The sequence below is a fragment of the Ochotona princeps genome, chromosome 1 (assembly GCF_030435755.1).
Source record: "Ochotona princeps isolate mOchPri1 chromosome 1, mOchPri1.hap1, whole genome shotgun sequence".
Lineage (NCBI taxonomy): Eukaryota > Metazoa > Chordata > Mammalia > Lagomorpha > Ochotonidae > Ochotona > Ochotona princeps.
This window is the reverse complement of record NC_080832.1, coordinates 149,826,754-149,898,842: the sequence shown is the minus strand read 5'-3', so window position 1 is coordinate 149,898,842 and position 72,089 is coordinate 149,826,754.

Below are 72,089 nucleotides of genomic sequence, written 5' to 3'. Positions count from 1 at the left end.
AACTTCACATACCATCAGCTGTCCTGGCAGCTATCTAGGAAACCCTGTTGGGTCACTTCCGGTCCCATGCCCATTGAGCCCAGTGGGATGGAATCAAGCAGCTTCAGCAACCACACAAAACTAACATGGAGCTCCTCACTCAAGGCGCTCAAAACTTCACGGCCAAAGACAAGTTCAGTGCCCAAGCCATTTCCCGCTGCCATGGAAACCAAGTGCTCTGGCAGCACATATGTCTGAATGTGGATATGACACCAAGGGAAGGGAGTTTGCTGGTGAATGGCATCTGCCCGAAGCAGCAGCACAGCTCTTCCAGTGCCAAACCAACTCCACGTGCGTCATGAACTTCACATACCATCAGCTGTCCTGGCAGCTATCTAGGAAACCCTGTTGAGTCACTTCCGGTCCCATGCCCATTGAGCCCAGTCGGATGGAATCAAGCAGCTTCAGCACCCACACAAAACTAACATGGAGCTCCTCACTCAAGGCACTCAAAACTCCACAGCCAAAGTCAAGTTCAGTGCCCAAGCCATTTCCCGCTGCCATGGATACCAAGTGCTCTGGCAGCACATATGTCTGAAAGTGGATATGACACCTAGGGAAGGGAGTGTGGTGGTGAATGGCAACTGCCCGAAGCAGCAGCACAGCTCTTCCAGTGCCAAAACAACTCCACCTGCCTCATGAACTTCACATACCATCAGCTGTCCTGGCATGGTTGTTGTACATCCTGTTGGGTCACTTCCGGTACCATGCCCATTGAGCTCTGTGGGATGAAATCAAGCAGGATGAGCACCCACACAAAACGAACATGGAGCTCCTCACTCAAGGCGCTTAAAACTCCACAGCCAAAGTCAAGTTCAGTGCCCAAGCCATTTCCCGCTGCCATGGAAACCAAGTGCTCTGGCAGCACATATGTCTGAAAGTGGATATGACACCTAGGGAAGGGAGTGTGCTGGTGAATGGCAACTGCCCGAAGCAGCAGCATAGCTCTTCCAGTGCCAAAACAACTCCACCTGCCTCATGAACTTCACATACCATCAGCTGTCCTGGCAGCTATCTAGGAAACCCTGTTGGGTCACTTCCGGTCCCATACCCATTGAGCCCAGTGGGATGGAATTAAGCAGCTTCAGCACCCACACAAAACGAACATGGAGCTCCTCACTCAAGGCGCTCAAAACTCCACAGCCAAAGACATGTTCAGTGCCCAAGCCATTTTCCGCTGTCATGGGAACCAAGTGCTCTGGCAGCACATATGTATGAAAGTGGATATGACACCTAGGGGAGGGAGTGTGGTGGTGAATGTCAACTGCCCGAAGCAGCAGCACACCTCTGCCAGTGCAAAACCAACTCCACCTGCCTCATGAACTTCACATACCATCAGCTGTCCTGGCAGCTATCTAGGAAACCCTGTTGGGTCACTTCCGGTCCCATGCCCATTGAGAACAGTGGGATGGAATCAAGCAGTTTGAGCACCCACACAAAACTAACATGGAGTTCCTCACTCAAGGAGCTCAAAAGCCGACAGCCAAAGACAAGTTTAGTGCCCAAGCCATTTCCCGCTGCCATGGAAACCAAGTGCTCTGGCAGCACATATGTCTGAATGTGGATATGACACCTAGGGAAGGGAGTGTGGTGGTGAATGGCAACTGCTCGAAGCAGCAGCACAACTCTTCCAGTGCCAAACCAACTCCACGTGCCTCATGAACTTCACATACCATCAGCTGTCCTGGCATGATTGTTGGACAACCTGTTGGGTCACTTCCAGTCCCATGCCCATTGAGCCCAGAGGGATGAAATCAAGCAGCTTGAGTACCCACACAAAACGAACATGAAACTCCTCACTCAAGGCGCTCAAAACGCCACAGCCAAAGAGAAGTTCAGTGCCCAAGCCATTTCCCGCTGCCATGGATACCAAGTGCTCTGGCAGCACATATGTCTGAAAGTGGATATGACACCTAGGGAAGGGAATGTGCTGGTGAATGGCAAGTGCCCGAAGCAGCAGCACAGATCTTCCAGTGGCAAAACAACTCCACCTGCCTCATGAACTTCACAAACCATCAGCTGTCCTGGCAGCTATCTAGGAAACCCTGTTGGGTCACTTCCGGTCCCATGCCCATTCAGCCCAGTGGGATGGAATCAAGCAGCTTCAGCAACCACACAAAACGAACATGGAGCTCCTCACTCAAGGTGCTCAAAACTTCATTGCCAAAGACAAGTTCAGTGCCCAAGCCATTTCCCGCTGCCATGGAAACCAAGTGCTCTGGCAGCACATATGTCTGAAAGTGGATATGACACCTAGGGAAGGGAGTGTGGTGGTGAATGGCAACTGCCCGAAGCAGCAGCACAGCTCTTCCACTGCCAAAACAACTCCACCTGCCTCATGAACTTCACATACCATCAGCTGTCCTGGCAGCTATCTAGGAAACCCTGTTGGCTCACTTCAGGTCCCATGCCCATTGAGCACAGTGGGATGGAATCAAGCAGCTTGAGCACCCACACAAAACGAACATGGAGCTCCTCACTTCAGTAGCTGAAAAGCCCACAGCCAAAGAGAAGTTCAGTGCCCAAGCCATTTCCCGCTGCCATGGAAACCAAGTGCTCTGGCAGCACATGTCTGAAACTGGATACGACACCTAGGGAAGGGAGTGTGGTGGTGAATGGCAACTGCCCGAAGCAGCAGCACAGCTCTTGCACTGCCAAAACAACACCACCTGCCTCATGAACTTCACATACCATCAGCTGTCCTGGCAGCTATCTAGGAAACCCTGTTGGGTCACTTTCGGTCCCATGCCCATTGAGCCTAGTCGAATGGAATCAAGCAACTTGAGCACCCACACAAAACTAACATTGAGCTGCTCACTCAAGGCGCACAAAACTTCACAGCCAAAGACAAGTTCAGTGCCCAAACCATTTCCCGCTGCCATGGAAACCAAGTGCTCTGGCAGCACATATGTCTGAAAGTGGATATGACACCTAGGGAAGGGAGTGTGGTGGTGCATGGCAACTGCCCGAAGCAGCAGCACAGCTCTTCCACTGCCAAAACAACTCCACGTGCCTCATGAACTTCACATACCATCAGCTGTCCTAGCATGTATTTTGGACACGCTGTTGGGTCACTTCCGGTCCCATGCCCATTGAGCCCAGTGGGATGGAATCAAGCAGCTTGAGCACCCACACAAAACGAACATGAAACTCCTCACTCAAGGCGCTCAAAACGCCACAGCCAAAGACAAGTCCAGTGCCCAAGCCATTTCCCACTGGCATGGAAACTAAGAGCTCTGGCAGCACATATGTCTGAAAGTGGATATGACAATAAGAAAGAGAGTGTGGTGGTGAATGGCAACTGACTAAAGCAGCAGCACAGCTCTTCCACTGCCAAAACTACTCCACCTGCCTCATGAACTTCACAAACCATCAGCTGTCCTGGCATGATTGTTGGACACCGTGTTGCGTCACTTCCGGTCAAATGCCCATTGAGCCCAGTGGGATGGAATCAAGCAGCTTCAGCACCCACACATAATGAAGATGGAGCTCCTCACTCAAGGCGTGTAAAACTTCACAGCCAAAGAGAAGTTCAGTGCCGAAGCCATTTCCCGCTGCCATGGATATCAAGTGCTCTGGCAGCACATATGTCTGAAAGTGGATATGACACCTAGGGAAGGGAATGTGTTGGTGAATGGCAAGTCCCCGAAGCAGCAGCACAGCTCTTCCACTGCCAAAACAACTCCACCTGCCTCATGAACTTCACATACCATCAGCTGTCCTGGCATGATTGTTGGACACCCTGTTGGGTCACTTCCGGTCCCATGTCCATTGAGCCCAGTGGGATGGAATCAAGCAGCTTCAGCACCCACACAAAACGAACATGGAGCTCCTCACTCAAGGCACTCAAAAATCCACAGCCAAAGACATGTTCAGTGCCCAAACCATTTTCTGCTGTCATGGAAACCAAGTGCTCTTTCAGCACATATGTCTGAATGTGGATATGACACCTAGGGAAGGGACTGTGGTGGTGAATGGCAACTGCCCGAAGCAGCAGCACAGCTCTTCCACTGCCAAAACAACTCCACCTGCCTCATGAACTTCACATACCATCAGCTGTCCTGGCATGGTTGTTGTACATCCTGTTGGGTCACTTCCGGTACCATGCCCATTGAGCTCTGTGGGATGGAATCAAGCAGGTTGAGCACCCACACAAAACTAACATGGAGCTCCTCACTCAAGGCGCTTATAACTCCACAGCCAAAGTCAAGTTCAGTGCCCAAGCCATTTCCCGCTGCCATGGAAACCAAGTGCTCTGGCAGCACATATGTCTGAAAGTGGATATGACACCTAGGGAAGGGAGTGTGGTGGTGAATGGCAACTGCCCGAAGCAGCAGCATAGCTCTTCCAGTGCCAAAACAACTCCACCTGCCTCATGAACTTCACAAACCATCAGCTGTCCTGGCAGCTATCTAGGAAACCCTGTTGGGTCACTTCCGGTCCCATGCCCATTGAGCCCAGTGGGATGGAATCAAGCAGCTTGAGCACCCACACAAATCTAACATGGAGCTCCTCACTCCAGGCACTCAAAACTTCATGGCCAAAGACAAGTTCAGTGCCCAAACCATTTCCCGCTGCCATGGAAACCAAGTGCTCTGGCAGCACATATGTCTGAAAGTGGATATGACACCTAGGGAAGGGAGTGTGTTGGTGAATGGCAACTGCCCAAAGCAGCAGCATAGCTCTTCCAGTGCCAAAACAACTCCACCTGCCTCATGAACTTCACATACCATCAGCTGTCCTGGCAGCTATCTAGGAAACCCTGTTGGGTCCCTTCCAGTCCCATGCCCATTGAGCCCAGTGGGATGGAATCAAGCAGCTTGAGCACCCACACAAATCTAACATGGAGCTCCTCACTCAAGGCGCTCTAAATCCCACAGCCAAAGAGAAGTTCAGTGCCCAAGCCATTTCTGCTGCCATGGAAACCAAGTGCTCTGGCAGCACATATGTCTGAAAGTGGATATGACACCTAGGGAAGGGAGTGTGCTGGTGAATGGCAACTGCCCGAAGCAGCAGCACAGCTCTTCCAGTGCCAAAACAACTCCACCTGCCTCATGAACTTCACATACCATCAGCTATCCTGGCAGCTATCTAGGAAACCCTGCTGGGTCACTTCCGGTCCCATGCCCATTGAGCCCAGTCGGATGGAATCAAGCAGCTTCAGCACCCACACAAAACTAACATGGAGCTCCTCACTCAAGGCACTCAAAACTCCACAGCCAAAGTCAAGTTCAGTGCCCAAGCCATTTCTCGCTGCCATGGATACCAAGTGCTCTGGCAGCACATATGTCTGAAAGTGGATATGACACCTAGGGAAGGGAGTGTGGTGGTGAATGGCAACTGCCCGAAGCAGCAGCACAGCTCTTCCAGTGCCAAAACAACTCCACCTGCCTCATGAACTTCACATACCATCAGCTGTCCTGGCATGGTTGTTGTACATCCTGTTGGGTCACTTCCGGTACCATGCCCATTGAGCTCTGTGGGATGAAATCAAGCAGGATGAGCACCCACACAAAACGAACATGGAGCTCCTCACTCAAGGCGCTTAAAACTCCACAGCCAAAGTCAAGTTCAGTGCCCAAGCCATTTCCCGCTGCCATGGAAACCAAGTGCTCTGGCAGCACATATGTCTGAAAGTGGATATGACACCTAGGGAAGGGAGTGTGCTGGTGAATGGCAAATGCCCGAAGCAGCAGCACAGCTCTTCCAGTGGCAAAACAACTCCACCTGCCTCATGAACTTCACATACCATCAGCTGTCCTGGCAGCTATCTAGGAAACCCTGTTGGGTCACTTCCGGTCCCATACCCATTGAGCCCAGTGGGATGGAATTAAGCAGCTTCAGCACCCACACAAAACTAACATGGAGCTCCTCACTCAAGGCGCTCAAAACTCCACAGCCAAAGACATGTTCAGTGCCCAAACCATTTTCCGCTGTCATGGGAACCAAGTGCTCTGGCAGCACATATGTCTGAAAGTGGATATGACACCTAGGGGAGGGAGTGTGGTGGTGAATGTCAACTGCCCGAAGCAGCAGCACACCTCTGCCAGTGCAAAACCAACTCCACCTGCCTCATGAACTTCACATACCATCAGCTGTCCTGGCAGCTATCTAGGAAACCCTGTTGGGTCACTTCCGGTCCCATGCCCATTGAGACCAGTGGGATGGAATCAAGCAGTTTGAGCACCCACACAAAACTAACATGGAGCTCCTCACTCAAGGAGCTCAAAAGCCGACAGCCAAAGACAAGTTTAGTGCCCAAGCCATTTCCCGCTGCCATGGAAACCAAGTGCTCTGGCAGCACATATGTCTGAATGTGGATATGACACCTAGGGAAGGGAGTGTGGTGGTGAATGGCAACTGCTCGAAGCAGCAGCACAACTCTTCCACTGCCAAAACAACTCCACCTGCCTCATGAACTTCACATACCATCAGCTGTCCTGGCATGATTGTTGGACAACCTGTTGGGTCACTTCCAGTCCCATGCCCATTGAGCCCAGAGGGATGAAATCAAGCAAGATGAGTACCCACACAAAACGAACATGGAGCTCCTCACTCAAGGGGCTCAAAACGCCACAGCCAAAGAGAAGTTCAGTGCCGAAGCCATTTCCCGCTGCCATGGATACCAAGTGCTCTGGCAGCACATATGTCTGAAAGTGGATATGACACCTAGGGAAGGGAATGTGCTGGTGAATGGCAAGTGCCCGAAGCAGCAGCACAGATCTTCCAGTGGCAAAACAACTCCACCTGCCTCATGAACTTCACAAACCATCAGCTGTCCTGGCAGCTATCTAGGAAACCCTGTTGGGTCACTTCCGGTCCCATGCCCATTGTGCCCAGTGGGATGGAATCAAGCAGCTTCAGCAACCACACAAAACGAACATGGAGCTCCTCACTCAAGGCGCTCAAAACTCCATTGCCAAACACAAGTTCAGTGCCCAAGCCATTTCCCGCTGCCATGGAAACCAAGTGCTCTGGCAGCACATATGTCTGAAAGTGGATATGACACCTAGGGAAGGGAGTGTGGTGGTGAATGGCAACTGCCCGAAGCAGCAGCACAGCTCTTCCACTGCCAAAACAACTCCACCTGCCTCATGAACTTCACATACCATCAGCTGTCCTGGCAGCTATCTAGGAAACCCTGTTGGGTCACTTCCGGTCCCATGCCCATTGAGCCCAGTGGGATGGAATCAAGCAGCTTGAGCACCCACACAAAACGAACATGGAGCTCCTCACTTCAGTAGCTGAAAAGCCCACAGCCAAAGAGAAGTTCAGTGCCCAAGCCATTTCCCGCTGCCATGGAAACCAAGTGCTCTGGCAGCACATGTCTGAAAGTGGATATGACACCTAGGGAAGGGAGTGGTGGTGAATGGCAACTGCCCGAAGCAGCAGCACAGCTCTTGCACTGCCAAAACAACTCCACCTGCCTCATGAACTTCACATACCATCAGCTGTCCTGGCAGCTATCTAGGAAACCCTGTTGGGTCACTTTCGGTCCCATGCCCATTGAGCCCAGTCGAATGGAATCAAGCAACTTGAGCACCCACACAAAACTAACATTGAGCTGCTCACTCAAGGCGCACAAAACTTCACAGCCAAAGACAAGTTCAGTGCCCAAACCATTTCCCGCTGCCATGGAAACCAAGTGCTCTGGCAGCACATATGTCTGAAAGTGGATATGACACCTAGGGAAGGGAGTGTGGTGGTGCATGGCAACTGCCCGAAGCAGCAGCACAGCTCTTCCAGTGCCAAAACAACTCCACCTGCCTCATGAACTTCACATACCATCAGCTCTCCTGGCAGGTATTTTGGACACGCTGTTGGGTCACTTCCGGTCCCATGCCCATTGAGCCCAGTGGGATGGAATCAAGCAGCTTCAGCACCCACACAAAAATAACATGGAGCTCCTCACTTAAGGCGCTAAAAACTCCACAGCCAAGGACAAGTTCAGTGCCCAAGCCATTTCCCACTGGCATGGAAACTAAGAGCTCTGGCAGCACATATGTCTGAAAGTGGATATGACAATAAGAAAGAGAGTGTGGTGGTGAATGGCAACTGCCTGAAGCAGCATCACAGCTCTTCCACTGCCAAAACTACTCCACCTGCCTCATGAACTTCACAAACCATCAGCTGTCCTGGCATGATTGTTGGACACCGTGTTGGGTCACTTCCGGTCAAATGCCCATTGAGCCCAGTGGGATGGAATCAAGCAGCTTCAGCACCCACACATAATGAAGATGGAGCTCCTCACTCAAGGCGTGTAAAACTTCACAGCCAAAGAGAAGTTCAGTGCCGAAGCCATTTCCCGCTGCCATGGATACAAAGTGCTCTGGCAGCACATATGTCTGAAAGTGGATATGACACCTAGGGAAGGGAATGTGTTGGTGAATGGCAATTCCCCGAAGCAGCAGCACAGCTCTTCCACTGCCAAAACAACTCCACCTGCCTCATGAACTTCACATACCATCAGCTGTCCTGGCATGATTGTTGGACACCCTGTTGGGTCACTTCCGGTCCCATGTCCATTGAGCCCAGTGGGATGGAATCAAGCAGCTTCAGCACCCACACAAATCTAACATGGAGCTCCTCACTCAAGGCACTCAAAAATCCACAGCCAAAGACATGTTCAGTGCCCAAACCATTTTCTGCTGTCATGGAAACCAAGTGCTCTGGCAGCACATATGTCTGAATGTGGATATGACACCTAGGGAAGGGACTGTGCTGGTGAATGGCAACTGCCCGAAGCAGCAGCACAGCTCTTCCACTGCCAAAACAACTCCACCTGCCTCATGAACTTCACATACCATCAGCTGTCCTGGCATGGTTGTTGTACATCCTGTTGGGTCACTTCCGGTACCATGCCCATTGAGCTCTGTGGGATGGAATCAAGCAGGTTGAGCACCCACACAAAACTAACATGGAGCTCCTCACTCAAGGCGCTTATAACTCCACAGCCAAAGTCAAGTTCAGTGCCCAAGCCATTTCCCGCTGCCATGGAAACCAAGTGCTCTGGCAGCACATATGTCTGAAAGTGGATATGACACCTAGGGAAGGGAGTGTGGTGGTGAATGGCAACTGCCCGAAGCAGCAGCATAGCTCTTCCAGTGACAAAACAACTCCACCTGCCTCATGAACTTCACAAACCATCAGCTGTCCTGGCAGCTATCTAGGAAACCCTGTTGGGTCACTTCCGGTCCCATGCCCATTGAGCCCAGTGGGATGGAATCAAGCAGCTTGAGCACCCACACAAATCTAACATGGAGCTCCTCACTCCAGGCACTCAAAACTTCATGGCCAAAGACAAGTTCAGTGCCCAAACCATTTCCCGCTGCCATGGAAACCAAGTGCTCTGGCAGCACATATGTCTGAAAGTGGATATGACACCTAGGGAAGGGAGTGTGGTGGTGAATGGCAACTGCCCAAAGCAGCAGCATAGCTCTTCCAGTGCCAAAACAACTCCACCTGCCTCATGAACTTCACATACCATCAGCTATCCTGGCAGCTATCTAGGAAACCCTGTTGGGTCCCTTCCAGTCCCATGCCCATTGAGCCCAGTGGGATGGAATTAAGCAGCTTGAGCACCCACACAAATCTAACATGGAGCTCCTCACTCAAGGCGCTCTAAATCCCACAGCCAAAGAGAAGTTCAGTGCCCCAGCCATTTCTGCTGCCATGGAAACCAAGTGCTCTGGCAGCACATATGTCTGAAAGTGGATATGACACCTAGGGAAGGGAGTGTGGTGGTGAATGGCAACCGCCCGAAGCAGCAGCACAGCTCTTCCAGTGCCAAAACAACTCCACCTGCCTCATGAACTTCACATACCATCAGCTGTCCTGGCAGCTATCTAGGAAACCCTGTTGGGTCACTTCCGGTCCCATGCCCATTGAGCCCAGTGGGATGGAATCAAGCAGCTTCAGCACCCACACAAAACCAACATGGAGCTCCTCACTCAAGGCGCTCAAAAGCCCACAGCCAAAGACAAGTTCAGTGCCGAAGCCATTTCCCCCTGCCATGGAAACCAAGTGCTCTGGCAGCACATATGTCTAAAAGTGGATATGACACCTAGGGAAGGGAGTGTGCTGGTGAATGGCAACTGCCCGAAGCAGCAGCACAGCTCTTCCACTGAAAAAAAAACTCCACCTGCCTCATGAACTTCACATACCATCAGCTGTCCTGGCAGCTATCTAGGAAACCCTGTTGGGTCACTTCCGGTCCCATGCCCATTGAGCCCAGTGGGATGGAATCAAGCAGCTTGAGCACCAAAACAAAACGAACATGGAGCTCCTCACTCAAGGCGTTCAAAACTCCACAGCCAAAGACAAGTTCAGTGCCTAAGAAATTTCCCGCTGCCATGGAAACCAAGTGCTCTGGCAGCACATATGTCTGAAAGTGGATATGACACCTAGGGAAGGGAGTGTGTTGGTGAATGGCAAGTGATTGAAGCAGCAGCACAGCTCTTCCACTGCCAAAACAACACCACCTACCTCATGAACTTCACATAACATCAGCTGTCTTTGCAGCTATCTAGGAAACCCTGTTGGGTCACTTCCGGTCCCATGCCCATTGAGCCCAGTGGGATGGAATCAAGCAGCTTCAGCACCCACACAAAACTAACATGGAGCTCCTCACTCAAGCCGTTTAAAACTTCACAGCCAAAGAGAAGTTCAGTGCCCAAGCCATTTCCTGCTGCCATGGAAACCAAGTGCTCTGGCAGCACATATGTCTGAAAGTGGATATGACACCTAGGGAAGGGAGTGTGGTGGTGAATGGCAACTGCCCGAAGCAGCAGCACAGCTCTTCCAGTGCAAAACCAACTCCACGTGCCTCATGAACTTCACATACCATCAGCTGTCCTGGCAGCTATCTAGGAAACCCTGTTGGCTCACTTCCGGTCCCATGCCCATTGAGCCCAGTGGGATGGAATCAAGCAGCTTGAGCACCCACACAAAACGAACATGGAGCTCCTCACTTCAGTAGCTGAAAAGCCCACAGCCAAAGAGAAGTTCAGTGCCCAAGCCATTTCCCGCTGCCATGGAAACCAAGTGCTCTGGCAGCACATATGTCTGAAAGTGGATACGACACCTAGGGAAGGGAGTGTGCTGGTGAATGGCAAATGCCCGAAGCAGCAGCACAGCTCTTCCACTGCCAAAACAACACCACCTGCCTCATGAACTTCACATACCATGAGCTGTCCTGGCAGCTATCTAGGAAACCCTGTTGGGTCACTTTCGGTCCCATGCCCATTGAGCCCAGTCGAATGGAATCAAGCAACTTGAGCACCCACACAAAACTAACATTGAGCTGCTCACTCAAGGCGCACAAAACTTCACGGCCAAAGACAAGTTCAGTGCCCAAACCATTTCCCGCTGCCATGGAAACCAAGTGCTCTGGCAGCACATATGTCTGAAAGTGGATATGACACCTAGGGAAGGGAGTGTGGTGGTGCATGGCAACTGCCCGAAGCAGCAGCACAGCTCTTCCAGTGCCAAAACAACTCCACCTGCCTCATGAACTTCACATACCATCAGCTCTCATGGCATGTATTTTGGACACGCTGTTGGGTCACTTCCGGTCCCATGCCCATTGAGCCCAGTGGGATGGAATCAAGCAGCTTCAGCACCCACACAAAAATAACATGGAGCTCCTCACTTAAGGCGCTAAAAACTCCACAGCCAAGGACAAGTTCAGTGCCCAAGCCATTTCCCACTGGCATGGAAACTAAGAGCTCTGGCAGCACATATGTCTGAAAGTGGATATTACAATAAGAAAGGGAGTGTGGTGGTGAATGGCAACTGCCTGAAGCAGCAGCACAGCTCTTCCACTGCCAAAACTACTCCACCTGCCTCATGAACTTCACAAACCATCAGCTGTCCTGGCATGATTGTTGGACACCCTGTTGGGTCACTTCCGGTCAAATGCCCATTGAGCCCAGTGGGATGGAATCAAGCAGCTTCAGCACCCACACATAATGAAGATGGAGCTCCTCACTCAAGGCGTGTAAAACTTCACAGCCAAAGAGAAGTTCAGTGCCGAAGCCATTACCCGCTGCCATGGATACCAAGTGCTCTGGCAGCACATATGTCTGAAAGTGGATATGACACCTAGGGAAGGGAATGTGTTGGTGAATGGCAAGTCCCCGAAGCAGCAGCACAGCTCTTCCACTGCCAAAACAACTCCACCTGCCTCATGAACTTCACATACCATCAGCTGTCCTGGCATGATTGTTGGACACCCTGTTGGGTCACTTCCGGTCCCATGTCCATTGAGCCCAGTGGGATGGAATCAAGCAGCTTCAGCACCCACACAAATCTAACATGGAGCTCCTCACTCAAGGCACTCAAAAATCCACAGCCAAAGACATGTTCAGTGCCCAAACCATTTTCTGCTGTCATGGAAACCAAGTGCTCTGGCAGCACATATGTCTGAATGTGGATATGACACCTAGGGAAGGGACTGTGCTGGTGAATGGCAACTGCCCGAAGCAGCAGCACAGCTCTTCCAGTGCCAAAACAACTCCACCTGCCTCATGAACTTCACATACCATCAGCTGTCCTGGCATGGTTGTTGTACATCCTGTTGGGTCACTTCCGGTACCATGCCCATTGAACCCTGTGGGATGGAATCAAGCAGCTTCAGCACCCACACATAATGAAGATGGAGCTCCTCACTCAAGGCGTTTAAAACTTCACAGCCAAAGAGAAGTTCAGTGCCGAAGCCATTTCCCGCTGCCATGGATACCAAGTGCTCTGGCAGCACATATGTCTGAAAGTGGATATGACACCTAGGGAAGGGAATGTGCTGGTGAATGGCAAGTGCCCGAAGCAGCAGCACAGCTCTTCCAGTGCCAAAACAACTCCAAATGCCTCATGAACTTCACAAACCATCAGCTGTCCTGGCAGCTATCTAGGAAACCCTGTTGGGTCACTTCCGGTCCCATGCCCATTGAGCCCAGTGGGATGGAATCAAGCAGCTTCAGCAACCACACAAAACGAACATGGAGCTCCTCACTCAAGGTGCTCAAAACTCCATGGCCAAAGACAAGTTCAGTGCCCAAGCCATTTCCCTCTGCAATGGAAACCAAGTGCTCTGGCAGCACATAAGTCTGAAAGTGGATATGACACCTAGGGAAGGGAGTGTGGTGGTGAATGGCAACTGCCCGAAGCAGCAGCACAGCTCTTCCACTGCCAAAACAACTCCACCTGCCTCATGAACTTCACATACCATCAGCTGTCCTGGCAGCTATCTAGGAAACCCTGTTGGGTCACTTCCGGTCCCATGCCCATTGAGCCCAGTGGGATGGAATCAAGCAGCTTGAGCACCCACACAAAACGAACATGGAGCTCCTCACTTCAGTAGCTGAAAAGCCCACAGCCAAAGAGAAGTTCAGTGCCCAAACCATTTCCCGCTGCCATGGAAACCAAGTGCTCTGGCAGCACATATGTCTGAAAGTGGATATGACACCTAGGGAAGGGAATGTGCTGGTGAATGGCAAGTGCCCGAAGCAGCAGCACAGCTCTTCCAGTGCCAAAACAACTCCAAATGCCTCATGAACTTCACAAACCATCAGCTGTCCTGGCAGCTATCTAGGAAACCCTGTTGGGTCACTTCCGGTCCCATGCCCATTGAGCCCAGTGGGATGGAATCAAGCAGCTTGAGCACCAAAACAAAACGAACATGGAGCTCCTCACTCAAGGCGTTCAAAACTCCACAGCCAAAGACAAGTTCAGTGCCTAAGAAATTTCCCGCTGCCATGGAAACCAAGTGCTCTGGCAGCACATATGTCTGAAAGTGGATATGACACCTAGGGAAGGGAGTGTGTTGGTGAATATCAAGTGATTGAAGCAGCAGCACAGCTCTTCCACTGCCAAAACAACACCACCTACCTCATGAACTTCACATAACATCAGCTGTCTTTGCAGCTATCTAGGAAACCCTGTTGGGTCACTTCCGGTCCCATGCCCATTGAGCCCAGTGGGATGGAATCAAGCAGCTTCAGCACCCACACAAAACTAACATGGAGCTCCTCACTCAAGCCGTTTAAAACTTCACAGCCAAAGAGAAGTTCAGTGCCCAAGCCATTTCCTGCTGCCATGGAAACCAAGTGCTCTGGCAGCACATATGTCTGAAAGTGGATATGACACCTAGGGAAGGGAGTGTGGTGGTGAATGGCAACTGCCCGAAGCAGCAGCACAGCTCTTCCAGTGCAAAACCAACTCCACGTGCCTCATGAACTTCACATACCATCAGCTGTCCTGGCAGCTATCTAGGAAACCCTGTTGGCTCACTTCCGGTCCCATGCCCATTGAGCCCAGTGGGATGGAATCAAGCAGCTTGAGCACCCACACAAAACGAACATGGAGCTCCTCACTTCAGTAGCTGAAAAGCCCACAGCCAAAGAGAAGTTCAGTGCCCAAGCCATTTCCCGCTGCCATGGAAACCAAGTGCTCTGGCAGCACATATGTCTGAAAGTGGATACGACACCTAGGGAAGGGAGTGTGCTGGTGAATGGCAAATGCCCGAAGCAGCAGCACAGCTCTTCCACTGCCAAAACAACACCACCTGCCTCATGAACTTCACATACCATGAGCTGTCCTGGCAGCTATCTAGGAAACCCTGTTGGGTCACTTTCGGTCCCATGCCCATTGAGCCCAGTCGAATGGAATCAAGCAACTTGAGCACCCACACAAAACTAACATTGAGCTGCTCACTCAAGGCGCACAAAACTTCACGGCCAAAGACAAGTTCAGTGCCCAAACCATTTCCCGCTGCCATGGAAACCAAGTGCTCTGGCAGCACATATGTCTGAAAGTGGATATGACACCTAGGGAAGGGAGTGTGGTGGTGCATGGCAACTGCCCGAAGCAGCAGCACAGCTCTTCCAGTGCCAAAACTACTCCACCTGCCTCATGAACTTCACATACCATCAGCTGTCCTGGCATGATTGTTGGACACCCTGTTGGGTCACTTCCGGTCCCATGTCCATTGAGCCCAGTGGGATGGAATCAAGCAGCTTCAGCACCCACACAAATCTAACATGGAGCTCCTCACTCAAGGCACTCAAAAATCCACAGCCAAAGACATGTTCAGTGCCCAAACCATTTTCTGCTGTCATGGAAACCAAGTGCTCTGGCAGCACATATGTCTGAATGTGGATATGACACCTAGGGAAGGGACTGTGCTGGTGAATGGCAACTGCCCGAAGCAGCAGCACAGCTCTTCCAGTGCCAAAACAACTCCACCTGCCTCATGAACTTCACATACCATCAGCTGTCCTGGCATGGTTGTTGTACATCCTGTTGGGTCACTTCCGGTACCATGCCCATTGAACCCTGTGGGATGGAATCAAGCAGCTTCAGCACCCACACATAATGAAGATGGAGCTCCTCACTCAAGGCGTTTAAAACTTCACAGCCAAAGAGAAGTTCAGTGCCGAAGCCATTTCCCGCTGCCATGGATACCAAGTGCTCTGGCAGCACATATGTCTGAAAGTGGATATGACACCTAGGGAAGGGAATGTGCTGGTGAATGGCAAGTGCCCGAAGCAGCAGCACAGCTCTTCCAGTGCCAAAACAACTCCAAATGCCTCATGAACTTCACAAACCATCAGCTGTCCTGGCAGCTATCTAGGAAACCCTGTTGGGTCACTTCCGGTCCCATGCCCATTGAGCCCAGTGGGATGGAATCAAGCAGCTTCAGCAACCACACAAAACGAACATGGAGCTCCTCACTCAAGGTGCTCAAAACTCCATGGCCAAAGACAAGTTCAGTGCCCAAGCCATTTCCCTCTGCAATGGAAACCAAGTGCTCTGGCAGCACATAAGTCTGAAAGTGGATATGACACCTAGGGAAGGGAGTGTGGTGGTGAATGGCAACTGCCCGAAGCAGCAGCACAGCTCTTCCACTGCCAAAACAACTCCACCTGCCTCATGAACTTCACATACCATCAGCTGTCCTGGCAGCTATCTAGGAAACCCTGTTGGGTCACTTCCGGTCCCATGCCCATTGAGCCCAGTGGGATGGAATCAAGCAGCTTGAGCACCCACACAAAACGAACATGGAGCTCCTCACTTCAGTAGCTGAAAAGCCCACAGCCAAAGTGAAGTTCAGTGCCCAAACCATTTCCCGCTGCCATGGAAACCAAGTGCTCTGGCAGCACATATGTCTGAAAGTGGATATGACACCTAGGGAAGGGAGTGTGGTGGTGCATGGCAACTGCTCGAAGCAGCAGCACAGCTCTTCCAGTGCCAAAACAACTCCACTTGCCTCATGAACTTCACATACCATCAGCTGTCCTGGCATGTGTTTTGGACACGCTGTTGGGTCACTTCCGGTCCCATGCCCATTGAGCCCAGTGGGATGGAATCAAGCAGCTTCAGCACCCACACAAAAATAACATGGAGCTCCTCACTTAAGGCGCTAAAAACTCCACAGCCAAGGACAAGTTCAGTGCCCAAGCCATTTCCCGCTGCCATGGAAACTAAGAGCTCTGGCAGCACATATGTCTGAAAGTGGATATGACAATAAGAAAGGGAGTGTGGTGGTGAATGGCAACTGCCTGAAGCAGCAGCACAGCTCTTCCACTGCCAAAACAACTCCACCTGCCTCATGAACTTCACAAACCATCAGCTGTCCTGGCATGATTGTTGGACACCCTGTTGGGTCACTTCCGGTCAAATGCCCATTGAGCCCAGTGGGATGGAATCAAGCAGCTTCAGCACCCACACATAATGAAGATGGAGCTCCTCACTCAAGGCGTGTAAAACTTCACAGCCAAAGAGAAGTTCAGTGCCGAAGCCATTTCCCGCTGCCATGGATACCAAGTGCTCTGGCAGCACATATGTCTGAAAGTGGATATGACACCTAGGGAAGGGAATGTGTTGGTGAATGGCAAGTCCCCGAAGCAGCAGCACAGCTCTTCCAGTGGCAAAACAACTCCACCTGCCTCATGAACTTCACATACCATCAGCTGTCCTGGCATGATTGTTGGACACCCTGTTGGGTCACTTCCGGTCAAATGCCCATTGAGCCCAGTGGGATGGAATAAAGCAGCTTCAGCACCCACACAAATCTAACATGGAGCTCCTCACTCAAGGCACTCAAAAATCCACAGCCAAAGACATGTTCAGTGCCCAAACCATTTTCTGCTGTCATGGAAACCAAGTGCTCTGGCAGCACATATGTCTGAATGTGGATATGACACATAGGGAAGGGACTGTGCTGGTGAATGGCAACTGCCCGAAGCAGCAGCACAGCTCTTCCACTGCCAAAGCAACTCCACCTGCCTGATGAACTTCACATACCATCAGCTGTCCTGGCAGCTATCTAGGAAACCCTGTTGGGTCACTTCCGGTCCCATGCCCATTGAGCCCAGTGGGATGGAATCAAGCAGCTTCAGCACCCACACAAAACGAACATGAAACTCCTCACTCAAGGCGCTCAAAACGCCACAGCCAAAGACAAGTCCAGTGCCCAAGCCATTTCCCGCTGCCATGGAAACCAAGTGCTCTGGCAGCACATATGTCTGAAAGTGGATATGACACCTAGGGAAGGGAGTGTGCTGGTGAATGGCAACTGCCCAAAGCAGCAGCACAGCTCTTCCAGTGCCAAAACAACTCCACCTGCCTCATGAACTTCACATACCATCAGCTGTCCTGGCAGCTATCTAGGAAACCCTGTTGGGTCACTTCCGGTCCCATGCCCATTGAGCCCAGTGGGATGGAATCAAGCAGCTTCAGCACCCACACAAAACGAACATGGAGCTCCTCACTCAAGGCGCTCAAAAGCCCACATCCAAAGACAAGTTCAGTGCCGAAGCCATTTCCCGCTGCCATGGAAACCAAGTGCTCTGGCAGCACATATGTCTGAAAGTGGATATGAGACTTAGGAAGGGAGTGTGGTGCTGAATTGCAAGTTACTGAAGCAGCAGCACAGCTCATCCACTGCCAAAACAACTCCACCTGCCTCATGAACTTCACATACCATCAGCTGTCCTGGCAGCTATCTAGGAAACCCTGTTGAGTCTCTTCCGGTCCCATGCCCATTGAGCCCAGTGGGATGGAATCAAGCAGCTTGAGCACCCACACATAAAGAAGATGGAGCTCCTCACTCAAGGCGTTTAAAACTTCACAGCCAAAGAGAAGTTCAGTGCCGAAGCCATTTCCCGCTGCCATGGAAACTAAGTGCTCTGGCAGCACATATGTCTGAAAGTCGATATGACACCTAGGGAAGGGAGTGTGGTGGTGAATGGCAACTGCCCGAAGCAGCAGCACAGCTCTTCCAGTGGCAAAACAACTCCACCTGCCTCATGAACTTCACAAACCATCAGCTGTCCTGGCAGCTATCTAGGAAACCCTGTTGGGTCACTTCCGGTCCCATGCCCATTGAGCCCAGTGGGATGGAATCAAGCAGCTTCAGCAACCACACAAAACGAACATGGAGCTCCTCACTCAAGGCGCTCAAAACTCCATGGCCAAAGACAAGTTCAGTGCCCAAGCCATTTCCCGCTGCCATGGAAACCAAGTGCTCTGGCAGCACATATGTCTGAAAGTGGATATGACACCTAGGGAAGGGAGTGTGGTGGTGAATGGCAACTGCCCGAAGCAGCAGCACAGCTCTTCCACTGCCAAAACAACTCCACCTGCCTCATGAACTTCACATACCATCAGCTGTCCTGGCAGCTATCTAGGAAACCCTGTTGGGTCACATTCGGTCCCATGCCCATTGAGCCCAGTCGAATGGAATCAAGCAGCTTGAGCACCCACACAAAACTAACATTGAGCTGCTCACTCAAGGCGCACAAAACTTCACAGCCAAAGACAAGTTCAGTGCCCAAACCATTTCCCGCTGCCATGGAAACCAAGTGCTCTGGCAGCACATATGTCTGAAAGTGGATATGACACCTAGGGAAGGGAGTGTGGTGGTGCATGGCAACTGCCAGAAGCAGCAGCACAGCTCTTCCAGTGCCAAAACAACTCCACCTGCCTCATGAACTTCACATACCATCAGCTCTCCTGGCATGTATTTTGGACACGCTGTTGTGTCACTTCCGGTCCCATGCCCATTGAGCCCAGTGGGATGGAATCAAGCAGCTTGAGCACCCACACAAAAATAACATGGAGCTCCTCACTTAAGGCGCTAAAAACTCCACAGCCAAGGACAAGTTCAGTGCCCAAGCCATTTCCCACTGGCATGGAATCTAAGAGCTCTGGCAGCACATATGTCTGAAAGTGGATATGACAATAAGAAAGGGAGTGTGGTGGTGAATGGCAACTGCCTGAAGCAGCAGCACAGCTCTTCCACTGCCAAAACTACTCCACCTGCCTCATGAACTTCACAAACCATCAGCTGTCCTGGCATGATTGTTGGACACCCTGTTGGGTCACTTCCGGTCAAATGCCCATTGAGCCCAGTGGGATGGAATCAAGCAGCTTCAGCACCCACACATAATGAAGATGGAGCTCCTCACTCAAGGCATGTAAAACTTCACAGCCAAAGAGAAGTTCAGTGCCGAAGCCATTACCCGCTGCCATGGATACCAAGTGCTCTGGCAGCACATATGTCTGAAAGTGGATATGACACCTAGGGAAGGGAATGTGTTGGTGAATGGCAAGTCCCCGAAGCAGCAGCACAGCTCTTCCAGTGGCAAAACAACTCCACCTGCCTCATGAACTTCACATACCATCAGCTGTCCCGGCATGATTGTTGGACACCCTGTTGGGTCACTTCCGGTCCCATGTCCATTGAGCCCAGTGGGATGGAATCAAGCAGCTTAGCACCCACACAAATCTAACATGGAGCTCCTCACTCAAGGCACTCAAAAATCCACAGCCAAAGACATGTTCAGTGCCCAAACCATTTTCTGCTGTCATGGAAACCAAGTGCTCTGGCAGCACATATGTCTGAATGTGGATATGACACCTAGGGAAGGGACTGTGGTGGTGAATGGCAACTGCCCGAAGCAGCAGCACAGCTCTTCCAGTGCCAAAACAACTCCACCTGCCTCATGAACTTCACATACCATCAGCTGTCCTGGCATGATTGTTGGACACCCTGTTGGGTCACTTCCGGTCCCATGTCCATTGAGCCCAGTGGGATGGAATCAAGCAGCTTCAGCACCCACACAAATCTAACATGGAGCTCCTCACTCAAGGCACTCAAAAATCCACAGCCAAAGACATGTTCAGGGCCCAAACCAATTTCTGCTGTCATGGAAACCAAGTGCTCTGGCAGCACATATGTCTGAAAATGGATATGACACCTAGGGAAGGGACTGTGCTGGTGAATGGCAATTGCCCGAAGCAGCAGCACAGCTCTTCCAGTGCCAAAACAACTCCACCTACCTCATGAACTTCACATACCATCAGCTGTCCTGGCATGGTTGTTGTACATCCTGTTGGGTCACTTCCGGTACCATGCCCATTGAGCTCTGTGGGATGGAATCAAGCATGTTGAGCACCCACACAAAACTAACATGGAGCTCCTCACTCAAGGCGCTTATAACTCCACAGCCAAAGTCAAGTTCAGTGCCCAAGCCATTTCCCGCTGCCATGGAAACCAAGTGCTCTGGCAGCACATATGTCTGAAAGTGGATATGACACCTAGGGAAGGGAGTGTGGTGGTGAATGGCAACTGCCCGAAGCAGCAGCATAGCTCTTCCACTGCCAAAACAACTCCACCTGCCTCATGAACTTCACATACCATCAGCTGTCCTGGCAGCTATCTAGGAAACCCTGTTGGGTCACTTCCGGTCCCATGCCCATTGAGCCCAGTGGGATGGAATCAAGCAGCTTGAGCACCCACACAAATCTAACATGGAGCTCCTCACTCCAGGCACTCAAAACTTCATGGCCAAAGACAAGTTCAGTGCCCAAACCATTTCCCGCTGCCATGGAAACGAAGTGCTCTGGCAGCACATATGTCTGAAAGTGGATATGACACCTAGGGAAGGGAGTGTGTTGGTGAATGGCAACTGCCCAAAGCAGCAGCATAGCTCTTCCAGTGCCAAAACAACTCCACCTGCCTCATGAACTTCACATACCATCAGCTGTCCTGGCAGCTATCTAGGAAACCCTGTTGGGTCCCTTCCAGTCCCATGCCCATTGAGCCCAGTGGGATGGAATCAAGCAGCTTGAGCACCCACACAAAACGAACATGAAGATCCTCACTCAAGGCGCTCTAAATCCCACAGCAAAAGACAAGTTCAGTGCCCAAGCCATTTCTGCTGCCATGGAAACCAAGTGCTCTGGCAGCACATATGTCTGAAAGTGGATATGACACCTAGGGAAGGGAGTGTGCTGGTGAATGGCAACTGCCCGAAGCAGCAGCACAGCTCTTCCAGTGCCAAAACAACTCCACCTGCCTCATGAACTTCACATACCATCAGCTGTCCTGGCAGCTATCTAGGAAACCCTGTTGGCTCACTTCGGGTCCCATGCCCATTGAGCCCAGTGGGATGGAATCAAGCAGCTTCAGCACCCACACAAAACGAACATGGAGCTCCTCACTCAAGGCGCTCAAAAGCCGACAGCCAAAGACAAGTTTAGTGCCCAAGCCATTTCCCGCTGCCATGGAAACCAAGTGCTCTGGCAGCACATATGTCTGAATGTGGATATGACACCTAGGGAAGGGAGTGTGGTGGTGAATGGCAACTGCTCGAAGCAGCAGCACAGCTCTTCCACTGCCAAAACAACTCCACCTGCCTCATGAACTTCACATACCATCAGCTGTCCTGGCATGATTGTTGGACAACCTGTTGGGTCACTTCCGGTCCCATGCCCATTGAGCCCAGAGGGATGAAATCAAGCAAGATGAGTACCCACACAAAACTAACATGGAGCTCCTCACTCAAGGCGCTCAAAACTTCACGGCCAAAGACAAGTTCAGTGCCCAAGCCATTTCCCGCTGCCATGGAAACCAAGTGCTCTGGCAGCACATATGTCTGAAAGTGGATATGACACCTAGGGAAGGGAGTGTGCTGGTGAATGGCAACTGCCTGAAGCAGCAGCACAGCTCTTCCACTGCCAAAACTACTCCACCTGCCTCATGAACTTCACAAACCATCAGCTGTACTGGCAGCTATCTAGGAAACCCTGTTGGGTCACTTCCGGTCCCATGCCCATTGAGCCCAGTGGGATGGAATCAAGCAGCTTCAGCACCCACACAAAACGAAGATGGAGCTCCTCACTCAAGGCGTTTAAAACTTCACAGCCAAAGAGAAGTTCAGTGCCCAAGCCATTTCCCGCTGCCATGGATACCAAGTGCTCTGGCAGCACATATGTCTGAAAGTGGATATGACACCTAGGGAAGGGAGTGTGCTGGTGAATGGCAACTGCCCGAAGCAGCAGCATAGCTCTTCCAGTGCCAAAACAACTCCACCTGCCTCATGAGCTTCACATACCATCAGCTGTCCTGGCAGCTATCTAGGAAACTCTGTGTGGTCACTTCCGGTCCCATGCCCATTGAGCCCAGTGGGATGGAATCAAGCAGCTTGAGCACCCACACAAAACTAACATGGAGCTCCTCACTCCAGGCACTCAAAACTTCATGGCCAAAGACAAGTTCAGTGCCCAAACCATTTCCCGCTGCCATGGAAACCAAGTGCTCTGGCAGCACATATGTCTGAAAGTGGATATGACACCTAGGGAAGGGAGTGTGGTGGTGAATGGCAACTGCCCGAAGCAGCGGCACAGCTCATCCACTGCCAAAACAACTCCACCTTCCTCATGAACTTCACATAATATCAGCTGTCCTGGCAGCTATCTAGGAAACCCTGTTGGGTCACTTCCGGTCCCATGCCCTTTGAGCCCAGTGGGATGGAATCAAGCAGCTTCAGCACCCACACATAATGAACATGGAGCTCCTCACTCAAGCCGTTTAAAACTTCACAGCCAAAGAGTAGTTCAGAGCCCAAGCCATTTCCCGCTGCCATGGAAACCAAGTGCTCTGGCAGCACATATGTCTGAAAGTGAATATGACACCTAGGGAAGGGAGTGTGCTGGTGAATGGCAACTGCCCGAAGCAGCAGCATAGCTCTTCCAGTGCCAAAACAACTCCACCTGCCTCATGAACTTCACATACCATCAGCTGTCCTGGCAGCTATCTAGGAAACCCTGTTGGGTCACTTCCGGTCCCATGCCCATTGAGCCCAGTGGGATGGAATCAAGCAGCTTCAGCAACCACACAAACTAACATGGAGCTCCTCACTCAAGGCGCTCAAAACTTCACGGCCAAAGACAAGTTCAGTGCCCAAGCCATTTCCCTCTGCCATGGAAACCAAGTGCTCTGGCAGCACATATGTCTGAAAGTGGATATGACACCTAGGGAAGGGAGTGTGGTGGTGAATGGCAAGTGCCCGAAGCAGCAGCACAGCTCTTCCACTGCCAAAACAACTCCACCTGCCTCATGAACTTCACATACCATCAGCTGTCCTGGCATGGTTGTTGTACATCCTGTTGGGTCACTTCCGGCACCATGCCCATTGAGCCCAGTGGGATAGAATCAAGCAGCTTCAGCACCCACACAAAACGAACATGGAGCTCCTCACTCAAGGCGCTGAAAACTCCATGGCCAAAGACAAGTTCAGTACCCAAGCCATTTCCCGCTGCCATGGAAACCAAGTGCTCTGGCAGCACATGTTTGAAAGTGGATATGACACCTAGGGAAGGGAGTGTGTTTGTGAATGGCAACTGCCCGAAGCAGCAGCACAGCTCTTCCACTGCCAAAGCAACTCCACCTGCCTCATGAACTTCACATACCATCAGCTCTCCTGGCAGCTATCTAGGAAACCCTGTTGGGTCACTTCCGGTCCCATGCCCATTGAGCCCAGTGGGATGGAATCAAGCAGCTTCAGCACCCACACAAATCTAACATGGAGCTCCTCACTCAAGGCGCTCAAAACTCCATGGCCAAAGACAAGTTCAGTGCCCAAGCCATTTCCCGCTGCCATGGAAACTAAGAGCTCTGGCAGCACATATGTCTGAAAGTGGATATGACACCTAGGGAAGGGAGTGTGCTGGTGAATGGCAACTGCCCGAAGCAGCAGCACAGCTCTGCCAGTGCAAAACCAACTCCACCTGCCTCATGAACTTCACATACCATCAGCTGTCCTGGCAGCTATCTAGGAAACCCTGTTGGGTCACTTCCGGTCCCATGCCCATTGAGCCCAGTGGGATGGAATCAAGCAGCTTCAGCACCCACACAATACGAACATGGAGCTCCTCACTCAAGGCGCTCAAAAGCCCACAGCCAAAGACAAGTTCAGTTTTCAAGCCATTGCCCGCTGCCATGGAAACCAAGTGCTCTGGCAGCACATATGTCTGAAAGTGGATATGACACCTAGGGAAGGGAGTGTGGTGGTGAATTGCAAGTCCTCGAAGCAGCAGCATAGCTCTTCCACTGCCAAAACAACTCCACCTGCCTCATGAACTTCACATACCATTAGCTGTCCTGGCATTAATGTTGGACAACCTGTTGGGTCACTTCCGGTCCCATGCCCATTGAGCCCAGAGGGATGAAATCAAGCAAGTTGAGTACCCACACAAATCTAACATGGAGCTCCTCACTCAAGGCGCTCAAAACTTCATGGCCAAAGACAAGTTCAGTGCCCAAGCCATTTCCCGCTGCCATGGAAACCAAGTGCTCTGGCAGCACATACGTCTGAAAGTGGATATGACACCTAGGGAGGGGAGTGTGGTGGTGAATGGCAACTGCCCGAAGCAGCAGCACAGCTCTTCCACTGCCAAAACAACTCCACCTGCCTCATGAGCTTCACATACCATCAGCTGTCTTGGCAGCTATCTAGGAAACCCTGTTGGCTCACTTCCGGTCCCATGCCCATTGAGCCCAGTGGGATGGAATCAAGCAGCTTGAGCACCCACACAAAACGAACATGGAGCTCCTCACTCAAGCTGCTCAAAAGCCCACAGCCAAAGACAAGTTTAGTGCCCAAGCCATTCCCCACTGCCATGGAAACCAAGTGCTCTGGCAGCACATACGTCTGAATGTGGATATGACACCTAGGGAAGGGAGTGTGGTGGTGAATGGCAACTGCCCGAAGCAGCAGCATAGCTCTTCCAGTGCCAAAACAACTCCACCTGCCTCATGAACTTCACATACCATCAGCTGTCCTGGCAGCTATCTAGGAAACCCTGTTGGGTCACTTCCGGTCCCATGCCCATTGAGCCCAGTGGGATGGAATCAAGCAGCTTTAGCACCCACACAAAACTAACATGGAGCTCCTCACTCAAGGCGCTCAAAATTCACGGCCAAAGACAAGTTCAGTGCCCAAGCCATTTCCCGCTGCCATGGAAACCAAGTGCTCTGGCAGCACATATGTCTGAAAGTGGATATGACACCTAGGGAAGGGACTGTGGTGGTGAATGGCAACTGCCCGAAGCAGCAGCACAGCTCTTCCACTGCCAAAACAACTCCACCTGCCTCATGAGCTTCACATACCATCAGCTGTCTTGGCAGCTATCTAGGAAACCCTGTTGGCTCACTTCCGGTCCCATGCCCATTGAGCCCAGTGGGATGGAATCAAGCAGCTTGAGCACCCACACAAAACGAACATGGAGCTCCTCACTCAAGCTGCTCAAAAGCCCACAGCCAAAGACAAGTTCAGTGCCCAAGCCATTCCCCACTGCCATGGAAACCAAGTGCTCTGGCAGCACATACGTCTGAATGTGGATATGACACCTAGGGAAGGGAGTGTGGTGGTGAATGGCAACTGCCCGAAGCAGCAGCATAGCTCTTCCAGTGCCAAAACAACTCCACCTGCCTCATGAACTTCACACACCATCAGCTGTCCTGGCAGCTATCTAGGAAACCCTGTTGGGTCACTTCCGGTCCCATGCCCATTGAGCCCAGTGGGATGGAATCAAGCAGCTTTAGCACCCACACAAAACTAACATGGAGCTCCTCACTCAAGGCGCTCAAAATTCACGGCCAAAGACAAGTTCAGTGCCCAAGCCATTTCCCGCTGCCATGGAAACCAAGTGCTCTGGCAGCACATATGTCTGAAAGTGGATATGACACCTAGGGAAGGGAGTGTGGTGGTGAATGGAAACTGCCTGAAGCAGCAGCACAGCTCTTCCACTGCCAAAACAACTCCACGTGCCTCATGAACTTCACATACCATCAGCTGTCCTGGCAGCTATCTAGGAAACCCTGTTGGCTCACTTCCGGTCCCATGCCCATTGAGCCCAGTGGGATGGAATGAAGCAGCTTCAGGACCCACAAAAATCTAACATGGAGCTCCTCACTCAAGGCGCTCAAAACTCCATGGCCAAAGACAAGTTCAGTGCCCAAGCCATTTCCCGCTGCCATGGAAACTAAGAGCTCTGGCAGCACATATGTCTGAAAGTGGATATGACACCTAGGGAAGGGAGTGTGCTGGTGAATGGCAACTGCCCGAAGCAGCAGCACAGCTCTGCCAGTGCAAAACCAACTCCACCTGCCTCATGAACTTCACATACCATCAGCTGTCCTGGCAGCTATCTAGGAAACCCTGTTGGGTCACTTCCGGTCCCATGCCCATTGAGCCCAGTGGGATGGAATCAAGCAGCTTCAGCACCCACACAATACGAACATGGAGCTCCTCACTCAAGGCGCTCAAAAGCCCACAGCCAAAGACAAGTTCAGTTCCCAAGCCATTCCCCGCTGCCATGGAAACCAAGTGCTCTGGCAGCACATATGTCTGAAAGTGGATATGACACCTAGGGAAGGGAGTGTGCTGGTGAATTGCAAGTCCCCGAAGCAGCAGCACAGCTTTTCCACTGCCAAAACAACTCCACCTGCCTCATGAACTTCACATACCATTAGCTGTCCTGGCATGAATGTTGGACAACCTGTTGGGTCACTTCCGGTCCCATGCCCATTGAGCCCAGAGGGATGAAATCAAGCAAGTTGAGTACCCACACAAATCTAACATGGAGCTCCTCACTCAAGGCGCTCAAAACTTCATGGCCAAAGACAAGTTCAGTGCCCAAGCCATTTCCCGCTGCCATGGAAACCAAGTGCTCTGGCAGCACATACGTCTGAAAGTGGATATGACACCTAGGGAGGGGAGTGTGGTGGTGAATGGCAACTGCCCAAAGCAGCAGCACAGCTCTTCCACTGCCAAAACAACTCCACCTGCCTCATGAACTTCACATACCATCAGCTGTCCTGGCAGCTATCTAGGAAACCCTGTTGGCTCACTTCCGGTCCCATGCCCATTGAGCCCAGTGGGATGGAATCAAGCAGCTTCAGCACCCACACAAAACGAACATGAAACTCCTCACTCAAGGCGCTCAAAACGCCACAGCCAAAGACAAGTTTAGTGCCCAAGCCATTTCCCGCTGCCATGGAAACCAAGTGCTCTGGGAGCACATATGTCTGAAAGTGGATATGACACCTAGGGAAGGGACTGTGGTGGTGAATGGCAACTGCCCGAAGCAGCAGCACAGCTCTTCCACTGCCAAAACAACTCCACCTGCCTCATGAACTTCACATACCATCAGCTGTCTTGGCAGCTATCTAGGAAACCCTGTTGGCTCACTTCCGGTCCCATGCCCATTGAGCCCAGTGGGATGGAATCAAGCAGCTTGAGCACCCACACAAAACGAACATGGAGCTCCTCACTCAAGCCGCTCAAAAGCCCACAGCCAAAGACAAGTTTAGTGCCCAAGCCATTCCCCGCTGCCATGGAAACCAAGTGCTCTGGCAGCACATATGTCTGAATGTGGATATGACACCTAGGGAAGGGAGTGTGGTGGTGAATGGCAAATGCCCGAAGCAGCAGCATAGCTCTTCCAGTGCCAAAACAACTCCACCTGCCTCATGAACTTCACATACCATCAGCTGTCCTGGCAGCTATCTAGGAAACCCTGTTGGGTCACTTCCGGTCCTATGACCATTGAGCCCAGTGGGATGGAATCAAGCAGCTTGAGTACCCACACAAAACTAACATGGAGCTCCTCACTCAAGGCGCTCAAAATTCACGGCCAAAGACAAGTTCAGTGCCCAAGCCATTTCCCGCTGCCATGGAAACCAAGTGCTCTGGCAGCACATATGTCTGAAAGTGGATATGACACCTAGGGAAGGGAGTGTGCTGGTGAATGGCAACTGCCCGAAGCAGCAGCATAGCTCTGCCAGTGCAAAACCAACTCCACCTGCCTCATGAACTTCACATACCATCAGCTGTCTTGGCAGCTATCTAGGAAACCCTGTTGGGTCACTTCCGGTCCCATGCCCATTGAGCCCAGTGGGATGGAATCAAGCAGCTTCAGCACCCACACAATACGAACATGGAGCTCCTCACTCAAGGCGCTCAAAAGCCCACAGCCAAAGACAAGTTCAGTTCCCAAGCCATTCCCCGCTGCCATGGAAACCAAGTGCTCTGGCAGCACATATGTCTGAAAGTGGATATGACACCTAGGGAAGGGAGTGTGGTGGTGAATTGCAAGTCCCCGAAGCAGCAGCATAGCTCTTCCACTGCCAAAACAACTCCACCTGCCTCATGAACTTCACATACCATTAGCTGTCCTGGCATGAATGTTGGACAACCTGTTGGGTCACTTCCGGTCCCATGCCCATTGAGCCCAGAGGGATGAAATCAAGCAAGTTGAGTACCCACACAAATCTAACATGGAGCTCCTCACTAGAGGCGCTCAAAACTTCATGGCCAAAGACAAGTTCAGTGCCCAAGCCATTTCCCGCTGCCATGGAAACCAAGTGCTCTGGTAGCACATACGTCAGAAAGTCGATATGACACCTAGGGAGGGGAGTGTGGTGGTGAATGGCAACTGCCCGAAGCAGCAGCACAGCTCTTCCAGTGCCAAAACAACTCCACCTGCCTCATGAACTTCACATACCATCAGCTGTCCTGGCAGCTATCTAGGAAACCCTGTTGGCTCACTTCCGGTCCCATGCCCATTGAGCCCAGTGGGATGGAATCAAGCAGCTTCAGCACCCACACAAAACTAACATGAAACTCCTCACTCAAGGCGCTCAAAACGCCACAGCCAAAGACAAGTTCAGTGCCCAAGCCATTTCCCGCTGCCATGGAAACCAAGTGCTCTGGCAGCACATATGTCTGAAAGTGGATATGACACCTAGGGAAGGGACTGTGGTGGTGAATGGCAACTGCCCGAAGCAGCAGCACAGCTCTTCCACTGCCAAAACAACTCCACCTGCCTCATGAGCTTCACATACCATCAGCTGTCTTGGCAGCTATCTAGGAAACCCTGTTGGGTCACTTCCGGTCCCATGCCCATTGAGCCCAGTGGGATGGAATCAAGCAGCTTGAGCACCCACACAAAACGAACATGGAGCTCCTCACTCAAGCCGCTCAAAAGCCCACAGCCAAAGACAAGTTTAGTGCCCAAGCCATTCCCCGCTGCCATGGAAACCAAGTGCTCTGGCAGCACATATGTCTGAATGTGGATATGACACCTAGGGAAGGGAGTGTGGTGGTGAATGGCAAGTCCCCGAAGCAGCAGCATAGCTCTTCCACTGCCAAAACAACTCCACCTGCCTCATGAACTTCACATACCATCAGCTGTCCTGGCAGCTATCTAGGAAACCCTGTTGGGTCACTTCCGGTCCCATGCCCATTGAGCCCAGTGGGATGGAATCAAGCAGCTTGAGCACCCACACAAAACTAACATGGAGCTCCTCACTCAAGGCACTCAAAATTCACGGCCAAAGACAAGTTCAGTGCCCAAGCCATTTCCCGCTGCCATGGAAACCAAGTGCTCTGGCAGCACATATGTCTGAAAGTGGATATGACACCTAGGGAAGGGAGTGTGGTGGTGAATGGAAACTGCCTGAAGCAGCAGCACAGCTCTTCCACTGCCAAAACAACTCCACGTGCCTCATGAACTTCACATACCATCAGCTGTCCTGGCAGCTATCTAGGAAACCCTGTTGGCTCACTTCCGGTCCCATGCCCATTGAGCCCAGTGGGATGGAATCAAGCAGCTTCAGCACCTACACAAAACGAACATGGAGCTCCTCACTCAAGGCGCTCAAAAGCCCACAGCCAAAGACAAGTTCAGTTCCCAAGCCATTCCCCGCTGCCATGGAAACCAAGTGCTCTGGCAGCACATATGTCTGAAAGTGGATATGACACCGAGGGAAGGGAGTGTGGTGGTGAATTGCAAGTCCCCGAAGCAGCAGCATAGCTCTTCCAGTGCCAAAACAACTCCACCTGCCTCATGAACTTCACATACCATTAGCTGTCCTGGCATGAATGTTGGACAACCTGTTGGGTCACATCCGGTCCCATGCCCATTGAGCCCAGAGGGATGAAATCAAGCAAGTTGAGTACCCACACAAATCTAACATGGAGCTCCTCACTCAAGGCACTCAAAACTTCATGGCCAAAGACAAGTTCAGTGCCGAAGCCATTTCCTGCTGCCATGGAAACCAAGTGCTCTGGCAGCACATACGTCTGAAAGTGGATATGACACCTAGGGAGGGGAGTGTGGTGGTGAATGGCAACTGCCCAAAGTAGCAGCACAGCTCTTCCAGTGCCAAAACAACTCCACCTGCCTCATGAACTTCACATACCATCAGCTGTCCTGGCAGCTATCTAGGAAACCCTGTTGGGTCACTTCCGGTCCCATGCCCATTGAGCCCAGTGGGATGGAATCAAGCAGCTTCAGCACCCACACAAAAAGAACATGAAACTCCTCACTCAAGGCGCTCAAAACGCCACAGCCAAAGACAAGTTCAGTGCCCAAGCCGTTTCCCGCTGCCATGGAAACCAAGTGCTCTGGCAGCACATATGTCTGAAAGTGGATATGACACCTAGGGAAGGGACTGTGGTGGTGAATGGCAACTGCCTGAAGCAGCAGCACAGCTCTTCCAGTGCCAAAACAACTCCACCTGCCTCATGAGCTTCACATACCATCAGCTGTCTTGGCAGCTATCTAGGAAACCCTGTTGGGTCACTTCCGGTCCCATGCCCATTGAGCCCAGTGGGATGGAATCAAGCAGCTTGAGCACCCACACAAAACGAACATGGAGCTCCTCACTCAAGCCGCTCAAAAGCCCACAGCCAAAGACAAGTTTAGTGCCCAAGCCATTCCCCGCTGCCATGGAAACCAAGTGCTCTGGCAGCACATATGTCTGAAAGTGGATATGACACCTAGGGAAGGGAGTGTGGTGGTGAATGGAAACTGCCTGAAGCAGCAGCACAGCTCTTCCAGTGCCAAAACAACTCCACGTGCCTCATGAACTTCACATACCATCAGCTGTCCTGGCAGCTATCTAGGAAACCCTGTTGGGTCACTTCCGGTCCCATGCCCATTGAGCCCAGTGGGATGGAATCAAGCAGCTTCAGCACCCACACAAAACTAACATGGAGCTCCTGACTCCAGGCACTCAAAACTTCATGGCCCAAGACAAGTTCAGTGCCCAAGCCATTTCCCGCTGCCATGGAAACCAAGTGCTCTGGCAGCACATATGTCTGAAAGTGGATATGACACCTAGGGAAGGGAGTGTGGTGGTGAATGGAAACTGCCTGAAGCAGCAGCACAGCTCTTCCACTGCCAAAACAACTCCACCTGCCTCATGAACTTCACATATCATCAGCTGTCCTGGCAGCTATCTAGGAAACCCTGTTGGGTCACTTCCGGCACCATGCCCATTGAGCCCAGTGGGATAGAATCAAGCAGCTTCAGCACCCACACAAAACTAACATGGAGCTCCTCAATCAAGGCGCTGAAAACTCCATGGCCAAAGACAAGTTCAGTACCCAAGCCATTTCCCGCTGCCATGGAAACCAAGTGCTCTGGCAGCACATGTCTGAAAGTGGATATGACACCTAGGGAAGGGAGTGTGTTGGTGAATGGCAACTGCCCGAAGCAGCAGCACAGCTCTTCCAGTGCCAAAGCAACTCGACCTGCCTCATGAACTTCACATACCATCAGCTCTCCTGGCAGCTATCTAGGAAACCCTGTTGGCTCACTTCCGATCCCATGCCCATTGAGCCCAGTGGGATGGAATCAAGCAGCTTCAGCACCCACACAAAACTAACATGGAGCTCCTCACTCAAGGTGCTCAAAACTTCACGGCCAAAGACAAGTTCAGTGCTCAAACAATTTCCCGCTGCCATGGAAACCAAGTGCTCTGGGAGCACATATGTCTGATTGTGGATATGACACCTAGGGAAGGGAGTGTGCTGGTGAATGGCAACTGCCCGAAACAGCAGCACAGCTCTTCCAGTGCCAAAACAACTCCACCTGCCTCATTAACTTCACATACCATAAGCTCTCCTGGCAAGTATCTAGGAAACCCTGTTGGGTCACTACAGGTCCCATGCCAATTTAGCCCAGTGGGATGAAATCAAGCAGCTTGAGCACCCACACAAAACTGACATGGAGCCCCTCACTCAAGGCGCTCAAAACGACACAGCCAAAGACAAGTTCAGTGCCCAAGCCATTTCCCGCTGCCATGGAAACCAAGTGCTCTGGCAGCACCTATGTCTGAAAGTGGATATGACACCTAGGGAAGGGAGCGTGGTGGTGAATGGCAACTGCCCGAAGCAGCAGCACAGCTCTTCCAGTGCCAAAACAACACCATCTGCCTCATGAACTTCACATACCATCAGCTCTCCTGGCATGTATGTTGGACACTCTGTTGGGTCACTTCCGGTCCCATGCCCTTTGAGCCCAGGGGGATGGAAACAAGCAGCTTGAGCACCCACACAAAACTAACATGGAGCCCCTCACCCAATGCGCTCAAAACTCCACAGCCAAAGACAAGTTCAGTGCCCAAGCCATTTCCCGCTGCCATGGAAACCAAGTGCTCTGGCAGCACATATGTCTGAAAGTGGATATGACACCTAGGGAAGGGAGTGTGCTGGTGAATGGCAACTGTCCGGAGCAGCAGCATAGCTCTTCCAGTGCCAAAACAACTCCACCTGCCTCATGAACTTCACATACCATCAGCTGTCCTGGCAGCTATCTAGGAAACCCTGTTGGGTCACTTCCGGTCCCATGCCCATTGAGCCCAGTGGGATGGAATCAAGCAGCTTCAGCACCTACACAAAACTAACATGGAGCTCCTCACTCAAGGCGCTCAAAATTCACGGCCAAAGACAAGTTCAGTGCCCAAACCATTTCCCACTGCCATGGAAACCAAGTGCTCTGGCAGTACATATGTCTGAAAGTGGATATGACACCTAGGGAAGGGAGTGTGCTGGTGAATGGCAATTGCCCAAAGCAGCAGCATAGCTCTTCCACTGCCGAAAGAACTCCACCTGCCTCATGAACTTCACATACCATCAGCTGTCCTGGCAGCTATCTAGGAAACCCTGTTGGGTCACTTCCGGTCCCATGCCCATTGAGCCCAGTGGGATGGAATCAAGCAGCTTCAGCACCCACACAAAACTAACATGGAGCTCCTCACTCAAGGCGCTCAAAATCCCACAGCGAAAGACTAGTTCAGTGCCTATACCATTTCCCACTCCCATGGAAACCAAGTGCTCTGGCAGCACATATGTCTGAAAGTGGATATAACAGTTAGGGAAGGAAGTGTGCTGGTGAATGGCAACTGCCCAATGCAGCAGCACAGCTCTTCCAGTGCCAAAACAACTCCACCTGCCTCATCAACTTCACATACCATCAGCTGTCCTGGCAGCTATCTAGGAAACCCTGTTGGGTCACTACAGGTCCCATGCCAATTGAGCCCAGTGGGATGAAATCAAGCAGCTTCAGCACCCACACAAAACGAACATGGAGCTCCTCACTCAAGGCGCTCAAAACTCCAAAGCCAAAGACAAGTTCAGTGCCCAAGCCATTTCCGCTGCCATGGAAACCAAGTGCTCTGGCAGCACATATGTCTGAAACTGGATATGACACCTAGGGAAGGGAGTGTGGTGGTGAATGGCAACTGCCCGAAGCAGCAGCACAGCTCTTCCAGTGCCAAAACAACACCATTTGCCTCATGAACTTCACATACCATCAGCTCTCCTGGCATGTATGTTGGACACTCTGTTGGGTCACTTCCGGTCCCATGCCCTTTGAGCCCAGGGGGATGGAAACAAGCAGCTTCAGCACCCACACAAAACGAACATGAAGCTCCTCACTCAAGGCGCTCTAAAGCCCACAGCCAAAGACAAGTTCAGTTCCCAAGCCATTTCCCGCTGCCATGGAAACCAAGTGCTCTGGCAGCACATATGTCTGAAAGTGGATATGACACCTAGGGAAGGGAGTGTGTTGGTGAATGGCAACTGCCCGAAGCAGCAGCACAGCTCTTCCAGTGCCAAAACAACTCCACCTGCCTCATGAACTTCACATACCATCAGCTATCCTGGCAGCTATCTAGGAAACCCTGTTGGGTCACTTCCGGTCCCATGCCCATTGAGCCCAGTGGGATGGAATCAAGCAGCTTCAGCACCCACACAATACGAACATGGAGCTCCTCACTCAAGGCGCTCAAAAGCCCACAGCCAAAGACAAGTTCAGTTCCCAAGCCATTCCCCGCTGCCATGGAAACCAAGTGCTCTGGCAGCACATATGTCTGAAAGTGGATATGACACCTAGGGAAGGGAGTGTGCTGGTGAATTGCAAGTCCCCGAAGCAGCAGCATAGCTCTTCCACTGCCAAAACAACTCCACCTGCCTCATGAACTTCACATACCATTAGCTGTCCTGGCATGAATGTTGGACAACCTGTTGGGTCACTTCCGGTCCCATGCCCATTGAGCCCAGAGGGATGAAATCAAGCAAGTTGAGTACCCACACAAATCTAACATGGAGCTCCTCACTCAAGGCGCTCAAAACTTCATGGCCAAAGACAAGTTCAGTGCCCAAGCCATTTCCCGCTGCCATGGAAACCAAGTGCTCTGGCAGCACATACGTCTGAAAGTGGATATGACACCTAGGGAGGGGAGTGTGGTGGTGAATGGCAACTGCCCAAAGCAGCAGCACAGCTCTTCCAGTGCCAAAACAACTCCACCTGCCTCATGAACTTCACATACCATCAGCTGTCCTGGCAGCTATCTAGGAAACCCTGTTGGGTCACTTCCGGTCCCATGCCCATTGAGCCCAGTGGGATGGAATCAAGCAGCTTCAGCACCCACACAAAACGAACATGAAACTCCTCACTCAAGGCGCTCAAAACGCCACAGCCAAAGACAAGTTCAGTGCCCAAGCCATTTCCCGCTGCCATGGAAACCAAGTGCTCTGGCAGCACATATGTCTGAAAGTGGATATGACACCTAGGGAAGGGACTGTGGTGGTGAATGGCAACTGCCCGAAGCAGCAGCACAGCTCTTCCAGTGCCAAAACAACTCCACCTGCCTCATGAGCTTCACATACCATCAGCTGTCTTGGCAGCTATCTAGGAAACCCTGTTGGGTCACTTCCGGTCCCATGCCCATTGAGCCCAGTGGGATGGAATCAAGCAGCTTGAGCACCCACACAAAACGAACATGGAGCTCCTCACTCAAGCCGCTCAAAAGCCCACAGCCAAAGACAAGTTTAGTGCCCAAGCCATTCCCCGCTGCCATGGAAACCAAGTGCTCTGGCAGCACATATGTCTGAATGTGGATATGACACCTAGGGAAGGGAGTGTGGTGGTGAATGGCAACTGCCCGAAGCAGCAGCATAGCTCTTCCAGTGCCAAAACAACTCCACCTGCCTCATGAACTTCACATACCATCAGCTGTCCTGGCAGCTATCTAGGAAACCCTGTTGAGTCACTTCCGGTCCCATGCCCATTGAGCCCAGTGGGATGGAATCAAGCAGCTTGAGTACCCACACAAAACTAACATGGAGCTCCTCACTCCAGGCGCTCAAAATTCACGGCCAAAGACAAGTTCAGTGCCCAAGCCATTTCCCGCTGCCATGGAAACCAAGTGCTCTGGCAGCACATATGTCTGAAAGTGGATATGACACCTAGGGAAGGGAGTGTGCTGGTGAATGGCAACTGCCCGAAGCAGCAGCACAGCTCTGCCAGTGCAAAACCAACTCCACCTGCCTCATGAACTTCACATACCATCAGCTGTCCTGGCAGCTATCTAGGAAACCCTGTTGGGTCACTTCCGGTCCCATGCCCATTGAGCCCAGTGGGATGGAATCAAGCAGCTTCAGCACCCGCACAATACGAACATGGAGCTCCTCACTCAAGGCGCTCAAAAGCCCACAGCCAAAGACAAGTTCAGTTCCCAAGCCATTCCCCGCTGCCATGGAAACCAAGTGCTCTGGCAGCACATATGTCTGAAAGTGGATATGACACCTAGGGAAGGGAGTGTGGTGGTGAATTGCAAGTCCCCGAAGCAGCAGCATAGCTCTTCCACTGCCAAAACAACTCCACCTGCCTCATGAACTTCACATACCATTAGCTGTCCTGGCATGAATGTTGGACAACCTGTTGGGTCACTTCCGGTCCCATGCCCATTGAGCCCAGAGGGATGAAATCAAGCAAGTTGAGTACCCACACAAATCTAACATGGAGCTCCTCACTAGAGGCGCTCAAAACTTCATGGCCAAAGACAAGTTCAGTGCCCAAGCCATTTCCCGCTGCCATGGAAACCAAGTGCTCTGGCAGCACATACGTCAGAAAGTCGATATGACACCTAGGGAGGGGAGTGTGGTGGTGAATGGCAACTGCCCGAAGCAGCAGCACAGCTCTTCCAGTGCCAAAACAACTCCACCTGCCTCATGAACTTCACATACCATCAGCTGTCCTGGCAGCTATCTAGGAAACCCTGTTGGCTCACTTCCGGTCCCATGCCCATTGAGCCCAGTGGGATGGAATCAAGCAGCTTCAGCACCCACACAAAACTAACATGAAACTCCTCACTCAATACGCGCAAAACGCCACAGCCAAAGACAAGTTCAGTGCCCAAGCCATTTCCCGCTGCCATGGAAACCAAGTGCTCTGGCAGCACATATGTCTGAAAGTGGATATGACACCTAGGGAAGGGACTGTGGTGGTGAATGGCAACTGCCCGAAGCAGCAGCACAGCTCTTCCACTGCCAAAACAACTCCACCTGCCTCATGAGCTTCACATACCATCAGCTGTCTTGGCAGCTATCTAGGAAACCCTGTTGGGTCACTTCCGGTCCCATGCCCATTGAGCCCAGTGGGATGGAATCAAGCAGCTTGAGCACCCACACAAAACGAACATGGAGCTCCTCACTCAAGCCGCTCAAAAGCCCACAGCCAAAGACAAGTTTAGTGCCCAAGCCATTCCCCGCTGCCATGGAAACCAAGTGCTCTGGCAGCACATATGTCTGAATGTGGATATGACACCTAGGGAAGGGAGTGTGGTGGTGAATGGCAACTGCCCGAAGCAGCAGCATAGCTCTTCCAGTGCCAAAACAACTCCACCTGCCTCATGAACTTCACATACCATCAGCTGTCCTGGCAGCTATCTAGGAAACCCTGTTGGGTCACTTCCGGTCCCATGCCCATTGAGCCCAGTGGGATGGAATCAAGCAGCTTGAGCACCCACACAAAACTAACATGGAGCTCCTCACACAAGGCGCTCAAAATTCACGGCCAAAGACAAGTTCAGTGCCCAAGCCATTTCCCGCTGCCATGGAAACCAAGTGCTCTGGCAGCACATATGTCTGAAAGTGGATATGACACCTAGGGAAGGGAGTGTGGTGGTGAATGGAAACTGCCTGAAGCAGCAGCACAGCTCTTCCACTGCCAAAACAACTCCACGTGCCTCATGAACTTCACATACCATCAGCTGTCCTGGCAGCTATCTAGGAAACCCTGTTGGCTCACTTCCGGTCCCATGCCCATTGAGCCCAGTGGGATGGAATCAAGCAGCTTCAGCACCTACACAAAACGAACATGGAGCTCCTCACTCAAGGCGCTCAAAAGCCCACAGCCAAAGACAAGTTCAGTTCCCAAGCCATTCCCCGCTGCCATGGAAACCAAGTGCTCTGGCAGCACATATGTCTGAAAGTGGATATGACACCGAGGGAAGGGAGTGTGGTGGTGAATTGCAAGTCCCCGAAGCAGCAGCATAGCTCTTCCAGTGCCAAAACAACTCCACCTGCCTCATGAACTTCACATACCATTAGCTGTCCTGGCATGAATGTTGGACAACCTGTTGGGTCACTTCCGGTCCCATGCCCATTGAGCCCAGAGGGATGAAATCAAGCAAGTTGAGTACCCACACAAATCTAACATGGAGCTCCTCACTCAAGGCACTCAAAACTTCATGGCCAAAGACAAGTTCAGTGCCCAAGCCATTTCCTGCTGCCATGGAAACCAAGTGCTCTGGCAGCACATACGTCTGAAAGTGGATATGACACCTAGGGAGGGGAGTGTGGTGGTGAATGGCAACTGCCCAAAGTAGCAGCACAGCTCTTCCAGTGCCAAAACAACTCCACCTGCCTCATGAACTTCACATACCATCAGCTGTCCTGGCAGCTATCTAGGAAACCCTGTTGGGTCACTTCCGGTCCCATGCCCATTGAGCCCAGTGGGATGGAATCAAGCAGCTTCAGCACCCACACAAAACTAACATGAAACTCCTCACTCAAGGCGCTCAAAACGCCACAGCCAAAGACAAGTTCAGTGCCCAAGCCATTTCCCGCTGCCATGGAAACCAAGTGCTCTGGCAGCACATATGTCTGAAAGTGGATATGACACCTAGGGAAGGGACTGTGGTGGTGAATGGCAACTGCCTGAAGCAGCAGCACAGCTCTTCCAGTGCCAAAACAACTCCACCTGCCTCATGAGCTTCACATACCATCAGCTGTCTTGGCAGCCATCTAGGAAACCCTGTTGGCTCACTTCCGGTCCCATGCCCATTGAGCCCAGTGGGATGGAATCAAGCAGCTTGAGCACCCACACAAAACGAACATGGAGCTCCTCGCTCAAGCCGCTCAAAAGCCCACAGCCAAAGACAAGTTTAGTGCCCAAGCCATTCCCCGCTGCCATGGAAACCAAGTGCTCTGGCAGCACATATGTCTGAATGTGGATATGACACCTAGGGAAGGGAGTGTGGTGGTGAATGGCAACTGCCCGAAGCAGCAGCATAGCTCTTCCAGTGCCAAAACAACTCCACCTGCCTCATGAACTTCACATACCATCAGCTGTCCTGGCAGCTATCTAGGAAACCCTGTTGGGTCACTTCCGGTCCCATGCCCATTGAGCCCAGTGGGATGGAATCAAGCAGCTTGAGTACCCACACAAAACTAACATGGAGCTCCTCACTCAAGGCGCTCAAAATTCACGGCCAAAGACAAGTTCAGTGCCCAAGCCATTTCCCGCTGCCATGGAAACCAAGTGCTCTGGCAGCACATATGTCTGAAAGTGGATATGACACCTAGGGAAGGGAGTGTGGTGGTGAATGGAAACTGCCTGAAGCAGCAGCACAGCTCTTCCACTGCCAAAACAACTCCACCTGCCTCATGAACTTCACATACCATCAGCTGTCCTGGCAGCTATCTAGGAAACCCTGTTGGGTCACTTCCGGTCCCATGCCCATTGAGCCCAGTGGGATGGAATCAAGCAGCTTCAGCACCCACACAATACGAACATGGAGCTCCTCACTCAAGGCGCTCAAAAGCCCACAGCCAAAGACAAGTTCAGTTCCCAAGCCATTCCCCGCTGCCATGGAAACCAAGTGCTCTGGCAGCACATATGTCTGAAAGTGGATATGACACCTAGGGAAGGGAGTGTGGTGGTGAATGGAAACTGCCTGAAGCAGCAGCACAGCTCTTCCACTGCCAAAACAACTCCACCTGCCTCATGAACTTCACATACCATCAGCTATCCTGGCAGCTATCTAGGAAACCCTGTTGGGTCACTTCCGGTCCCATGCCCATTGAGCCCAGTGGGATGGAATCAAGCAGCTTCAGCACCCACACAATACGAACATGGAGCTCCTCACTCAAGGCGCTCAAAAGCCCACAGCCAAAGACAAGTTCAGTTCCCAAGCCATTCCCCGCTGCCATGGAAACCAAGTGCTCTGGCAGCACATATGTCTGAAAGTGGATATGACACCTAGGGAAGGGAGTGTGCTGGTGAATTGCAAGTCCCCGAAGCAGCAGCATAGCTCTTCCACTGCCAAAACAACTCCACCTGCCTCATGAACTTCACATACCATTAGCTGTCCTGGCATGAATGTTGGACAACCTGTTGGGTCACTTCCGGTCCCATGCCCATTGAGCCCAGAGGGATGAAATCAAGCAAGTTGAGTACCCACACAAATCTAACATGGAGCTCCTCACTCAAGGCGCTCAAAACTTCATGGCCAAAGACAAGTTCAGTGCCCAAGCCATTTCCCGCTGCCATGGAAACCAAGTGCTCTGGCAGCACATACGTCTGAAAGTGGATATGACACCTAGGGAGGGGAGTGTGGTGGTGAATGGCAACTGCCCAAAGCAGCAGCACAGCTCTTCCAGTGCCAAAACAACTCCACCTGCCTCATGAACTTCACATACCATCAGCTGTCCTGGCAGCTATCTAGGAAACCCTGTTGGGTCACTTCCGGTCCCATGCCCATTGAGCCCAGTGGGATGGAATCAAGCAGCTTCAGCACCTACACAAAACGAACATGGAGCTCCTCACTCAAGGCGCTCAAAAGCCCACAGCCAAAGACAAGTTCAGTTCCCAAGCCATTCCCCGCTGCCATGGAAACCAAGTGCTCTGGCAGCACATATGTCTGAAAGTGGATATGACACCGAGGGAAGGGAGTGTGGTGGTGAATTGCAAGTCCCCGAAGCAGCAGCATAGCTCTTCCAGTGCCAAAACAACTCCACCTGCCTCATGAACTTCACATACCATTAGCTGTCCTGGCATGAATGTTGGACAACCTGTTGGGTCACTTCCGGTCCCATGCCCATTGAGCCCAGAGGGATGAAATCAAGCAAGTTGAGTACCCACACAAATCTAACATGGAGCTCCTCACTCAAGGCACTCAAAACTTCATGGCCAAAGACAAGTTCAGTGCCCAAGCCATTTCCTGCTGCCATGGAAACCAAGTGCTCTGGCAGCACATACGTCTGAAAGTGGATATGACACCTAGGGAGGGGAGTGTGGTGGTGAATGGCAACTGCCCAAAGTAGCAGCACAGCTCTTCCAGTGCCAAAACAACTCCACCTGCCTCATGAACTTCACATACCATCAGCTGTCCTGGCAGCTATCTAGGAAACCCTGTTGGGTCACTTCCGGTCCCATGCCCATTGAGCCCAGTGGGATGGAATCAAGCAGCTTCAGCACCCACACAAAACTAACATGAAACTCCTCACTCAAGGCGCTCAAAACGCCACAGCCAAAGACAAGTTCAGTGCCCAAGCCATTTCCCGCTGCCATGGAAACCAAGTGCTCTGGCAGCACATATGTCTGAAAGTGGATATGACACCTAGGGAAGGGACTGTGGTGGTGAATGGCAACTGCCTGAAGCAGCAGCACAGCTCTTCCAGTGCCAAAACAACTCCACCTGCCTCATGAGCTTCACATACCATCAGCTGTCTTGGCAGCCATCTAGGAAACCCTGTTGGCTCACTTCCGGTCCCATGCCCATTGAGCCCAGTGGGATGGAATCAAGCAGCTTGAGCACCCACACAAAACGAACATGGAGCTCCTCGCTCAAGCCGCTCAAAAGCCCACAGCCAAAGACAAGTTTAGTGCCCAAGCCATTCCCCGCTGCCATGGAAACCAAGTGCTCTGGCAGCACATATGTCTGAATGTGGATATGACACCTAGGGAAGGGAGTGTGGTGGTGAATGGCAACTGCCCGAAGCAGCAGCATAGCTCTTCCAGTGCCAAAACAACTCCACCTGCCTCATGAACTTCACATACCATCAGCTGTCCTGGCAGCTATCTAGGAAACCCTGTTGGGTCACTTCCGGTCCCATGCCCATTGAGCCCAGTGGGATGGAATCAAGCAGCTTGAGTACCCACACAAAACTAACATGGAGCTCCTCACTCAAGGCGCTCAAAATTCACGGCCAAAGACAAGTTCAGTGCCCAAGCCATTTCCCGCTGCCATGGAAACCAAGTGCTCTGGCAGCACATATGTCTGAAAGTGGATATGACACCTAGGGAAGGGAGTGTGGTGGTGAATGGAAACTGCCTGAAGCAGCAGCACAGCTCTTCCACTGCCAAAACAACTCCACCTGCCTCATGAACTTCACATACCATCAGCTGTCCTGGCAGCTATCTAGGAAACCCTGTTGGGTCACTTCCGGTCCCATGCCCATTGAGCCCAGTGGGATGGAATCAAGCAGCTTCAGCACCCACACAATACGAACATGGAGCTCCTCACTCAAGGCGCTCAAAAGCCCACAGCCAAAGACAAGTTCAGTTCCCAAGCCATTCCCCGCTGCCATGGAAACCAAGTGCTCTGGCAGCACATATGTCTGAAAGTGGATATGACACCTAGGGAAGGGAGTGTGGTGGTGAATGGAAACTGCCTGAAGCAGCAGCACAGCTCTTCCACTGCCAAAACAACTCCACCTGCCTCATGAACTTCACATACCATCAGCTATCCTGGCAGCTATCTAGGAAACCCTGTTGGGTCACTTCCGGTCCCATGCCCATTGAGCCCAGTGGGATGGAATCAAGCAGCTTCAGCACCCACACAATACGAACATGGAGCTCCTCACTCAAGGCGCTCAAAAGCCCACAGCCAAAGACAAGTTCAGTTCCCAAGCCATTCCCCGCTGCCATGGAAACCAAGTGCTCTGGCAGCACATATGTCTGAAAGTGGATATGACACCTAGGGAAGGGAGTGTGGTGGTGAATTGCAAGTCCCCGAAGCAGCAGCATAGCTCTTCCACTGCCAAAACAACTCCACCTGCCTCATGAACTTCACATACCATTAGCTGTCCTGGCATGAATGTTGGACAACCTGTTGGGTCACTTCCGGTCCCATGCCCATTGAGCCCAGAGGGATGAAATCAAGCAAGTTGAGTACCCACACAAATCTAACATGGAGCTCCTCACTAGAGGCGCTCAAAACTTCATGGCCAAAGACAAGTTCAGTGCCCAAGCCATTTCCCGCTGCCATGGAAACCAAGTGCTCTGGCAGCACATACGTCAGAAAGTCGATATGACACCTAGGGAGGGGAGTGTGGTGGTGAATGGCAACTGCCCGAAGCAGCAGCACAGCTCTTCCAGTGCCAAAACAACTCCACCTGCCTCATGAACTTCACATACCATCAGCTGTCCTGGCAGCTATCTAGGAAACCCTGTTGGCTCACTTCCGGTCCCATGCCCATTGAGCCCAGTGGGATGGAATCAAGCAGCTTCAGCACCCACACAAAACTAACATGAAACTCCTCACTCAAGGCGCTCAAAACGCCACAGCCAAAGACAAGTTCAGTGCCCAAGCCATTTCCCGCTGCCATGGAAACCAAGTGCTCTGGCAGCACATATGTCTGAAAGTGGATATGACACCTAGGGAAGGGACTGTGGTGGTGAATGGCAACTGCCCGAAGCAGCAGCACAGCTCTTCCACTGCCAAAACAACTCCACCTGCCTCATGAGCTTCACATACCATCAGCTGTCTTGGCAGCTATCTAGGAAACCCTGTTGGGTCACTTCCGGTCCCATGCCCATTGAGCCCAGTGGGATGGAATCAAGCAGCTTGAGCACCCACACAAAACGAACATGGAGCTCCTCACTCAAGCCGCTCAAAAGCCCACAGCCAAAGACAAGTTTAGTGCCCAAGCCATTCCCCGCTGCCATGGAAACCAAGTGCTCTGGCAGCACATATGTCTGAATGTGGATATGACACCTAGGGAAGGGAGTGTGGTGGTGAATGGCAACTGCCCGAAGCAGCAGCATAGCTCTTCCAGTGCCAAAACAACTCCACCTGCCTCATGAACTTCACATACCATCAGCTGTCCTGGCAGCTATCTAGGAAACCCTGTTGGGTCACTTCCGGTCCCATGCCCATTGAGCCCAGTGGGATGGAATCAAGCAGCTTGAGCACCCACACAAAACTAACATGGAGCTCCTCACTCAAGGCGCTCAAAATTCACGGCCAAAGACAAGTTCAGTGCCCAAGCCATTTCCCGCTGCCATGGAAACCAAGTGCTCTGGCAGCACATATGTCTGAAAGTGGATATGACACCTAGGGAAGGGAGTGTGGTGGTGAATGGAAACTGCCTGAAGCAGCAGCACAGCTCTTCCACTGCCAAAACAACTCCACGTGCCTCATGAACTTCACATACCATCAGCTGTCCTGGCAGCTATCTAGGAAACCCTGTTGGCTCACTTCCGGTCCCATGCCCATTGAGCCCAGTGGGATGGAATCAAGCAGCTTCAGCACCTACACAAAACGAACATGGAGCTCCTCACTCAAGGCGCTCAAAAGCCCACAGCCAAAGACAAGTTCAGTTCCCAAGCCATTCCCCGCTGCCATGGAAACCAAGTGCTCTGGCAGCACATATGTCTGAAAGTGGATATGACACCGAGGGAAGGGAGTGTGGTGGTGAATTGCAAGTCCCCGAAGCAGCAGCATAGCTCTTCCAGTGCCAAAACAACTCCACCTGCCTCATGAACTTCACATACCATTAGCTGTCCTGGCATGAATGTTGGACAACCTGTTGGGTCACTTCCGGTCCCATGCCCATTGAGCCCAGAGGGATGAAATCAAGCAAGTTGAGTACCCACACAAATCTAACATGGAGCTCCTCACTCAAGGCACTCAAAACTTCATGGCCAAAGACAAGTTCAGTGCCCAAGCCATTTCCTGCTGCCATGGAAACCAAGTGCTCTGGCAGCACATACGTCTGAAAGTGGATATGACACCTAGGGAGGGGAGTGTGGTGGTGAATGGCAACTGCCCAAAGTAGCAGCACAGCTCTTCCAGTGCCAAAACAACTCCACCTGCCTCATGAACTTCACATACCATCAGCTGTCCTGGCAGCTATCTAGGAAACCCTGTTGGGTCACTTCCGGTCCCATGCCCATTGAGCCCAGTGGGATGGAATCAAGCAGCTTCAGCACCCACACAAAACTAACATGAAACTCCTCACTCAAGGCGCTCAAAACGCCACAGCCAAAGACAAGTTCAGTGCCCAAGCCATTCCCCGCTGCCATGGAAACCAAGTGCTCTGGCAGCACATATGTCTGAAAGTGGATATGACACCTAGGGAAGGGACTGTGGTGGTGAATGGCAACTGCCTGAAGCAGCAGCACAGCTCTTCCAGTGCCAAAACAACTCCACCTGCCTCATGAGCTTCACATACCATCAGCTGTCTTGGCAGCCATCTAGGAAACCCTGTTGGCTCACTTCCGGTCCCATGCCAATTGAGCCCAGTGGGATGGAATCAAGCAGCTTGAGCACCCACACAAAACGAACATGGAGCTCCTCGCTCAAGCCGCTCAAAAGCCCACAGCCAAAGACAAGTTTAGTGCCCAAGCCATTCCCCGCTGCCATGGAAACCAAGTGCTCTGGCAGCACATATGTCTGAATGTGGATATGACACCTAGGGAAGGGAGTGTGGTGGTGAATGGCAACTGCCCGAAGCAGCAGCATAGCTCTTCCAGTGCCAAAACAACTCCACCTGCCTCATGAACTTCACATACCATCAGCTGTCCTGGCAGCTATCTAGGAAACCCTGTTGGGTCACTTCCGGTCCCATGCCCATTGAGCCCAGTGGGATGGAATCAAGCAGCTTGAGTACCCACACAAAACTAACATGGAGCTCCTCACTCAAGGCGCTCAAAATTCACGGCCAAAGACAAGTTCAGTGCCCAAGCCATTTCCCGCTGCCATGGAAACCAAGTGCTCTGGCAGCACATATGTCTGAAAGTGGATATGACACCTAGGGAAGGGAGTGTGGTGGTGAATGGAAACTGCCCGAAGCAGCAGCACAGCTCTTCCACTGCCAAAACAACTCCACGTGCCTCATGAACTTCACATACCATCAGCTGTCCTGGCAGCTATCTAGGAAACCCTGTTGGCTCACTTCCGGTCCCATGCCCATTGAGCTCAGTGGGATGGAATCAAGCAGCTTCAGCACCCACACAAAACTAACATGGAGCTCCTGACTCCAGGCACTCAAAACTTCATGGCCCAAGACAAGTTCAGTGCCGAAGCCATTTCCCGCTGCCATGGAAACCAAGTGCTCTGGCAGCACATATGTCTGAAAGTGGATATGACACCTAGGGAAGGGAGTGTGGTGGTGAATGGAAACTGCCTGAAGCAGCAGCACAGCTCTTCCACTGCCAAAACAACTCCACCTGCCTCATGAACTTCACATATCATCAGCTGTCCTGGCAGCTATCTAGGAAACCCTGTTGGGTCACTTCCGGCACCATGCCCATTGAGCCCAGTGGGATAGAATCAAGCAGCTTCAGCACCCACACAAAACTAACATGGAGCTCCTCAATCAAGGCGCTGAAAACTCCATGGCCAAAGACAAGTTCAGTACCCAAGCCATTTCCCGCTGCCATGGAAACCAAGTGCTCTGGCAGCACATGTCTGAAAGTGGATATGACACCTAGGGAAGGGAGTGTGTTGGTGAATGGCAACTGCCCGAAGCAGCAGCACAGCTCTTCCAGTGCCAAAGCAACTCCACCTGCCTCATGAACTTCACATACCATCAGCTGTCCTGGCAGCTATCTAGGAAACCCTGTTGGGTCCCTTCCGATCCCATGCCCATTGATCCCAGGGGGATGGAAACAAGCAGCTTCAGCACCCACACAAAACTGACATGGAGACCCTCACCCAATGTGCTCAAAAGCCCACAGCCAAAGACAAGTTCAGTGCCAGAGCCATTTCCCGCTGCCATGGAAACCAAGTGCTCTGGCAGCACATATGTCTGAAAGTGGATATGACACCTAGTGAAGGGAGTGTGGTGGTGAATGGCAACTGCCCGAAGCAGCAGCACAGCTCTTCCAGTGCCAAAACAACTCCACCTGCCTCATGAACTTCACATACCATCAGCTGTCCTGGCAGCTATCTAGGAAACCCTGTTGGGTCACTTCCGGTCCCATGCCCATTGAGCCAAGTGGGACGAAATAAAGCAGCTTGAGCACCTACACAAAACTAACATGGAGCTCCTCATTCAAGGCGCTCAAAACTCCACAGCCAAAGACAAGTTCAGTGCCCAAGCCATTTCCCGCTGCCATGGAAACCAAGTGCTCTGGCAGCACATATGTCTGAAAGTGGATATGACACCTAGGGAAGGGAGTGTGCTAGTGAATGGCAACTGCCCGAAGCAGCAGCACAGCTCTTCCAGTGCCAAAACAACTCCACCTGCCTCATGAACTTCACATACCATCAGCTGTCCTGGCAGCTATCTAGGAAACCCTGTTGGCTCACTTCCGGTCCCATGCCCATTGAGCCCAGTGGGATGGAATCAAGCAGCTTCAGCACCCACACAAAACGAACATGGAGCTCCTCACTCAAGCCGCTCAATACTCCACCGCCAAAATTCAGTGCTGAAGCCATTTCCTGCTGCCATGGAAACCAAGTGCTCTGGCAGCACATATGTCTGAAAGTGGATATGACACCTAGGGAAGGGAGTGTGCTGGTGAATGGCAACTTCCCCAAGCAGCAGCACAGCTCTTCCAGTGCCAAAACAACTCCACCTGCCTCATGAACTTCACATACCATCAGCTGTCCTGGCAGCTATCTAGGAAACCCTGTTGGGTCACTTCCGGTCCCATGCCCATTGAGCCCAGTGGGATGGAATCAAGCAGCTTGAGCACCCACACAAAACTAACATGGAGCTCCTCACTCAAGGCGCTCAATACTCCACCGCCAAAGTTCAGTGCTGAAGCCATTTCCTGCTGCCATGGAAACCAAGTGCTCTGGCAGCACATATGTCTGAAAGTGGATATGACACCTAGGGAAGGGAGTGTGGTGGTGAATGGCAACTGCCCGAAGCAGCAGCCCAGCTCTTCCAGTGCCAAAACAACTCCACCTGCCTCATGAACTTCACATACCATCAGCTGTCCTGGCAGCTATCTAGGAAACCCTGTTGGGTCACTTCCGGTCCCATGCCCATTGAGCCCAGTGGGATGGAATCAAGCAGCTTCAGCACCCACACAAAACTAACATGGAACTCCTCACTCCAGGCACTCAAAACTTCAAGGCCAAAGACAAGTTCAGTGCCCAAACCATTTCCCGCTGCCATGGAAACCAAGTGCTCTGGCAGCACATATGTCTGAAAGTGGATATGACACCTAGGGAAGGGAGTGTGCTGGTGAATGGCAACTGCCCGAAGCAGCAGCACAGCTCTTCCACTGCCAAAACAACTCCACCTGCCTCATGAACTTCACATACCATCAGCTGTCCTGACAGCTATTTAGGATACCCTGTTGGGTCACTTCCGGTCCCATGCCCATTGAGCCCAGTATGATAGAATCAAGCAGCTTGAGCAACCACAAAAAACTAACATGGAGCTCCTCACTCAAGGCGCTCAAAACTCCACAGCCAAAGACGAGTTCAGTGCCAGAGCCATTTCCCGCTGCCATGGAAACCAAGTGCTCTGGCAGCACATATGTCTGAAAGTGGATATGACACCTAGGGAAGGGAGTGTGCTGGTGAATGGCAACTGCCTGAAGCAGCAGCACAGCTCTTCCACTGCCAAAGCAACTCCACCTGCCTCATGAACTTCACATACCATCAGCTGTCCTGGCAGCTATCTAGGAAACCCTGTTGGGTCACTTCCGGTCCCATGCCCATTGAGTCAAGTGGGATGGAATCAAGCAGCTTGAGCACCCACACAAATCTAACATGGAGCCCCTCACTCAAGGCGATCAAAACGCCACAGCCAAAGACAAGTCCAGTGCCCAAGCCATTTCCCTCTGCCATGGAAACCAAGTGCTCTGGCAGCACATATGTCTGAAAGTGGATATGACACCTAGGGAAGGGAGTGTGCTGGTGGTGAATGGCAACTGCCCAAAGCAGCAGCACAGCTCTTCCAGTGCCAAAACAACTCCACCTGCCTCATGAACTTCACATACCATCAGCTGTCCTGGCAGCTATCTAGGAAACCCTGTTGGGTCACTACAGGTCCCATGCCAATTGAGCCCAGTGGGATGAAATCAAGCAGCTTCAGCACCCACTCAAAACTAACATGGAGCCCCTCACTCAAGGCGCTCAAAACTCCATGGCCAAAGACAATTTCAGTGCCCAAGCCATTTCCGCTGCCATGGAAACCAAGTGCTCTGGCAGCACATATGTCTGAAAGTGGATATGACACCTAGGGAAGGGAGTGTGGTGGTGAATGGCAACTGCCCGAAGCAGCAGCACAGCTCTTCCAGTGCCAAAACAACACCATTTGCCTCATGAACTTCACATACCATCAGCTCTCCTGGCATATATGTTGGACACTCTGTTGGCTCACTTCCGGTCCCATGCCCATTGAGCCCAGTGGGATGGAATCAAGCAGCTTCAGCACCCACACAAAACGAACATGAAGCTCCTCACTCAAGACGCTCTAAAGCCCACAGCCAAAGACAAGTTCAGTTCCCAAGCCATTTCCCGCTGCCATGGAAACCAAGTGCTCTGTCTGCACATATGTCTGAAAGTGGATATGACACCTAGGGAAGGGAGTGTGTTGGTGAATGGCAACTGCCCGAAGCAGCAGCACAGCTCTTCCAGTGCCAAAACAACTCCACCTGCCTCATGAACTTCACATACCATCAGCTATCCTGGCAGCTATCTAGGAAACCCTGTTGGGTCACTTCCGGTCCCATGCCCATTGAGCCCAGGGGGATGGAAACAAGCAGCTTCAGCACCCACACAAAACTGACATGGAGCTCCTCATTTAAGGCGCTCAAAAGCCCACAGCCAAAGACAAGTTCAGTGCCAGAGCCATTTCCCGCTGCCATGGAAACCAAGTGCTCTGGCAGCACATATGTCTGAAAGTGGATATGACACCTAGGGAAGGGAGTGTGCTGGTGAATGGCAACTGCCCGAAGCAGCAGCACAGCTCTTCCACTGCCAAAACAACTCCACCTGCCTCATGAACTTCACATACCATCAGCTGTCCTGGCAGCTATCTAGGAAACCCTGCTGGGTCACTTCCGGTCCCATGCCCATTGAGCCCAGTGGGATGGAATCAAGCAGCTTCAGCACCCACACAAAACTAACTTGGAGCTCCTCACTCAAGGCGCTCAATACTCCACCGTCAAAGTTCAGTGCTGAAGCCATTTCCTGCTGCCATGGAAACCAAGTGCTCTGGCAGCACATATGTCTGAAAGTGGATATGACACCTAGGGAAGGGAGTGTGCTGGTGAATGGCAACTGCCCGAAGCAGCAGCACAGCTCTTCCAGTGCCAAAACAACTCCACGTGCCTCATGAACTTCACATACCATCAGCTGTCCTGGCAGCTATCTAGGAAACCCTGTGTGGTCACTTCCGGTCCCATGCTCATTGAGCCCAGTGGGATGGAATCAAGCAGCTTCAGCACCCACACAAAACTAACATGGAGCTCCTCACTCAAGGCGCTCAATACTCCACCGCCAAAGTTCAGTGCTGAAGCCATTTCCTGCTGCCATGGAAACCAAGTGCTCTGGCAGCACATATGTCTGAAAGTGGATATGACACCTAGGGAAGGGAGTGTGGTGGTGAATGGCAACTGCCCGAAGCAGCAGCACAGCTCTTCCAGTGCCAAAACAACTCCACCTGCCTCATGAACTTCACATACCATCAGCTGTCCTGGCAGCTATCTAGGAAACCCTGTTGGGTCACTTCCGGTCCCATGCCCATTGAGCCCAGTGGGATGGAATCAAGCAGCTTCAGCACCCACACAAATCTAACATGGAGCTCCTCACTCAAGGCGCTTAAAACTCCTCAGTCAAAGACAAGTTCAGTGCATAAGCCATTTCCCGCTGCCATGGAAACCAAGTGCTCTGGCAGCACATAGGTCTGAAAGTGGATATGACACCTAGGGAAGGGAGTGTGGTGATGAATGGCAAGTGCCCGAAGCAGCAGCACAGCTCTTCCAGTGCCAAAACAACTCCACCTGCCTCATGAACTTCACATACCATCAGCTGTCCTGGCAGGTAAGTTTGACACCCTGTTGGGTCACTTCGGGTCACATGCCCATTGAGCCCAGTGGGATGGAATCAAGCAGCTTGAGCACCCACACAAAACGAACATGGAGCTCCTCAATCAAGGCGCTCAAAACTCCATGGCCAAAGACAAGTTCAGTGCCGAAGCCATTTCCTGCTGCCATGGAAACCAAGTGCTCTGGCAGCACATATGTCTGAAAGTGGATATGACACCTAGGGAAGGGAGTGTGCTGGTGAATGGCAACTGCCCGAAGCAGCAGCACAGCTCTTCCACTGCCAAAACAACTCCACCTGCCTCATGAACTTCACATACCATCAGCTGTCCTGGCAGCTATCTAGGAAACCCTGTTGGGTCACTTCCGGTCCCATGCCCATTGAGCCCAGTAGGATAGAATCAAGCAGCTTGAGCAACCACAAAAAACTAACATGGAGCTCCTCACTCAAGGCGCTCAAAACTCCACGGCCAAAGACGAGTTCAGTGCCAGAGCCATTTCCCGCTGCCATGGAAACCAAGTGCTCTGGCAGCACTTATGTCTGAATGTGGATATGACACCTAGGGAAGGGAGTGTGCTGGTGAATGGCAACTGCCCGAAGCAGCAGCACAGCTCTTCCACTGCCAAAAAAACTCCACCTGCCTCATTAACTTCACATACCATCAGCTGTCCTGGCAGCTATCTAGGAAACCCTGTTGGCTCACATCCGGTCCCATGCCCATTGAGCCCAGTGGGATGGAATCAAGCAGCTTGAGCACCCACGCAAAACGAACATGGAGTTCCTCACTCAAGGCGCTCAAAACTTCACAGCCTAAAACAAGTTCAGTGCCCAAGCCATTTCCCGCTGCCATGGAAACCAAGTGCTCTGGCAGCACATATGTCTGAAAGTGGATATGACACAGAGGGAAGGGAGTGTGCTGGTGAATGGCAACTGCCCGAAGCAGCAGCACAGCTCTTGCACTGCCAAAACAACTCCACCTGCCTCATGAACTTCACATACCATCAGCTGTCCTGGCGGGTATGTTGGACACCTTGTTGGGTCACTTCCGGTCCCATGCCCATTGAGCCCAGGTGGATGAAATCAAGCAGCTTGAGCACCCACACAAAACTAACATGGAGCTCCTCACTCAAGGCGCTCAAAACTCCAAAGCCAAAGACAAGTTCAGTGCCCAAGCCATTTCCTGCTGCCATGGAAACCAAGTGCTCTGGCAGCACCTATGTCTGAAAGTGGATATGACACCTAGGGAAGGGAGCGTGGTGGTGAATGGTAACTGCCCGAAGCAGCAGCACAGCTCTTCCAGTGCCAAAACAACACCATCTGCCTCATGAGCTTCACATACCATCAGCTCTCCTGGCATGTATGTTGGACACTCTGTTGGGTCACTTCCGGTCCCATGCCCTTTGAGCCCAGGGGGATGGAAACAAGCAGCTTGAGCACCCACGCAAAACGAACATGGAGCTCCTCACTCAAGGCGCTCAAAACTTCACAGCCTAAAACAAGTTCAGTGCCCAAGCCATTTCCCGCTGCCATGGAAACCAAGTGCTCTGGCAGCACATATGTCTGAAAGTGGATATGACACAGAGGGAAGGGAGTGTGCTGGTGAATGGCAACTGCCCGAAGCAGCAACACAGCTCTTCCACTGCCAAAACAACTCCACCTGCCTCATGAACTTCACATACCATCAGCTGTCCTGACAGCTATTTAGGATACCCTGTTGGGTCACTTCCGGTCCCATGCCCATTGAGCCCAGTAGGATAGAATCAAGCAGCTTGAGCAACCACAAAAAACTAACATGGAGCTCCTCACTCAAGGCGCTCAAAACTCCACAGCCAAAGACGAGTTCAGTGCCAGAGCCATTTCCCGCTGCCATGGAAACCAAGTGCTCTGGCAGCACATATGTCTGAAAGTGGATATGACACCTAGGGAAGGGAGTGTGCTGGTGAATGGCAACTGCCTGAAGCAGCAGCACAGCTCTTCCAGTGCCAAAGCAACTCCACCTGCCTCATGAACTTCACATACCATCAGCTGTCCTGGCAGCTATCTAGGAAACCCTGTTGGGTCACTTCCGGTCCCATGCCCATTGAGCCCAGTGGGATGGAATCAAGCAGCTTGAGCACCCACACAAATCTAACATGGAGCCCCTCACTCAAGGCGATCAAAACGCCACAGCCAAAGACAAGTCCAGTGCCCAAGCCATTTCCCTCTGCAATGGAAACCAAGTGCTCTGGCAGCACATATGTCTGAAAGTGGATAAGACACCTAGGGAAGGGAGTGTGCTGGAGAATGGCAACTGCCCGAAGCAGCAGCACAGCTCTTCCAGTGCCAAAACAACTCCACCTGCCTCATGAACTTCACATACCATCAGCTGTCCTGGCAGCTATCTAGGAAACCCTGTGTGGTCACTTCCGGTCCCATGCTCATTGAGCCCAGTGGGATGGAATCAAGCAGCTTCAGCACCCACACAAAACTAACATGGAGCTCCTCACTCAAGGCGCTCAATACTCCACCGCCAAAGTTCAGTGCTGAAGCCATTTCCTGCTGCCATGGAAACCAAGTGCTCTGGCAGCACATATGTCTGAAAGTGGATATGACACCTAGGGAAGGGAGTGTGGTGGTGAATGGCAACTGCCCGAAGCAGCAGCACAGCTCTTCCAGTGCCAAAACAACTCCACCTGCCTCATGAACTTCACATACCATCAGCTGTCCTGGCAGCTATCTAGGAAACCCTGTTGGGTCACTTCCGGTCCCATGCCCATTGAGCTCAGTGGGATGGAATCAAGCAGCTTCAGCACCCACACAAATCTAACATGGAGCTCCTCACTCAAGGCGCTTAAAACTCCTCAGTGAAAGACAAGTTCAGTGCATAAGCCATTTCCCGCTGCCATGGAAACCAAGTGCTCTGGCAGCACATATGTCTGAAAGTGGATATGACACCTAGGGAAGGGAGTGTGGTGATGAATGGCAAGTGCCCGAAGCAGCAGCACAGCTCTTCCAGTGCCAAAACAACTCCACCTGCCTCATGAACTTCACATACCATCAGCTGTCCTGGCAGGTAAGTTGGACACCCTGTTGGGTCACTTCGGGTCACATGCCCATTGAGCCCAGTGGGATGGAATCAAGCAGCTTGAGCACCCACACAAAACGAACATGGAGCTCCTCAATCAAGGCACTCAAAACTCCATGGCCAAAGACAAGTTCAGTGCCGAAGCCATTTCCTGCTGCCATGGAAACCAAGTGCTCTGGCAGCACATATGTCTGAAAGTGGATATGACACCTAGGGAAGGGAGTGTGCTGGTGAATGGCAACTGCCCGAAGCAGCAGCACAGCTCTTCCACTGCCAAAACAACTCCACCTGCCTCATGAACTTCACATACCATCAGCTGTCCTGGCAGCTATCTAGGAAACCCTGTTGGGTCACTTCCGGTCCCATGCCCATTGAGCCCAGTAGGATAGAATCAAGCAGCTTGAGCAACCACAAAAAACTAACATGGAGCTCCTCACTCAAGGCGCTCAAAACTCCACGGCCAAAGACGAGTTCAGTGCCAGAGCCATTTCCCGCTGCCATGGAAACCAAGTGCTCTGGCAGCACTTATGTCTGAATGTGGATATGACACCTAGGGAAGGGAGTGTGCTGGTGAATGGCAACTGCCCGAAGCAGCAGCACAGCTCTTCCACTGCCAAAAAAACTCCACCTGCCTCATTAACTTCACATACCATCAGCTGTCCTGGCAGCTATCTAGGAAACCCTGTTGGCTCACATCCGGTCCCATGCCCATTGAGCCCAGTGGGATGGAAACAAGCAGCTTCAGCACCCACGCAAAACGAACATGGAGTTCCTCACTCAAGGCGCTCAAAACTTCACAGCCTAAAACAAGTTCAGTGCCCAAGCCATTTCCCGCTGCCATGGAAACCAAGTGCTCTGGCAGCACATATGTCTGAAAGTGGATATGACACAGAGGGAAGGGAGTGTGCTGGTGAATGGCAACTGCCCGAAGCAGCAGCACAGCTCTTGCACTGCCAAAACAACTCCACCTGCCTCATGAACTTCACATACCATCAGCTGTCCTGGCGGGTATGTTGGACACCTTGTTGGGTCACTTCCGGTCCCATGCCCATTGAGCCCAGGTGGATGAAATCAAGCAGCTTGAGCACCCACACAAAACTAACATGGAGCTCCTCACTCAAGGTGCTCAAAACTCCAAAGCCAAAGACAAGTTCAGTGCCCAAGCCATTTCCTGCTGCCATGGAAACCAAGTGCTCTGGCAGCACCTATGTCTGAAAGTGGATATGACACCTAAGGAAGGGAGCGTGGTGGTGAATGGTAACTGCCCGAAGCAGCAGCACAGCTCTTCCACTGCCAAAACAACACCATCTGCCTCATGAGCTTCACATACCATCAGCTCTCCTGGCATGTATGTTGGACACTCTGTTGGGTCACTTCCGGTCCCATGCCCTTTGAGCCCAGGGGGATGGAAACAAGCAGCTTGAGCACCCACGCAAAACGAACATGGAGCTCCTCACTCAAGGCGCTCAAAACTTCACAGCCTAAAACAAGTTCAGTGCCCAAGCCATTTCCCGCTGCCATGGAAACCAAGTGCTCTGGCAGCACATATGTCTGAAAGTGGATATGACACAGAGGGAAGGGAGTGTGCTGGTGAATGGCAACTGCCCGAAGCAGCAGCACAGCTCTTCCACTGCCAAAACAACTCCACCTGCCTCATGAACTTCACATACCATCAGCTGTCCTGACAGCTATTTAGGATACCCTGTTGGGTCACTTCCGGTCCCATGCCCATTGAGCCCAGTAGGATAGAATCAAGCAGCTTGAGCAACCACAAAAAACTAACATGGAGCTCCTCACTCAAGGCGCTCAAAACTCCACAGCCAAAGACAAGTTCAGTGCCAGAGCCATTTCCCGCTGCCATGGAAACCAAGTGCTCTGGCAGCACATATGTCTGAAAGTGGATATGACACCTAGGGAAGGGAGTGTGCTGGTGAATGGCAACTGCCTGAAGCAGCAGCACAGCTCTTCCAGTGCCAAAGCAACTCCACCTGCCTCATGAACTTCACATACCATCAGCTGTCCTGGCAGCTATCTAGGAAACCCTGTTGGGTCACTTCCGGTCCCATGCCCATTGAGCCCAGTGGGATGGAATCAAGCAGCTTGAGCACCCACACAAATCTAACATGGAGCCCCTCACTCAAGGCGATCAAAACGCCACAGCCAAAGACAAGTCCAGTGCCCAAGCCATTTCCCTCTGCAATGGAAACCAAGTGCTCTGGCAGCACATATGTCTGAAAGTGGATATGACACCTAGGGAAGGGAGTGTGCTGGTGAATGGCAACTGCCCGAAACAGCAGCACAGCTCTTCCACTGCCAAAACAACTCCACCTGCCTCATGAACTTCACATACCATCAGCTGTCCTGGCAGCTATCTAGGAAACCCTGTTGGGTCACTACAGGTCCCATGCCAATTGAGCCCAGTGGGATGAAATCAAGCAGCTTCAGCACCCACTCAAAACTAACATGGAGCCCCTCACTCAAGGCGCTCAAAACGACACAGCCAAAGACAATTTCAGTGCCCAAGCCATTTCCGCTGCCATGGAAACCAAGTGCTCTGGCAGCACATATGTCTGAAAGTGGATATGACACCTAGGGAAGGGAGTGTGGTGGTGAATGGCAACTGCCCGAAGCAGCAGCACAGCTCTTCCAGTGCCAAAACAACACCACCTGCCTCATGAACTTCACATACCATCAGCTCTCCTGGCATATATGTTGGACACTCTGTTGGGTCATTTCCGGTCCCATGCCCATTGAGCCCAGTGGGATGGAATCAAGCAGCTTCAGCACCCACACAAAACGAACATGAAGCTCCTCACTCAAGGCGCTCTAAAGCCCACAGCCAAAGACAAGTTCAGTTCCCAAGCCATTTCCCGCTGCCATGGAAACCAAGTGCTCTGGCTGCACATATGTCTGAAAGTGGATATGACACCTAGGGAAGGGAGTGTGTTGGTGAATGGCAACTGCCCGAAGCAGCAGCACAGCTCTTCCAGTGCCAAAACAACTCCACCTGCCTCATGAACTTCACATACCATCAGCTATCCTGGCAGCTATCTAGGAAACCCTGTTGGGTCACTTCCGGTCCCATGCCCATTGAGCCCAGGGGGATGGAAACAAGCAGCTTCAGCACCCACACAAAACTGACATGGAGCTCCTAACCCAATGCTCTCAAAAGCCCACAGCCAAAGACAAGTTCAGTGCCAGGGCCATTTCCCGCTGCCATGGAAACCAAGTACTCTGGCAGCACATATGTCTGAAAGTGGATATGACACCTAGGGAAGGGAGTGTGCTGGTGAATGGCAACTGCCCGAAGCAGCAGCACAGCTCTTCCACTGCCAAAACAACTCCACCTGCCTCATTAACTTCACATACCATCAGCTGTCCTGGCAGCTATCTAGGAAACCCTGCTGGGTCACTTCCGGTCCCATGCCCATTGAGCCCAGTGGGATGGAATCAAGCAGCTTCAGCACCCACACAAAACTAACTTGGAGCTCCTCACTCAAGGCGCTCAATACTCCACCGCCAAAGTTCAGTGCTGAAGCCATTTCCTGCTGCCATGGAAACCAAGTGCTCTGGCAGCACATATGTCTGAAAGTGGATATGACACCTAGGGAAGGGAGTGTGCTGGTGAATGGCAACTGCCCGAAGCAGCAGCACAGCTCTTCCAGTGCCAAAACAACTCCACCTGCCTCATGAACTTCACATACCATCAGCTGTCCTGGCAGCTATCTAGGAAACCCTGTTGGGTCACTTCCGGTCCCATGCCCATTGAGCCCAGTGGGATGGAATCAAGCAGCTTCAGCACCCACACAAATCTAACATGGAGCTCCTCACTCAAGTCGCTTAAAACTCCTCAGTCAAAGACAAGTTCAGTGCATAAGTCATTTCCCGCTGCCATGGAAACCAAGTGCTCTGGCAGCACATAGGTCTGAAAGTGGATATGACACCTAGGGAAGGGAGTGTGGTGATGAATGGCAAGTGCCCGAAGCAGCAGCACAGCTCTTCCAGTGCCAAAACAACTCCACCTGCCTCATGAACTTCACATACCATCAGCTGTCCTGGCAGGTAAGTTGGACACCCTGTTGGGTCACTTCGGGTCACATGCCCATTGAGCCCAGTGGGATGGAATCAAGCAGCTTGAGCACCCACACAAAACGAACATGGAGCTCCTCAATCAAGGCGCTCAAAACTCCATGGCCAAAGACAAGTTCAGTGCCCAAGCCATTTCCTGCTGCCATGGAAACCAAGTGCTCTGGCAGCACATATGTCTGAAAGTGGATATGACACCTAGGGAAGGGAGTGTGCTGGTGAATGGCAACTGCCCGAAGCAGCAGCACAGCTCTTCCACTGCCAAAACAACTCCACCTGCCTCATGAACTTCACATACCATCAGCTGTCCTGGCAGCTATCTAGGAAACCCTGTTGGGTCACTTCCGGTCCCATGCCCATTGAGCCCAGTAGGATAGAATCAAGCAGCTTGAGCAACCACAAAAAACTAACATGGAGCTCCTCACTCAAGGCGCTCAAAACTCCACGGCCAAAGACGAGTTCAGTGCCAGAGCCATTTCCCGCTGCCATGGAAACCAAGTGCTCTGGCAGCACTTATGTCTGAATGTGGATATGACACCTAGGGAAGGGAGTGTGCTGGTGAATGGCAACTGCCCGAAGCAGCAGCACAGCTCTTCCACTGCCAAAAAAACTCCACCTGCCTCATTAACTTCACATACCATCAGCTGTCCTGGCAGCTATCTAGGAAACCCTGTTGGCTCACATCCGGTCCCATGCCCATTGAGCCCAGTGGGATGGAAACAAGCAGCTTGAGCACCCACGCAAAACGAACATGGAGTTCCTCACTCAAGGCGCTCAAAACTTCACAGCCTAAAACAAGTTCAGTGCCCAAGCCATTTCCCGCTGCCATGGAAACCAAGTGCTCTGGCAGCACATATGTCTGAAAGTGGATATGACACAGAGGGAAGGGAGTGTGCTGGTGAATGGCAACTGCCCGAAGCAGCAGCACAGCTCTTGCACTGCCAAAACAACTCCACCTGCCTCATGAACTTCACATACCATCAGCTGTCCTGGCGGGTATGTTGGACACCTTGTTGGGTCACTTCCGGTCCCATGCTCATTGAGCCCAGGTGGATGAAATCAAGCAGCTTGAGCACCCACACAAAACTAACATGGAGCTCCTCAATAAAGGCGCTCAAAACTCCAAAGCCAAAGACAAGTTCAGTGCCCAAGCCATTTCCTGCTGCCATGGAAACCAAGTGCTCTGGCAGCACCTATGTCTGAAAGTGGATATGACACCTAGGGAAGGGAGCGTGGTGGTGAATGGTAACTGCCCGAAGCAGCAGCACAGCTCTTCCAGTGCCAAAACAACACCATCTGCCTCATGAGCTTCACATACCATCAGCTCTCCTGGCATGTATGTTGGACACTCTGTTGGGTCACTTCCGGTCCCATGACCTTTGAGCCCAGGGGGATGGAAACAAGCAGCTTCAGCACCCACGCAAAACGAACATGGAGCTCCTCACTCAAGGCGCTCAAAACTTCACAGCCTAAAACAAGTTCAGTGCCCAAGCCATTTCCCGCTGCCATGGAAACCAAGTGCTCTGGCAGCACATATGTCTGAAAGTGGATATGACACAGAGGGAAGGGAGTGTGCTGGTGAATGGCAACTGCCCGAAGCAGCAGCACAGCTCTTCCACTGCCAAAACAACTCCACCTGCCTCATGAACTTCACATACCATCAGCTGTCCTGACAGCTATTTAGGATACCCTGTTGGGTCACTTCCGGTCCCATGCCCATTGAGCCCAGTAGGATAGAATCAAGCAGCTTGAGCAACCACAAAAAACTAACATGGAGCTCCTCACTCAAGGCGCTCAAAACTCCACAGCCAAAGACGAGTTCAGTGCCGAAGCCATTTACCGCTGCCATGGAAACCAAGTGCTCTGGCAGCACATATGTCTGAAAGTGGATATGACACCTAGGGAAGGGAGTGTGCTGGTGAATGGCAACTGCCCGAAGCAGCAGCACAGCACTTCCACTGCCAAAACAACCCCACCTGCCTCATGAACTTCACATACCATCAGCTGTCCTGGCAGGTATGTTGGATAGCTTGTTGGGTCACTTCCGGTCACATGCCCATTGAACACAGGGGGATGGAATCAAGCAGCTTCAGCACCCACACAAAACTAACATGGAGCTCCTCACTCAAGGCGCTCAAAATCCCACAGTGAAAGACTAGTTCAGTGCCTATACCATTTCCCACTCCCATGGAAACCAAGTGCTCTGGCAGCACATATGTCTGAAAGTGGATATAACACCTAGGGAAGGAAGTGTGCTGGTGAATGGCAACTGCCCAATGCAGCAGCACAGCTCTTCCACTGCCAAAACAACTCCACCTGCCTCATCAACTTCACATACCATCAGCTGTCCTGGCAGCTATCTAGGAAACCCTGTTGGGTCACTACAGGTCCCATGCCAATTGAGCCCAGTGGGATGAAATCAAGCAGCTTCAGCACCCACTCAAAACTAACATGGAGCCCCTCAATAAAGGCGCTCAAAACGACACAGCCAAAGACAAGTTCAGTGCCCAAGCCATTTCCGCTGCCATGGAAACCAAGTGCTCTGGCAGCACATATGTCTGAAAGTGGATATGACACCTAGGGAAGGGAGTGTGGTGGTGAATGGCAACTGCCCGAAGCAGCAGCACAGCTCTTCCAGTGCCAAAACAACACCATTTGCCTCAAGAACTTCACATACCATCAGCTCTCCTGGCATGTATGTTGGACACTCTGTTGGGTCACTTCCGGTCCCATGCCCTTTGAGCCCAGGGGGATGGAAACAAGCAGCTTCAGCACCCACACAAAACGAACATGAAGCTCCTCACTCAAGGCGCTCTAAAGCCCACAGCCAAAGACAAGTTCAGTTCCCAAGCCATTTCCCGCTGCCATGGAAACCAAGTGCTCTGGCAGCACATATGTCTGAAAGTGGATATGACACCTAGGGAAGGGAGTGTGTTGGTGAATGGCAACTGCCCGAAGCAGCAGCACAGCTCTTCCAGTGCCAAAACAACTCCACCTGCCTCATGAACTTCACATACCATCAGCTATCCTGGCAGCTATCTAGGAAACCCTGTTGGGTCACTTCCGGTCCCATGCCCATTGAGCCCAGGGGGATGGAATCAAGCAGCTTCAGCACCCACACAAAACTGACATGGAGCTCCTCACCCAATGCGCTCAAAAGCCCACAGCCAAAGACAAGTTCAGTGCCAGAGCCATTTCCCGCTGCCATGGAAACCAAGTACTCTGGCAGCACATATGTCTGAAAGTGGATATGACACCTAGGGAAGGGAGTGTGGTGGTGAATGGCAACTGCCCGAAGCAGCAGCACAGCTCTTCCAGTGCCAAAACAACTCCACCTGCCTCATGAACTTCACATACCATCAGCTCTCCTGGCATGTATGTTGGACACCCTGTTGGGTCAATTCCGGTCCCATGCCCATTGAGCCCAGTGGGACGAAATAAAGCAGCTTGAGCACCTACACAAAACTAACATGGAGCTCCTCATTCAAGGCGCTCAAAACTCCACAGCCAAAGACAAGTTCAGTGCCCAAGCCATTTCCCGCTGCCATGGAAACCAAGTGCTCTGGCAGCACATATGTCTGAAAGTGGATATGACACCTAGGGAAGGGAGTGTGCTGGTGAATGGCAACTGCCCGAAGCAGCAGCACAGCTCTTCCAGTGCCAAAACAACTCCACCTGCCTCATGAACTTCACATACCATCAGCTGTCCTGGCAGCTATCTAGGAAACGCTGCTGGGTCACTTCCGGTCCCATGCCCATTGAGCCCAGTGGGATGGAATCAAGCAGCTTCAGCACCCACAAAAAACTAACATGGAGCTCCTCACTCAAGGCGCTCAATACTCCACCGCCAAAATTCAGTGCTGAAGCCATTTCCTGCTGCCATGGAAACCAAGTGCTCTGGCAGCACATATGTCTGAAAGTGGATATGACACCTAGGGAAGGGAGTGTGCTGGTGAATGGCAACTGCCCGAAGCAGCAGCACAGCTCTTCCAGTGCCAAAACAACACCACCTGCCTCATGAACTTCACATACCATCAGCTGTCCTGGCAGCTATCTAGGAAACCCAGTGGGTCACTTCCGGTCCCATGCCCATTGAGCCCAGTGGGATGGAATCAAGCAGCTTGAGCACCCACACAAAACTAACATGGAGCTCCTCACTCAAGGCGCTCAATACTCCACCGCCAAAGTTCAGTGCTGAAGCCATTTCCTGCTGCCATGGAAACCAAGTGCTCTGGCAGCACATATGTCTGAAAGTGGATATGACACCTAGGGAAGGGAGTGTGGTGGTGAATGGCAACTGCCCGAAGCAGCAGCCCAGCTCTTCCAGTGCCAAAACAACTCCACCTGCCTCATGAACTTCACATACCATCAGCTGTCCTGGCAGCTATCTAGGAAACCCTGTTGGGTCACTTCCGGTCCCATGCCCATTGAGCCCAGTGGGATGGAATCAAGCAGCTTCAGCACCCACACAAAACTAACATGGAACTCCTCACTCCAGGCACTCAAAACTTCAAGGCCAAAGACAAGTTCAGTGCCCAAACCATTTCCCGCTGTCATGGAAACCAAGTGCTCTGGCAGCACATATGTCTGAAAGTGGATATGACACCTAGGGAAGGGAGTGTGCTGGTGAATGGCAACTGCCCGAAGCAGCAGCACAGCTCTTCCACTGCCAAAACAACTCCACCTGCCTCATGAACTTCACATACCATCAGCTGTCCTGACAGCTATTTAGGATACCCTGTTTGGTCACTTCCGGTCCCATGCCCATTGAGCCCAGTAGGATAGAATCAAGCAGCTTGAGCAACCACAAAAAACTAACATGGAGCTCCTCACTCAAGGCGCTCAAAACTCCACAGCCAAAGACGAGTTCAGTGCCAGAGCCATTTCCCGCTGCCATGGAAACCAAGTGCTCTGGCAGCACATATGTCTGAAAGTGGATATGACACCTAGGGAAGGGAGTGTGCTGGTGAATGGCAACTGCCTGAAGCAGCAGCACAGCTCTTCCAGTGCCAAAGCAACTCCACCTGCCTCATGAACTTCACATACCATCAGCTGTCCTGGCAGCTATCTAGGAAACCCTGTTGTGTCACTTCCGGTCCCATGCCCATTGAGCCCAGTGGGATGGAATCAAGCAGCTTGAGCACCCACACAAATCTAACATGGAGCCCCTCACTCAAGGCGATCAAAACGCCACAGCCAAAGACAAGTCCAGTGCCCAAGCCATTTCCCTCTGCAATGGAAACCAAGTGCTCTGGCAGCACATATGTCTGAAAGTGGATATGACACCTAGGGAAGGGAGTGTGCTGGTGAATGGCAACTGCCCAAAGCAGCAGCACAGCTCTTAAACTGCCAAAACAACTCCACCTGCCTCATGAACTTCACATACCATCAGCTGTCCTGGCAGCTATCTAGGAAACCCTGTTGGGTCACTACAGGTCCCATGCCAATTGAGCCCAGTGGGATGAAATCAAGCAGCTTCAGCACCCACTCAAAACTAACATGGAGCCCCTCACTCAAGGCGCTCAAAACGACACAGCCAAAGACAATTTCAGTGCCCAAGCCATTTCCGCTGCCATGGAAACCAAGTGCTCTGGCAGCACATATGTCTGAAAGTGGATATGACACCTAGGGAAGGGAGTGTGGTGGTGAATGGCAACTGCCCGAAGCAGCAGCACAGCTCTTCCAGTGCCAAAACAACACCATTTGCCTCATGAACTTCACATACCATCAGCTCTCCTGGCATATATGTTGGACACTCTGTTGGGTCATTTCCGGTCCCATGCCCATTGAGCCCAGTGGGATGGAATCAAGCAGCTTCAGCACCCACACAAAACGAACATGAAGCTCCTCACTCAAGGCGCTCTAAAGCCCACAGCCAAAGACAAGTTCAGTTCCCAAGCCATTTCCCGCTGCCATGGAAACCAAGTGCTCTGGCTGCACATATGTCTGAAAGTGGATATGACACCTAGGGAAGGGAGTGTGTTGGTGAATGGCAACTGCCCGAAGCAGCAGCACAGCTCTTCCAGTGCCAAAACAACTCCACCTGCCTCATGAACTTCACATACCATCAGCTATCCTGGCAGCTATCTAGGAAACCCTGTTGGGTCACTTCCGGTCCCATGCCCATTGAGCCCAGGGGGATGGAAACAAGCAGCTTCAGCACCCACACAAAACTGACATGGAGCTCCTAACCCAATGCGCTCAAAAGCCCACAGCCAAAGACAAGTTCAGTGCCAGAGCCATTTCCCGCTGCCATGGAAACCAAGTATTCTGGCAGCACATATGTCTGAAAGTGGATATGACACCTAGGGAAGGGAGTGTGCTGGTGAATGGCAACTGCCCGAACCAGCAGCACAGCTCTTCCACTGCCAAAACAACTCCACCTGCCTCATTAACTTCACATACCATCAGCTGTCCTGGCAGCTATCTAGGAAACCCTGCTGGGTCACTTAAGGTCCCATGCCCATTGAGCCCAGTGGGATGGAATCAAGCAGCTTCAGCACCCACACAAAACTAACTTGGAGCTCCTCACTCAAGGCGCTCAATACTCCACCGCCAAAGTTCAGTGCTGAAGCCATTTCCTGCTGCCATGGAAACCAAGTGCTCTGGCAGCACATATGTCTGAAAGTGGATATGACACCTAGGGAAGGGAGTGTGCTGGTGAATGGCAACTGCCCGAAGCAGCAGCACAGCTCTTCCAGTGCCAAAACAACTCCACCTGCCTCATGAACTTCACATACCATCAGCTGTCCTGGCAGCTATCTAGGAAACCCTGTGTGGTCCCTTCCGGTCCCATGCCCATTGAGCCCAGTGGGATGGAATCAAGCAGCTTCAGCACCCACACAAAACTAACATGGAGCTCCTCACACAAGGCGCTCAAAACTTCACAGCCTAAAACAAGTTCAGTGCCCAAGCCATTTCCCGCTGCCATGGAAACCAAGTGCTCTGGCAGCACATATGTCTGAAAGTGGATATGACACAGAGGGAAGGGAGTGTGCTGGTGAATGGCAACTGCCCGAAGCAGCAGCACAGCTCTTGCACTGCCAAAACAACTCCACCTGCCTCATGAACTTCACATACCATCAGCTGTCCTGGCGGGTATGTTGGACACCTTGTTGGGTCACTTCCGGTCCCATGCCCATTGAGCCCAGGTGGATGAAATCAAGCAGCTTGAGCACCCACACAAAACTAACATGGAGCTCCTCACTCAAGGTGCTCAAAACTCCAAAGCCAAAGACAAGTTCAGTGCCCAAGCCATTTCCTGCTGCCATGGAAACCAAGTGCTCTGGCAGCACCTATGTCTGAAAGTGGATATGACACCTAGGGAAGGGAGCGTGGTGGTGAATGGTAACTGCCCGAAGCAGCAGCACAGCTCTTCCACTGCCAAAACAACACCATCTGCCTCATGAACTTCACATACCATCAGCTCTCCTGGCATGTATGTTGGACACTCTGTTGGGTCACTTCCGGTCCCATGCCCTTTGAGCCCAGGGGGATGGAAACAAGCAGCTTGAGCACCCACGCAAAACGAACATGGAGTTCCTCACTCAAGGCGCTCAAAACTTCACAGCCTAAAACAAGTTCAGTGCCCAAGCCATTTCCCGCTGCCATGGAAACCAAGTGCTCTGGCAGCACATATGACTGAAAGTGGATATGACACAGAGGGAAGGGAGTGTGCTGGTGAATGGCAACTGCCCGAAGCAGCAGCACAGCTCTTCCACTGCCAAAACAACTCCACCTGCCTCATGAACTTCACATACCATCAGCTGTCCTGGTAGCTATCTAGGAAACCCTGTTGGGTCACTTCCGGTCCCATGCCGATTGAGCCCAGTGGGATGGAATCAAGCAGCTTCAGCACCCACACAAAACTAACATGGAGCTCCTCACTCAAGGCACTCAAAACTTCATTTCCCAAGACAAGTTCAGTGCCCAAACCATTTCCCGCTGCCATGGAAACCAAGTGCTCTGGCAGCACATATGTCTGAAAGTGGATATGACACCTAGGGAAGGGAGTGTGCTGGTGAATTGAAAGTCCCTGAAGCAGCAGCACAGCTCTTCCAGTGCCAAAACAACTCCACCTGCCTCATGAACTTCACATACCATCAGCTGTCCTGGCAACTATCTAGGAAACCCTGTTGGGTCACTTCCGGTCCCATGCCCATTGAGCCCAGTGGGATGAAATCAAGCAGCTTCAGCACCCACACAAAAAGAACATGGAGCTCCTCACTCAAGGCGCTCAAAACTCCATGGCCAAAGACAAGTTCAGTGCCGAAGCCATTTCCCGCTGCCATGGAAACCAAGTGCTCTGGCAGCACATATGTCTGAAAGTGGATATGACACCTAGGGAAGGGAGTGTGCTGGTGAATGGCAACTGCCCGAAGCAGCAGCACAGCACTTCCACTGCCAAAACAACCCCACCTGCCTCATGAACTTCACATACCATCAGCTGTCCTGGCAGGTATGTTGGATAGCTTGTTGGGTCACTTCCGGTCACATGCCCATTGAACACAGGGGATGAAATCAAGCAGCTTCAGCACCCACACAAAACTAACATGGAGCTCCTCATCAAGGCGACTAAAAGCCCACATCCAAAGACAAGTTCAGTGCGTATACCATTTCCCGCTGCCATGGAAACCAAGTGCTCTGGCAGTACATATGTCTGAAAGTGGATATGACACCTAGGGAAGGGAGTGTGCTGGTGAATGGCAACTGCCCGAAGCAGCAGCACAGCTCTTCCACTGCCAAAAACTCCACCTGTCTCATGAACTTCACATACCATCAGCTGTCCTGGCAACTATCTAGGAAACCCTGTTTGGTCACTTCCGGTCCCATGCCCATTGAGCCCAGTGGGATGGAATCAAGCAGCTTCAGCACCCACACAAAACTAACATGGAGCTCCTCACTCAAGGTGCTCAAAACTCCAAAGCCAAAGACAAGTTCAGTGCCCAAGCCATCTCCCGCTGCCATGGAAACCAAGTGCTCTGGCAGCACATATGTCTGAAAGTGGATATGACACCTAGGGAAGGGAGAGTGGTGCTGAATGGCAACTGCCTGAAGCAGCATCACAGCTCTTCCAGTGCAAAAACAACTCCACCTGCCTCATGAACTTCACATACCATCAGCTGTCCTGGCAGGTATGTTGGACACCCTGTTGGGTCACTTCCGGTCCCATGCCCATTGAGCCCAGTGGGATGGAATCAAGCAGCTTGAGCACCCACACAAAACTAAGATGAACCTCCTCACTCAAGGCACTCCAAATTTCACAGCCAAAGACAAGTTCAGTGCCCAAGGTATTTCCCGCTGCATGGAAACCAATTGCTCTGGCAGCACATATGTCTGAAAGTGGATATGACACCTAGGAAAGGGAGTGTGGTGCTGAATGACAACTGCCCGAAGCAGCAGCACAGCTCTTCCACTGCCAAAACAACTCCACCTGCCTCATGAACTTCACATACCATCAGCTGTCCTGGCGGGTATGTTGGACACCTTGTTGGGTCACTTCCGGTCCCATGCCCATTGAGCCCAGTGGGATGGAATCAAGCAGCTTGAGCACCCACACAAAACTAAGATGGAGCTCCTCACTCAAGGTGCTCAAAACTCCAAAGCCAAAGACAAGTTCAGTGCCCAAGCCATTTCCTGCTGCCATGAAAACCAAGTGCTCTGGCAGCACATATGTCTGAAAGTGGATATGACACCTAGGGAAGGGAGTGTGCTGGTGAATGGCAACTGCCTGAAGCAGCATCACAGTTCCTCCAGTGCAAAAACAACTCCACCTGCCTCATGAACTTCACATACCATCAGCTGTCCTGGCAGGTATGTTGGACAATTTGTTGGGTCACTTCCGGTCCCATGCCCATTGAGCCCAGTGGGATGGAATCAAGCAGCTTCAGCACCCACACAAAACGAACATGGAGCTCCTCACTCCAGGCGCTCAAAACTTCACGGCCAAAGACAAGTTCAGTTCCCAAGCCATTTCCCGCTGCCATGGAAACCAAGTGCTCTGGCAGCACATATGTCTGAAAGTGGATATGACACCTAGGGAAGGGAGTATGTTGGTGAATGGCAACTGCTCGAAGCAGCAGCACAGCTCTTCCAGTGCCTAAACAACTCCACCTGCCTCATGAACTTCACATACCATCAGCTGTCCTGGCAGGTAAGTTGGACACCCTGTTGGGTCACTTCCGGTCCCATGCCCATTGAGCCCAGTGGGATGGAATCAAGAAGCTTCAGCACCCACACAAAACTAACATGGAGCTCCTCACTCAAGGCGCTCAAAACTCCGCGACCAAAGACAAGTTCAGTGCGTATACCATTTCCCGCTGCCATGGAAACCAAGTGCTCTGGCAGCACATATGTCTGAAAGTGGATATGACACCTAGGGAAGGGAGTGTGGTGGTGAATGGCAACTGCCCGAAGCAGCAGCACAGCTTTTCCACTGCCAAAACAACTCCACCTGCCTCATGAACTTCACATACCATCAGCTGTCCTGGCAGCTATCTAGGAAACCCTGTTGGGTCACTTCCGGTCCCATGCCCATTGAGCCCAGTGGGATGGAATCAAGCAGCTTCAGCACCCACACAAATCGAACATGGAGCTCCTCACTCAAGACGCTCAAAACTCCATTGCCAAAGACAAGTTCAGTGCCCAAGCCATTTCCTGCTGCCACGGAAACCAAGTGCTCTGGCAGCACATATGTCTGAAAGTGGATATGACACTTAGGGAAGGGAGTGTGCTGGTGAATGGCAACTGCCCGAAGCAGCAGCACAGCTCTTCCAGTGCCAAAACAACACCACCTGCCTCATCAACTTCACATACCATCAGCTGTCCCTGCAGCTATCTAGGAAACCCTGTTGGGTCACTTTCGGTCCCATGCCCATTGAGCCCAGTGGGATGGAATCAAGCAGCTTCAGCACCCACACAAAACGAACATGGAGCTCCTCACTCAAGGCGCTCAAACCTATACGGTAAAAGACAAGTTCAGTGCCGAAGCCATTTCCCGCTGCCATGGAAACCAAGTGCTCTGGCAGCACATATGCCTGAAAGTGGATATGGCACCTGGGGAAGGGAGAGTCGTGGTGAATGGCAACCACCCGAAGCAGCAGCACAGCTCGTCCAGTGCCAAAACAACTCCACCTGCCTCATGAACTTCACATACCATCAGCTGTCCTGGCAGCTATCTAGGAAACCCTGTGTGGTCACATCCGGTCCCATGCCCATTGAGCCCAGTGGGATGGAATCAAGCAGCTTCAGCACAAACACAAAACGAACATGGAGCTCCTCACTCAAGGCGCTCAAAACTCCATAGCCAAAGACAAGTTCAGTGCCCAAGCCATTTCCCGCTGCCATGGAAACCAAGTGCTCTGGCAGCACATATGTCTGAAAGTGGATATGACACCTAGGGAAGGGAGTGTGCTGGTGAATGGCAACTGCCCGAAGCAGCAGCACAGCTCTTCCACTGCCAAAAACTCCACCTGTCTCATGAACTTCACATACCATCAGCTGTCCTGGCAACTATCTAGGAAACCCTGTTTGGTCACTTCCGGTCCCATGCCCATTGAGCCCAGTGGGATGGAATCAAGCAGCTTCAGCACCCACACAAAACTAACATGGAGCTCCTCACTCAAGGTGCTCAAAACTCCAAAGCCAAAGACAAGTTCAGTGCCCAAGCCATCTCCCGCTGCCATGGAAACGAAGTGCTCTGGCAGCACATATGTCTGAAAGTGGATATGACACCTAGGGAAGGGAGTGTCGTGCTGAATGGCAACTGCCTGAAGCAGCATCACAGCTCTTCCAGTGCAAAAACAACTCCACCTGCCTCATGAACTTCACATACCATCAGCTGTCCTGGCAGGTATGTTGGACACCCTGTTGGGTCACTTCCGGTCCCATGCCCATTGAGCCCAGTGGGATGGAATCAAGCAGCTTCAGCACCCACACAAAACTAAGATGAACCTCCTCACTCAAGGCACTCCAAATTTCACAGCCAAAGACAAGTTCAGTGCCCAAGGTATTTCCCGCTGCCATGGAAACCAAGTGCTCTGGCAGCACATATGTCTGAAAGTGGATATGACACTTAGGAAAGGGAGTGTGGTGCTGAATGGCAACTGCCCGAAGCAGCAGCACAGCTCTTCCACTGCCAAAACAACTCCACCTGCCTCATGAACTTCACATACCATCAGCTGTCCTGGCAACTATCTAGGAAACCCTGTTTGGTCACTTCCGGTCCCATGCCCATTGAGCCCAGTGGGATGGAATCAAGCAGCTTCAGCACCCACACAAAACTAACATGGAGCTCCTCACTCAAGGTGCTCAAAACTCCAAAGCCAAAGACAAGTTCAGTGCCCAAGCCATCTCCCGCTGCCATGGAAACGAAGTGCTCTGGCAGCACATATGTCTGAAAGTGGATATGACACCTAGGGAAGGGAGAGTGGTGCTGAATGGCAACTGCCTGAAGCAGCATCACAGCTCTTCCAGTGCAAAAACAACTCCACCTGCCTCATGAACTTCACATACCATCAGCTGTCCTGGCAGGTATGTTGGACACCCTGTTGGGTCACTTCCGGTCCCATGCCCATTGAGCCCAGTGGGATGGAATCAAGCAGCTTGAGCACCCACACAAAACTAAGATGAACCTCCTCACTCAAGGCACTCCAAGTTTCACAGCCAAAGACAAGTTCAGTGCCCAAGGTATTTCCCGCTGCCATGGAAACCAATTGCTCTGGCAGCACATATGTCTGAAAGTGGATATGACACCTAGGAAAGGGAGTGTGGTGCTGAATGACAACTGCCCGAAGCAGCAGCACAGCTCTTCCACTGCCAAAACAACTCCACCTGCCTCATGAACTTCACATACCATCAGCTGTCCTGGCGGGTATGTTGGACACCTTGTTGGGTCACTTCCGGTCCCATGCCCATTGAGCCCAGTGGGATGGAATCAAGCAGCTTGAGCACCCACACAAAACTAAGATGGAGCTCCTCACTCAAGGTGCTCAAAACTCCAAAGCCAAAGACAAGTTCAGTGCCCAAGCCATTTCCTGCTGCCATGAAAACCAAGTGCTCTGGCAGCACATATGTCTGAAAGTGGATATGACACCTAGGGAAGGGAGTGTGCTGGTGAATGGCAACTGCCTGAAGCAGCATCACAGTTCCTCCAGTGCAAAAACAACTCCACCTGCCTCATGAACTTCACATACCATCAGCTGTCCTGGCAGGTATGTTGGACAATTTGTTGGGTCACTTCCGGTCCCATGCCCATTGAGCCCAGTGGGATGGAATCAAGCAGCTTCAGCACCCACACAAAACGAACATGGAGCTCCTCACTCCAGGCGCTGAAAAATTCACGGCCAAAGACAAGTTCAGTTTCCAAGCCATTTCCCGCTGCCATGGAAACCAAGTGCTCTGGCAGCACATATGTCTGAAAGTGGATATGACACCTAGGGAAGGGAGTGTGTTGGTGAATGGCAACTGCTCGAAGCAGCAGCACAGCTCTTCCACTGCCTAAACAACTCCACCTGCCTCATGAACTTCACATACCATCAGCTGTCCTGGCAGGTAAGTTGGACACCCTGTTGGGTCACTTCCGGTCCCATGCCCATTGAGCCCAGTGGGATGGAATCAAGAAGCTTCAGCACCCACACAAAACTAACATGGAGCTCCTCACTCAAGGCGCTCAAAACTCCGCGACCAAAGACAAGTTCAGTGCGTATACCATTTCCCGCTGCCATGGAAACCAAGTGCTCTGGCAGCACATATGTCTGAAAGTGGATATGACACCTAGGGAAGGGAGTGTGGTGGTGAATGGCAACTGCCCGAAGCAGCAGCACAGCTTTTCCACTGCCAAAACAACTCCACCTGCCTCATGAACTTCACATACCATCAGCTGTCCTGGCAGCTATCTAGGAAACCCTGTTGGGTCACTTCCGGTCCCATGCCCATTGAGCCCAGTGAGATGGAATCAAG